This window comes from Alnus glutinosa, chromosome 4 (genome assembly GCF_958979055.1).
Source record: "Alnus glutinosa chromosome 4, dhAlnGlut1.1, whole genome shotgun sequence".
Taxonomy (NCBI): Eukaryota; Viridiplantae; Streptophyta; class Magnoliopsida; order Fagales; family Betulaceae; genus Alnus; species Alnus glutinosa.
The window spans coordinates 20614355-20686443 of record NC_084889.1 but is presented as its reverse complement, the minus strand read 5'-3'; the positions used below and the strand labels follow the sequence as shown (position 1 = coordinate 20686443).

General features: G+C 38.2%; 3 protein-coding genes and 1 non-coding gene across 4 annotated transcripts; 3 read left to right on the top strand and 1 right to left on the bottom strand.

The window, feature by feature from the left end:
• The first annotated feature begins 16906 nt into the window (after positions 1 to 16906).
• LOC133866205 (uncharacterized) lies at positions 16907 to 54544 on the top strand. Its single transcript, XM_062302744.1, has 12 exons — positions 16907 to 17021; positions 47239 to 47432; positions 47646 to 47735; positions 48066 to 48343; positions 48599 to 48779; positions 51670 to 52111; positions 52268 to 52347; positions 52450 to 52674; positions 52738 to 53175; positions 53281 to 53602; positions 53856 to 53943; positions 54088 to 54544. The coding sequence occupies exons 1-12, from the start codon at positions 16907 to 16909 to the stop codon at positions 54542 to 54544; spliced, it is 2910 nt and encodes a 969-aa protein (XP_062158728.1).
• LOC133867525 (small nucleolar RNA R71) lies at positions 47310 to 47416 on the bottom strand. Its single transcript, XR_009900084.1, has one exon. It is a non-coding gene; the product is annotated as a small nucleolar RNA R71 (small nucleolar RNA).
• Positions 54545 to 60652: 6108 nt separating the features above from the next.
• LOC133866204 (uncharacterized) lies at positions 60653 to 61720 on the top strand. Its single transcript, XM_062302743.1, has one exon. It carries the CDS (start codon positions 60653 to 60655, stop codon positions 61718 to 61720), a length of 1068 nt encoding a protein of 355 aa, XP_062158727.1.
• A 26-nt stretch (positions 61721 to 61746) lies between these two features.
• LOC133866203 (uncharacterized) lies at positions 61747 to 64232 on the top strand. The gene is made up of 4 exons (XM_062302742.1): positions 61747 to 62966; positions 63061 to 63125; positions 63362 to 63501; positions 63585 to 64232. Exons 1-4 carry the CDS (start codon positions 61747 to 61749, stop codon positions 64230 to 64232), a joined length of 2073 nt encoding a protein of 690 aa, XP_062158726.1.
• Positions 64233 to 72089: the final 7857 nt, after the last annotated feature.

The following is a 72089-nucleotide window of genomic DNA, read 5'->3' as shown; positions in this document are numbered from 1 at the left end:
AACTACCCTTACAGTTTCAACCCACATGAACCATGTTCATATTGCTCTGATCCTTATCGTAGTGCTAGTAGTTGTCCCTCCTGGGGACAATTCTGCAATATTTCTTATGAGCAAATGAACCCCAATTTCTCTAGTCCGGGATTTGATGCAAATCCCAATTTTTACAACCTAGATTGGAGCAATCATCCTGATTTCTCGTGGCAAGCTCAAGCCATGGGAAATTGTGCTCCCCAATTTCAAGAACTGCACCATCCTGATTATCTGCAGTTCAATAGCCAATCTTCCCATCCTTCATCCTACAATTATCCAGCTTCTTCCTCACAGTCCACTTTGGAAGACACTCTCAAGGTCTTCATAGAGCTCACAGGCCAGGCTATTAGTGACATGAAGAATGCTACTATGGAAAACACTCAAGCAATTGCCAGGATAGAAGGACAGATAGAATATCTGGTTGATGAAGTCACCAGAATAGAGGAAGAAGAGTTTCAAAGCCAGCTGATGGCTCAAGGGCACTACATGATTGATGAGGATGATGCTAGCCATTCTGATCATGAGCATGCCCCTGTCATCACCATATTGGAGAGTGAAGAAACTGTGGATAGCATCGGAGGGGAAGGAAGAGAGGAGCACCTTGAGCACATAGCGCCCCCGTTAAATCCAAATTTGTCCAACGACAAGGAAATGAGTACTGAAGCTCATTCCTTCATCATTCCACCCGAGAGATATCAAATTTTAAAGAAGAAAGGGTGGAAGGGATTGGTTGGACATCCACATGATCGGGGAAGGAGCTGTAAATTTTCTTTTACCTTTTTGTACAGTTGATTTCTTTCATTTCATTTTTATTTCTTTTCATTTTACTTTTATTTCTGACAGCAATTAACCTTTTGATGTGTGTTTCTTGTGAGAAAATATTGCTGTTAGTTTTTGTTGACAGGTGTTTTGGTGTTTAAGTTTGGGGGACGCCTTGACCTTTCACACCTCGATGTTTCCGTATTTCTGGTAATGTATTTCTACACTGCACATTGGGGACAATGTGTAATTCAAGTTTGGGGGTATGGAAAAACATTTTGTCCATTTGTTTTTTTGTTTAATTTTTCTGTTTGTTTAGTTATTTTTAGTTGTCTTTTTGTTCTAAAAAAAAATAAATAAATTTTTGTTGTCAAGTTTGAGTTAAGCCATAGCTGTGGTTTGCATTTCATCGGCTTGCTTAAAGTTTTGAACACATCATGTCATTAGGAATCTGAGTCTTTTGACTTATTTTTGGGCTAGTGAGACCTCACTTAATTGAACTATCACAAGCACGTTAGCATGTAATCTGTGGGGTATGAATTTGTGCTTAATTGTTTATTTTGAGAATTGTTGGATGACTTATTGATAAATAACCTTGGCTTGCAAGATATTTATAAATATATTTATACAAAAAAAATAAAAATTAAAATAAGATCAATTTGAGTTTTTACTGAGTAACCGAGCCTCTTGCCTCACTAAGCATTGAGTGTTCGCGTCAAAAGGTTAGAATTTCAATTTGATTAAATGGCTAGTTTGGCTTCGTAGCCTTTTTGACTTGAGTAATTAAGTCCTTAGGGATGTTTTTGCATCTAGTGCCCTAAGACCATCTGGTTTGGGAGTCACTAGCCCAACACTCGTTACATGGGTCAATTAGAAAGCTTAAGGGAGCCGAGCATTGCACAGCCTACACAAAAAAAAAAAAAAAAAAAAATATATATATATATATATATATATATAAAATAAAATAATTTGCATATCATGCCTTGGTTGTTTCATTTGATAAGGAGTCCAACGATTTTTAAGGTACTTATCTTGAGATTAAAATGAAACCTCATGATTGCATGTTAATTTCATTTAACACTTTTGAAGAACATGTGATGTCTTTAGTGTTCATTAATGAGTGATTTGATGTTGGATCCCCTGTTGATGTTTATGATGGGGTTTGTCTTTTTAAGCATGCCAATGACGTATGAACCGTGGTTTGTGTGAAAATTCTTTCTTGTTGACAACATAGTGTTTCAATGTTTGTGGGTATCATTTCTGGCAAACCCTCACGAGACTTCACTCGTCCACTAGGGAGTCCTAGGGGTTTAAAAGGCTTGTTGCATATGCTAAATGCAATTGTTTCTCCCACGAAAGAGGACTTATGTTTCATGCTTTGATTTTGTTTTTCATTTTGTTTGCTAAGGGACTAGCAAAATGTAAGTTTGGGGGTATTTGATAAGTGCCAAAAAGTGTATATTTGGACCCTTAATTTAAGTTAGTTAAACCTTTAGCTTTATTACTTTTTGATGTTTTGTTTAGTTTTGGTGATTTTACGTTTTTGCAGGACATAAAGAGAAAAATGGTTATTTTCAAGTGAAAATGCATAAAAGCTGGAGATTTGGAATTGCTGTGAAGTCGATCGATCAAATCTCAAGTTCGATTGATAGAAATTTTCCAGATATCGATCGATCAATTTTAAAATCGATCGATCGAATTTATGCGGAGCTGGAATTTCAGAAACCCTAGCTAACTCTATAAATACCATTCTTTTCTCATTTTTAGAAGAGGAGCCGCGGAGGAGGCCGCTTAGGAGTGCCCTAGGGCCGATTTCACTGTATCTTAGGGTTTTTGGGTCGATTTTGACCTAGAACTTCAATCTTTTGTAAGTTTATTCGTTTTTAATGCATTCTTGTAGTTTATTAATGCTTTCTTTGTTCATGTCTAGCTAATACTTTCATCTAGGTTTGAGGATGAAACCTCACCAGTGAATAGAAACTGAGTTTCATGCTTGTTTATGCTATTTGAGTTTATGAGCCTGATTTCTCATTGTTCTATTTCGGTTTTTGAGATTATTTTTGGATATCTCTTGTGATTTCCGGATACAAGTGATGATTTGATATGGTTTCATTAAATTGATGGCTTGGGTTTTCATGTATGTTGGATATTCATTGTGTTTCATTCTATGGATACATTTGATGATTTAGTTGAAACTAGATATCTTTTGTGATTTGTGAAAGAGTGGATTCATTGAATGATTTAAACTATTTTTGAAGCAAAAGTAGAACATACCCAAGATTTGCATTTGAAAACCTCAAAATATATGTGATGAGCATGAGATTAAGTTGTTGTGATTTGGTGAGTGTGGATTCCAAAACCCTAAACCCCTTTATTTTCATTTATTTTGTTTATGTTTTATTTTATCAAAAACCCCTAAATTTGGAACTAGGTTAAAATATGATTAGTTTGAATAGAGATTAATTTTCGCAACTCAATTCCCTGTGGGATCGACCTCGCACTTGCATAACACTATATTGCAAAAGGATTCGTGCACTTGCGAGTATTATAATTTGCACAACAGCCAGTACCAACATACCAAGCACCTACTCAAGCCCCAGCCTCTTCTTCACAGTCCACCCTAAAGGACTCTCTCAAGGCCTTCATGTAGCTTACAAGCCAAACCATTAATGAAGTGAAGAATGCCACCTTGGTGAACAATCAATCTGTGAAGTGAAGAATGCCACTGATGTGAGTTTAAAAGAGTACTCGCAAGCGCACGAATCGTTTGTAATATAGTTTGTGCAAGTGCGAGGTCGAATCCACAGGGAAATGGTCAAAAGTTAGTGTTTTGCTTAATCAACCTTATTCTAACCTAGTTCCAAGAGTTTGAAGGTTAAACATGCACCAAAAATGCTAAGTTAAAGAGGAAGAAATGAAATATGTAAAAAGGGACTAAGGCTAAGGAATTCACCAAACCAAATCCAACAACTCACACTCTTGGTTTCCACTTGAACACCCAAAGAACATTAAGTTTAGGGTGTCATTCAAGTTTCTCAACCATAAACCTTAGAACCATTAAATGAATCCAAATCAAAGATAAATCACAAAGAGTACCCATTTGAAATCAAATCATCCATTGTATCCATTCAAAGAATAAATCACAATGGATATCATCTTTCAAACCGATAAAACATTGTATCCATCGGTTGAAACACATCAAATGTCCTATTTTTACCACCAACCACATTCATTGCAAAAGATAAAGCATTAAATGAATGGAACTTGAACAACATAATGATATAACATTAAATGTACAAGTAGTACCACAAGAGTGTGAGTGTCATCAATGGAGAGGTTTCATCCTCAACCTTAGTTGAGAGTTCTAGCCTCCCATGACTAAGAACACCACAAAAACTTGAAGAACAAACATGAAAATAGAAGAAAAGCTTTACAAAGACAAATGTCTAAAGAAAAGAGCTACTGAAATAAACTACAAAATGCACGAAATTAAACCTAGCTACTGTTCTCTGAAATTCCCCCTCAACAAGGAGGCATGGCTATGGCTTTATAGAAGGAAATTAGGGTTAGAAACTCATGTAAAATGACTCCTCTACCCTCTCTTGCTAGAGACAACCAAGGTCACGAAACCAGCGTGTTCTCCTGCGAAAATCAGAGGGAGAAATGCTTTTTGTCATGGAGAAGCCCCTAATTGGGTGTTCTGGTGCGCGTCTGCAAAAGTCAGTTCTGGGAAATTTTGATCGATCGACTTCGGGCAAAATTTCGATCGATCCACTTTTCAGGACTTCCGAATTTCCAAGCATTTCTTCATGAAATTTGCCATTCCTCTCTTATTGACCTACAAAACACAAAAACACAAAAACTAACCAAAACATCATAAAACAACAAGGCCAAAGGTCTAACTAATGCAAATCAAGGGGTCCAAATACACAATATTTGACACTCATCAAATACCCCCAAACTTACATTTTGCTAGTCCCTTAGCAAAACAAAATGAAAAACAATATTAAAGCATGAAACATAAATCCTATTTCGTGGGAGAAACAATTACATTTAGCATATGCAACAAGCCTTTTAAACCCCTAGGACTCCCTAGTGGACGAGTGAAGTCTTGTGAGGGTTTGCCATAAATGATACCCACAAACATTGAAATGTTGTATTATCAATTGAGCAAAAATCCACATTCAAACACATGGTTCACACATCATGAGCATGTTTAACAAAATGAATATCACATCATCATGTTATCAAAAATCGATCGACTCATAGTTGGAAAATTGAGACAGCACATGTTCAAAAGTGTAAGGTGATAATAACATAGAATCATAAGGTTTCAATTTTTCTCAAAGCATGTGTATCCAAAAACTCATAGGAGTTTCCTCAGATGAATATAACCAAGGCTAAAATGGGCAATTACTTTTATTCATTATTTTTGTGTCAGCTGTGCAATGCTTAACTCCCTTAAGCTTTCTAATTGATCCATGTAACGAGTGTTGGGCCAGTGACTCCCAAACCAGATGGTTTTAGGGCACTAGATGTAAAAACATCCATGGGGGCTTAATTACTCAAGTAAAAAAGGCTACGAAGTCAAACTAGCCAAACAAACAACCAACCTGAAATTCTCATCTTTTTACGTGAACACCCAATGCTTAGTGAGGCAAGGGGCCCGGTTACTCAATGAGAACTCAAATTGGTGATATTATTCTAAGCCAAATTCTCTTTCTTTCTTTCTTTTTTTTTTTTTAATAATAAGCCAAGGTTTCATCAATAAGTCTCAAGACACCCATTCTCAAATCAAATTTCATGCCTCACAGATCCTATGCTAAAGTGCTTGTGATAAATGAATTAAACATGTCAAGTTTCTCTAATCCAACAGATGAGTCAAAAGATTTCAGATTTTAATGACATGCAAAATTCAACATGTTAGATAAACCAATGATATGCAAACCATAGTAAAATGCAACCATGCTAAACTAACAATAAGGTTTTTTTTTTTTTTTTTTGAGCAAACAAAACAAAATATCAAACAAAAAAATCAATGATAACAGACAGAAATGTCTACCCACCCCTAAACTAAAAGAACACATTGTCCCCAATGTGACTAGAGATACAATACCGAAATGGTGATGCAAGTTTGGCACACTGCAAGAGAATGCTCCACCAAACTTGAATGGCAGACTCTGTCCTGAAAATCAAAACTAAAACAAAAGAAACAAGATCAAATGATAAGGAAAAATAATGAGGGTTGCCTCCCACAAGCGCTAAATTTTCAGTCTTCAGCCAGACTCTCTATCCTGACGACAATCACTCCGAGTAACTCGGATCCTCCAAAAGGGTCGTCTCAACCTCTGGGCTCTGCAACTCCAAGAATGGCTTCAGTCTTTGTCTGTTCACCTTGAAAGTACTGCCATTCTTTGGATCCTCAATATTAATGGCCCCATGAGAAAATACTGAACGAACAATGAATGGGCCTGTCCATCGAGATCGGAGCTTCCCTGGAAACAGATGCATATGTGAATTGTAAAGAAAGACTTTTTGACCAGGTTCAAAAGATCGTCTCAATATGTTCTGGTCATGAACCTTTTTCATCCGTGCTTTGTACAACCTAGCACAATCATAAGCATCACTCCTCAGCTTTCCAATTCGTTGAGTTGAAGCTTCCTCAGTGAGCCAGCCTTTGTGAGATCGAAATTCAGCTACTTGATGGCCCAGTAGGCTCTGTGCTCCAACTCCACTGGCAGATGACATGCTTTTCCGTATACAATACGGTATGGTGACATGCCAATCGGGGTCTTGAAGGCTGTCCGGTACACCCATAATGCATCGTTCAAACGAAGAGACCAATCTTTCCTTGACGGGTTCACTGTCTTCTCCAAAATTCTCTTGATCTCTCTATTTGAAACCTCCACTTGACCGCTCGTCTGAGGGTGATAGGGAGTGGCAACCTTGTGCGTGATGCAATACTTCTTCATCAGCTGCTCGAAGACCCGGTTGCAAAAATGCTTTCCACCATCACTAATAATTGCTCGAGGAGTACCAAAACGAGCAAATATAGTGTCTTTTAAAAACTGAACCACAACTCTGTGGTCATTGGTCTTGCAGGCAACCGCCTCCACCCATTTGGACACGTAGTCCACTGCAACCAGAATGTACAGATAGCCGAAGGAGAGTGGGAAAGGTCCCATGAAATCGATGCCCCACACATCAAAGATCTCAACAATAAGAATGGGGTTGAGGGGCATCATATTTCGGTGTGAAATACTCCCTAGCTTCTGACAGCTCTCCCATGAAACACAATGAGTGTGAGCGTCTTGAAAGATGGTCGGCCAATAAAATCCGCACTGCAAAATCTTTGCAGCGGTCTTCTTTGCGCTAAAGTGGCCTCCACAAGCATGATCGTGACAAAAGGAGATGACACTAGATTGGTCGGGCTCGGGGACACATCTCCTAATGATCTGATCGGGACAATACTTGAACAGATAAGGATCGTCCCAAAAAAAATTCTTCACCATGGCCATGAATTTGGACTTATCTTGCCGCCCCCAATGTAGAGGCATTTGACCGGTGACAAGATAGTTTACTATGTCAGCAAACCACGGTGAGTGAGTATGAGCAATATGCATCAATTGCTCATCAGGGAAGGTCTTAGAGATGGGGGTGGCCTCCTCAGTAAAATCTACAATAATCCTCGAGAGATGGTTGGCCACCACATTTTTGGAACCTTTCTTGTCCCGAATCTCAATGTCGAAATCTTGTAAAAGCAAAATCCACCGAATGAGGTGAGATTTAGCATCCTTTTTGGAGAAAAGATACTTCAATGCTGCGTGATCCAAGTAGATGATGACTTTTGATCCCAACAAGTAGGATCAAAACTTATCCAAAGCACAAACGATTGCCAGCAGCTCCTTCTCAGTGGTCAAATAATTTAGTTGGGCATCGTTCAGAGTCTGACTCGCATAGTAGATGACATGGGAGAGTTTATCAATGCGCTGCCCCAAAACAGCTCCAACCGCGTAGTCTGACGCGTCACACATGATTTCAAAAGGTGTGCCCCAGCTGGGGGGCCGAATGATAGGTGTGGACGTCAAAATCTTCTTCAAGGCCCCAAATGCCTTCTTGCGGTCCTCATCAAAAATAAATGGGGCTTCCTTTACCAACAACTTGCACAAAGGCCGGGCGATTTTGCTGAAGTTCTGGATGAATCGCCTATAAAATCTTGCATGGCCCACAAAAGAGCGAACCTCTTTCACCGTACGTGGGGGTGGAAGGTTGGATATCAGATTCACCTTTGCCTTGTCAACCTCTATCCCCCGATGAGAAATAATGTGCCCAAGTACAATCCCTTGCTTCACCATAAAGTGACACTTCTCCCAGTTGAGCACTAGGTTCTTCTCTTTGCACCTCACTAAGACCAGAGTGAGGTGGTGCAAACACTCCTCAAAAGTTGAACCGAAGACCGAGAAGTCGTCAATGAATATCTCAAGAAAATGCTCCACCATGTCAGAAAAGATGCTGATCATGCACCGTTGAAAGGTAGCGGGTGCATTGCATAACCCAAAAGGCATGCGTCGGTAGGCGAACGTCCCAAACGGACAAGTGAAGTTCTTCTTCTCTTGGTCTTCAGGGTCCACGGGGACCTGGTTATATCCGAAATAACCATCCCAAAAACAGTATTACTCATGCCCAGCCAACCGCTCCACCATTTGATCAATGAAAGGAAGAGGAAAGTGATCCTTCCTGGTGGCGGTGTTCAATTTGCTGCAGTCGATGCAGACTCTCCATCCTAACTGAACTCAGGTCGGTGCCAACTCGCCCTCCTTGTTCTGCACGACCGTTACTCCAGCTCGCTTGGGCACGACATGAATAGGGCTCACCCATTTGCTGTCAGAAATTGGATAGATGATCCCTGCATCCAATAACTTGATTACTTCTCCCCTCACAACTTCTTGCATTGATGGGTTGAGCCTTCTTTGTGGCTCCCTTGATGGTTTGGCGTCTTCCTCCAAGTGTATCTTGTGCATCACCACCGAGGGGCTGATTCCCTTAATGTCGTCAATGGTCCAGCCTATAGCTTCCTTGTGCTCTCTTAAGACGTCTAACAACCTCTCCTCTTGAGCAGCATGAAGATCTGAAGCTATGATCACAGGCAAAGTCTCTGCTGGACCGAGGAACTTATACTTGAGATTGTCCGGTAGGGGCTTAAGTTCCTTCTTTGGAGGCTCAGGTACTGCTGCCTCCTCTTTCTCATTGCTCTCCAGAGGAGCAAACTCCAAAATGGCATTGGCTTGCTCAAGTAACATGTCCAAGTCCAAATCCTCTCCGAACTGAGCAAAGCATGCCTCCAGGGGGTCTTTAGTGCTTGATTCTTCAATACCTTCCTCTATGATCTCCTCAATCAAGCAGGCACTTCCGATCTCATCGCATTCCCTCGGCTTCTTGCTGATGTCAAAGATGTTCAGCTCCACTGTCATATTGGCGAAGGAGATCTTCATTACCCCTGTCCTACAGTTGATCAGGGTGTTAGCCGTAGCTAAGAATGGTCTCCCGAGAATCACCGGTATTTGAACTCCAACATTTTGTACCGGCTCTATATCTAGCACTATAAAATCTACGGGGAAGTAAAACTTGTCGACCTTGATCAAAACATCCTCCACAATTCCTCGTGGTATTTTAACTGACCTGTCAGCCAACTGTAGTGTCATGGAGGTGGGCTTCAATTCTCCTAATCCTAATTGCAGGTAAACTGAATAGGGTAGGAGATTGACACTGGCTCCAAGGTCAAGCAGAGCCTTCTCAATGTGGCTGACTCCTGTCGTGCAAGAGATAGTAGGACATCCAGGGTCCTTGTACTTGATAGGCAGCCTACATTGGAGGATTGAGCTGACTTGCTCGGTTAAACAAACTTTTTTCGGGACATTGGTTTTCCGCTTGATGGTGATCAAGTCCTTCAAGAACTTGGCGTAAGATGGAACTTGCTGGATGGCATCCAAGAACGGGATGTTGATCTGCACTTGTTTGAATACCTCCAGAATGTCCTCAAACTTTCCTCCTTTCTTGGGTGCTAGCAATCTGTCAGGGTATGGCTCCTTAGGTACAAAAGACCTAAAAGGAATCTCAATAGTGGGAGTGGCGGTAGATGGCTCCACATCTTTCTCCTCTGTGCTCCCGCTTCCTTGTCCTTCTTGTGCAGTAGGGTTCTCTTCAGGAAGAACCACTTGGTTATCCACTTGTCTCCCTGACCTAAGTGTGACAACGGCTTGCACATGCTCCTGCCCATGTACTGCATTTGATGAACTTCCCTCATGGAACTGCAACTTTGGATTCGGTACAGGCTGACTAGGGAGCTTTCCCTTCTCTCTCTCCCCTAGGTGACTAGCAATTTGCCCAATCTGGGTCTCCATCTTGGCAATAGCTTGAGTGTTCACCATGGTAGCATTCTTCACATCATTGATGGATTGCTCTGTAAGCTGTATGAAGGCCTTGACGGTCTCTTCCAGAGTGGATTGTGAAGAAGAGGCAGGGGCGTGAGTAGGGGCTTGATATGATGGTGCTGGCTGGGTAGGACGACTTTGATGGTGAACCGGTTGATGAAATCCAGGGGGTATTGAGTTTGGTGAGGAACCCCCCCTCGAGTCATCCGTTGGTTCTACTTCCACGAAAAGTTAGGGTGGTTGCGCCACCCAGGATTGTAAGTCTCAGAAAAGGGTCCATTGGATTGCCTCCTAAAGTCGTTGAAAGCGTTCACTTGCTCCATTGGTGACTCGACAAAAGCTGACAAGGATGGGCGAGTCTGTGCTAAGTGCATGGGACTAGCACAGATGGAACAACAATCAACGTGGAATGGGTTGGCAGTGCTGATGGACTTGCTTATTACTAGAGCTTCGACCTTCTTTGTGAGAGCATCTATCTTCATCTTCAACTTAACATCTTCTTTCACCTCATAGATGCCTCCCCTCTTTTGGATGCGAGCAGCTTTATCTCGACAACTTGAAAAATCCCACTGTTGGGAATTGTCGGACAACTGATCTAAGGTCCTATACGCCTCCTCTCCCGTCAAACTCAGAAATGCGCCTCCATTCATTGACTCGATCATGCTACGGTTGGATTGAGTCAATTCTTGGTAGAAAAATTGCACGAGTCTCCACTTCTCGTATCCATGTGGAGGGAACTTAATCAACATATCTTGAAATCTCTCCCAACTCTCAGAAAATTTCTCATCTTCTTCTTTAGTAAATGAGCTTATTTCCTTCCTACACTCATTGACTTTGGACATGGGGAAGAATTTGTTGGAGAACTTCAGCAAGTTCTCCCAAGAAGTGATGGAACCAGGCATGTTTGAATCCAACCATGCCTTGGCTTTATCATGGAGTGATAAAGGAAATAGCCTAAGATGCACAGACTCTTCAGAAAAATTTTGAAATTTGAAGGTGGCACAGATGTCTTTGAATTTCTTCACATGGCTATAAGGATTTTCGAGGTCCAAGCCATGGAATACGGGTAGGAGTTGGATGACATGGGGCTTCAGGTCAAAGTGAGTGGCATTGGTTAGGGGTAACACTATACATGAAGGAGAATTTGTTGCAACAGGTGCAAACAAATCCCTAAGTGTCCTAGTTTGATCAACGTTTTCTCCCCGATTCCTCTCATTCTCACCCGCATGCATGTTATCTCCCATCTCAACAGAATTTCTAAGCCTTCTCCTAAGAGTTTTTTCAATCTCGGGATCTAAAGATGTCAAGTCTAGATTCAAAGATCTTCTACCAAGCATACACCAACGTTCAAACAATTATTTAACCAAAAAGACAAACAAAATAAATAAAGAGAAGAAATTGCAAATGGGGAACAAAATTCTCCAAGGTACAATCTAGGTTAGTTCCCAGGTAGGTGAGGGGGATCACACCGGGCACACTTAAATCCCAAGACCTTTCCTTGCCAGAATTCACCTTGACATTGCCCTTAGATAGCTAAGTAGACCTACAATAGCAAATTTTTTATTTTTTTATTTTTTATTTTTTGAAGATTAAAAGAAAAATAGCACAAAAAAATTAAGAAAAATAAAGACGTTTATAATGACACAAAGGTAGCAACAAGGGCAAAAATTAAAACTTACAAGATTGGACCAAAAAATGTTTTGGCAAAAATTTCTGCTACTGAACGTATCCAAGAGTTGCCTCCTGTGTTGAAGTTGATCGATCGGATGTACTAGTCGATCGATTGAATCTTTGAAACTTTGCAAGACCAGGAACAGAAATAGAAACAGAACAGAAATTTTTTTTTTTTTTTTTTTTTTTTTTTTTTAACACAAATCAAAAACTAATAGATAGTAATATGAAGCGTAAAACGTACATAATATTTTTAATTAAACTAAAATAAACTAAAAGAAATCAGACAAACAGTAAAATAATGTAAAACAGAAACAAAATATGAACAAAATAGACTAGAGAAAAGAAATACTTACCTGGTTTCGAGCAGCTGCTGTGTGCAAAATATTCGATCGATCGAAGTTTAGTTCGATCAATCAACTTTCGATTGATCAATTTTTGAGTCGATCGATCGACTTTACAGGGCACTCAGAAAGCTGTAGCAACTGCAGAAACAAATCTGGGAGAAACAAAAGTGAAACTTAGAACACAAAACAGAAGCTAAACAACAGAAAAATGAAACAAAAATCTATCTAACTAGTAGAAAAACAAAATCAATCAAACAAAAACCAATTTTTGAACCGATTTCCCAGGCAACAGCGCCAAAAACTTGATGTGAGTTTAAAAGAGTACTCGCAAGCGCACGAATCGTTTGCAATATAGTGTGTGCTAGTGCGAGGTCGAATCCACAGGGAAATGGTCAAAAGTTAGTGTTTTGCTTAATCAACCTTATTCTAACCTAGTTCCAAGAGTTTGAGGGTTAAACATGCACCAAAAATGCTAAGTTAAAGAGGAAGAAATGAAATATGTAAAAAGGGACTAAGGCTAAGGAATTCACCAAACCAAATCCAACAACTCACACTCTTGGTTTCCACTTTAACACCCAAAGAACATTAAGCTTAGGTTGTCATTCAAGTTTCTCAACCATAAACCTTAGAACCATTAAATGAATCCAACTCAAAGATAAATCACAAAGAGTACCCATTTGAAATCAAATCATCCATTGTATCCATTCAAAGAATAAATCACAATGGATATCATCTTTCAAACCGATAAAACAATGTATCCATCGGTTGAAACACATCAAATGTCCTATTTCTACCACCAACCACATTCATTGCAAAAGATAAAGCATTAAATGAATGAAACTTGAACAACATAATGATATAACATTAAATGTGCAAGTAGTACCACAAGAGTGTGAGTGTCATCAATGGAGAGGTTTCATCCTCAACCTTAGTTGAGAGTTCTAGCCTCCTATGACTAAGAACACCACAAAAACTTGAAGAACAAACATGAAAATAGAAGAAAAGCTTTACAAAGACAAATGTCTAAAGAAAAGAGCTACTGAAATAAACTACAAAATGCACGAAATTAAACCTAGCTACTGTTCTCTGAAATTCCCCCTCAACAAGGAGGCATGGCTATGGCTTTATAGAAGGAAATTAGGGTTAGAAACCCATGTAAAATGACTCCTCTACCCTCTCTAGGGTTCCTCTCTTGCTAAAGACAACCAAGGTCACGAAACCAGCGTGTTCTCCTGCGAAAAGGGAGAAATGCTTTTTGTCATGGAGAAGCCCCTGATCGGGTGTTCTGGTGCGCGTCTGTAAAAGTTAGTTCTGGAAAATTTCGATCGATCGACTTCGGGCAAAATTTCGATCGATCGACTTTTCAGGACTTCCGAATTTCCAAGCATTTCCGTATGAAATTTGCCATTCCTCTCTTATTTACCTACAAAACACAAAAACACAAAAACTAACCAAAACATCAGAAAACAACAAGGCCAAAGGTCTAACTAATGCAAATCAAGGGGTCCAAATACACAGTATTTGGCACTCATCAGTCACCATGGTGAACACCCAAGCGATTGCCAAGATGGAGGTTCAAATTGGTCAAATCACAAATCACTTGGGGGAGAGAGAAAAAGGAAAGCTCCCCAGCCAGCTCGTGCTAAAGAGAAAGGTAGTGGCAGCACAAAGGAGAGAGATGCGAAGCCATCTATAGCCACTGTTGAGATTCCTCCTAGGTCGTTTATACCTAAGGCGCCTTACCCTGACAGATTGCTTGCGCCCAAGAAAGGAGGGAAGTTCGAGGACATTCTGGGGGTATTCAAGCAAGTGCAGATCAACATCCCCTTTTTGGATGCCATCCAGCAGGTGTCGTCTTATGCCAAGTTCTTGAAGGACTTGATTACTATCAAGAGGAAAACTAATATCCCGAAGAAGGTATGTTTAACCAAGCACGTTAGTTTGATCCTTTAATGCAAAATGGCCATCAAGCACAAGGACCTTGGATGTCCGACCATCTCTTGCATGATAGGAGTTAGCCAAATAGAGAAGGCTCTTCTAGATCTTGGAGCAAGTGTCAATCTTCTACCTTATTCAGTTTACCTGTAATTGGGGTTGGGAGAATTGAAGCCTACCTCTATGACTCTTCAATTGGCTAATAGGTCAGTGAAGGTACCACAGGGAATCATTGAGGACGTCTTGGTTTAGGTTGATAAATTCTATTTCCCCATAGATTTTATAATGCTAGACACTGAGCAGGTCTAGAATGTAGGGATTCAAATATCGGTAATTGTAGGGCGACCCTTCTTGGCTACGGCTAACGCCATCATCAATTGTAGAACAGGGGCCATGAAGATCTCTTTTGGCAACATGACAATGGAGCTGAACATCTTCGATATCATCAAACATCCATTAGAGACTACTGAGATTGGAAGTTCATGCTTGATTGAGGAGATCATTAAAGATACTATTGATGGAACAAGCATTGAGGACCCATTGGAGGCATGCTTTGCTCAATTTGGAGAAGATCTGGACTTGGACAAGCTACTTGAGCGAGCAGATGCTATGTTAGAAATTGCTCCTTTAGAGAACAGCAAGGAAGAGGAGGTAGAAGTTTCCGAGCCCCCTAAGAAGGAACTTAAGCCCTTGCCTGACAATCTTAAGTATAAGATCCTAAGCCCAGCTGAATCTTTGCCAGTGATTATAGCCTCAAACTTAGTTGATACTCAATAAGAGAAATTACTGGATGTTTTAAGAGAGCAGAAGGAGGCTATTGGCTGGACCATTGAAGATATCCAAGGAATCAGCCCTTCGGTGGTTATGCATAAGATACACTTGGAGGAGATGCCAAACCATCGAGGGAGCCACAAAAAAGGCTCAACCCAGCTATGCAAGAAGTTGTAAGGGCTGAAGTGATCAAGTTATTGGATGCAGGCATCATATATCCAATTTCTAATAGCAATTGGGTGAGCCCAATTCATGATGTGCCAAAGTGGGCTGGATTGACGGTAGTGGAGAACAAGGACAGCGAGTTGGTGCCAACCCGTATTCAATCAGGACGCAAGTTAAATGTCGCCACCATGAAGGATCATTTCCCCCTTCCTTTTATTGATCAAATGGTGGAACGCTTGGCTGGGCATGATTATTATTGTTTCTTGGACGGATATTCTGGATACAACCCTGTCCCTGTGGACCCCGAAGATCAGGAGAAGATGACTTTCACCTGCCCTTTTGGCACGTTCACCTATCGTCGCATGCCCTTTGGGTTATGCAATGCACCCGCTACTTTTCAGCGATGCATGGTCAACATGTTTTCCGATATGGTTGAACATTTTCTAGAGATCTTCGTGGACAACTTCTCCGTCTATAGTTCATCTTTTGAGGAATGTCTGCACTGCCTCACGTTGGTCTTAGTACGATGCAAAGAGAAGAACCTAGTGTTGAATTGGGAGAAATGCCATTTTATGGTAAAGCAAGGGATTGTGCTTGGCCACGTCATTTCTCATCATGGGATCGAGGTTGACAAAGAAAAGATAGATCTGATCTCCAACCTTCCACCTCCATGTACGGTCAAAGATGTTCGTTCTTTCTTGGGCCATGCAAGATACTATAGGCGATTTATCTAGGATTTCGGCAAAAACGCCAGGCCTCTATGCAAATTGTTGGTAAAGGAGACCCTGTTTCTATTTGATGAGGATTGTAAGAAGCCATTTGGGGCTCTCAAAAAGATTTTGACGTCCACACCCATCATCAAGCCACCCAGATGGGGTGCACCATTTGAGATCATGTGCGACACTTCAGACTATGCAGTGGGAGCTGTTTTGGGGCAGCGTATAGACAAACTACCCCATATCATCTATTATGCAAGCCGGACTCTTAACGACACACAACTCAACTATTCTACCACTGAGAAGGAGTTGCTGGCAGTCGTGTTTGCTTTGGATAAGTTTCAATCTTACCTGTTGGGTTCTAAAGTCATTGTCTACTCGGATCATGCAGCCTTGAGGTATCTTTTCTCCCAAAAAGATGCGAAATCTCGTCTCATCCGGTGGATATTACTACTGCAAGAGTTTGACATCGAGATTCAGGATAAGAAGGGTTTTGAAAATGTGGTAGCCAATCATTTGTCAAGATTGACTATGGATTTTACTGAGGAGGCCACCCCCATTTCAGAAACCTTCCCTGATGAGCAATTGATGCACATTGTTCATACCTCTTCACCATGGTTTGCCGATATAGTAAACTATCTTGTCACTAGCCACATGCCTTTACATTGGGGACGACAAGATAAGTCCAAGTTTATGGCCATTGTGAAATATTTTTTCTGGGACGATCCTTACCTTTTTAAGTATTGTCCTGATCAGATCAGTAGGAGATGTATCCCTCAGATTGACCAATCTAATGCCATCTCCTTTTGTCATGATCATGTTTGTGGAGGCCACTTTAGTGCAAAGAAGACCGCTGCAAAGATTTTGTAGTGTGAATTTTATTGGCCTACCTTGTTCCGTGACTCTCACACTTGCTGTACCTCTTGTGAGCACTGCTAGAAGCTAGGGAGTATTTCTAGAAGGAATATAATGCCTCTCAACCCCATTCTGATTGTTGAGATTTTTTATGTGTGGGGCATTGATTTTATGGGACCATTCCCAAACTCCTTTGGCTATCTTTATATCCTTGTTGCTGTGGACTATGTGTCCAAATGGGTGGAAGCTATTGCATGCAAGACCAACGACCATAGAGCAGTTTCTGAAGGACAATATCTTTGTTCGTTTTGGTACTCCCCAAGCAATCATACGTGATGGAGGTAAGCATTCTGCAACAGGATCTTTGAGCAGTTGATGAAGAAATATTTCATCACACACAAGGTTACAACCCCATATCACCCTCAGACTAGTGGACAAGTGGAGGTATGTAACCTGGAGAGCAAAATAATTTTGGAAAAGAAAGTAAATCCTTCACATAAAGATTGGTCTCTGTGCTTGAATGATGCACTATGGGCATACCGCACAACCTTCAAAACCCTGATTGGCATGTCCCCATATCAGCTTATCTATTGTAAGGCTTGTCATCTTCTGGTGGAGCTGGAGCATCAAGCTTATTGGGCCATCAAGCAGCTGAACTTCGATCTCACGAAGGCTGACTCATAGAGGAAGCTCCAACTTAATGAATTGAGGGAATTGATGAATGATGCTTATGATTGTGCGAGGTCATACAAGGAACGAATGAAGAGGGCCCATGACCAAATATTCTAAGACGATCTTTTGAGCCTCGTCAGAAAGTCCTTCTCTACAATTCACGGTTGCATCTCTTCCCAGGTAAACTCAGATCTCGATGGACGGGTCCATTTATTTTTCGCTCTGTTTTTCCTTATGGGGCCATTGAGATCGAGGACACTAAGAATGGTACGACTTTCAAGGTCAATGGACAAAGGCTGAAACCATTCCTGGAGTTGAAGATTTTGGAGATTGAGACGACTCCTTTCGAGGACCCGAGCTATTTAGAGTAATTGTTGTCTCCAGAGGAAAGTGTGGCTGAAGACTTAAAACTTAGCGCTTGTGGGAGGCAACCCTCATTATTTTCCTTGTCACTTGATTGTTGGTTTTGTTTTTGTTGTGTTTTTTAGGATAAGTATTTGCCATTCAAGGTTGGGGGAGCATTCTGCTACGTTACACTCTACTTGCGTCACCCAATTGGTATTGTTTTTCGGGTCACATTGGGAACAATGTGTCAATTTAGTTTGGGGGTGGGGTAGACATTTATGTTTCTGTCTGTTATTTTGTTGTTTTGTTGCTTTTGTGTAAATTTAATATATATTTGATAGAGTGGTCTTACGGCGCTATCCAAGTGTCTAGGCAAGTTCTGGGGACTTAAGTAGTCCTTGTGACCCCCCTCACTTTCTTGGGAACAAACCGGATCTTTGAAGAATTCTGTTTACCTTATTCAAAAAAAAAATTGTTATGTTGAATTGAGCGTGATTACATCTTACTATGGTTTGCATATCATTGGTTTGGTTAACATCCTGAACATTGCATATAGTTAGTTTTTGTGTTGGCTACATTCTGTTGGACAAAATCACTTCTCTGTAATGTTGCTGCTTTCACAGGGACGCTATTTTATTCAGAATCTACACTTCAGTTATGAGCTTCAAGAAGACTCTGTGCAGAATTCAAATCAGTCAGTTCAGTTCCCTTGCATTTGTCCAGATGATGTGGTATTCCGTCCGGACGCTCTTCTGAGCTTGAGAAGATTCCAGTGTTCAATGAAACCGTCCGGACGACGTGGCTATACCGTCTGGACGCCATTCAGTGTTTTACAAGGATTAGGGTTTTTGCCTCAAGACACAGTTATGGGAAGATGACTGAAATCATCAGGACAATGTGTGATCCCGTCCGGACGATGTCCTCCATAAGGCAAGTCATGCATACAAAGTTCAACCGCTCGGACGTCAGTCTTCATGGTCTGGACGATCAAGCATCATATATGGAAATTGTGTGCACCAGTTCGACCGTCTGGACATCAGCCTTCAGGGTCCGGATGCTCAAAGCCTTATTAAGGTAATTACATGCAGCCAAAGTGCAACCGTCTGGACACTAGGGCAACACCATCCGGACGCAGCCTTGTTATGGAAGCTTTTAGTGCTATTTTGGAAAGGCGGTTGCAGTTGACCGTCTGGACGCTCTGTCAAGCCGTCCAGACACCCTCCAGTATTTTGGTCATAACTTTTACTAAAATATCGGATTGGGACGAAATCAGCGTCGTTAGAAAGCTAACGAAAAATACTATAAATTGATGGTACAGACAGCCATTAGAATCTTCTGGACGGTCCCCGTCAGGACGGAAACATCAATCATCCGGACAGCCCTGCAGAATTTTCCAGAATTGCTTTTTGGACACGGAAACAATAGCCCGTTCGGACGGCCAAGGCTACCGTCCAGACACGCGTGCTAGAGACTCCGATTCTAACCTGTTTTAGGTATTCTAAAGCCTATAAATAAGAGGTCGAGGCATGCATTCGAAAAAGAATTCGGTGGTGAATTCCTTATAGCTTAGATAGGGTGTTTATGGAGATATTAAAGATCTGCTAGCTCTCTAGCTTCTGCTAGTGTGTGATTTGATCAGCTGTGAAGTCTATCTTAAGGGTTGGCCCTAAGGTAAAGGATTCCATTGAAGACCCCTTCAGGTAGGAGACTTGGTTGGGAGGCGTTCGTGTTGGGTTATACGTTAGAGTTCATGATACAACCACTGGATCAGGGGTATGTGAGTGCTACTACTTTGTAACTAGCTTTGTCTTTTGAATAGTAGATATCCTGGGTTTGGCTGCCCCGGAGTGGTTTTTCTCTTAATTGAGTTTCCACTTCGTCAACAAAATATTTGTCTCCTTTAATTTTCGCATTTAATATTTTGTTGTACACTGTTCACACACACTTGTATAAATTAGAAGTCTCTTTCTTTTTCAATTGGTATCAGAGTGGGTACACTCTATTAAAGATTTATTTCCTGAGTGTAATCCTCATCTTTTTGTGACATCTATTTTTTTTATTACACCTTTTATCATGAATTCTCCTCAGTTATCTAATGAGGATCCTGATATTAAGCTCTTTAAGGTTTTTAATAAATTGAAGAATGCTTAACATTTTAAAGTTTCTCATAAAGAGCTTAAAAAGGTGAAGCAAGAAAAAAAGTCTTTGATTATTCAATTATCTGAATCACATGCTTTGATTGACTCTTTGAAATCAGAGAATACTATGCTATTTAACGTTATTGATACACTTGAGAATAAATTAAAAGAATATGAATATCTCTTGAAAAAAATTCTCAAGTGATAATTTGAAAAGCATGGTTTGTATTCATTCAGATATTTCAAACAAGCTTGGTTTGACTGCTGAGTTAAGTACTTCTACTTCACATGTTTTTGATTCTGAATTAGATTCTGTTGATATTAAGCCTGTAATAGTAGATGCAGCTTGTTCCCCAGGATATCCACTATTCAGAAGACAAAGCTAGATACAAGATAGTAACACTCACATACACCCGATGCAGTGGTCGTACCTTGATCTCTAACATGTAACCCAACACGAACGCTTCCCAACCAGGTCTCCTACCTGAAGGGGTCTTCAATGGAATCCTTTACCTTAGGGCCAACCCCTAAGATAGACTTCACAGCTGATCAAATCACACACTTGGCAAAGCTAGAGAGCTAGCAGATCTTCAATATCTCCCTAAACACCCTCTCTAAGTTGTAGAGAATTCACCACCGAATTCTATGTTGAAAGCATGCCTAGAGCCTCTTATTTATAGGCTTAGGAAACCCTATTTTGAGTCAAAAATGGAGTCTGAGGCATGCGCGTCAGGACGGGAGCCTTAGGCCATCCGGACGGGCCAAGTTTTACTTGTCCGAAAAGTATTCTGGAATTTTCTGCAGGGCTGTCCGGACGGAGTCCGTTCTGACGCTTCTAGTATCCGTCCAGATGGTCATTTGACAGTATTTTTTGTCATCTTTCCAACGACGCCGATTTCGTACCAATTCGATATTTGAGTAAAGCATTATGACCAAAATACCCGAGGGTGTTTGGACGGCTTGACCGAGCGTCCGGATGGTCACCTGCAATCGCCTCTCCAAGATAGCGCTGAAAGCTTCCATAACAAGGCCGTGTCCGGACGGTGTTGCCCTAGCGTCCGGACGGTTGCACTTCGGCTAAACGTAATTACCATAATAAGGATTAGAGCGTCCGGACCAGGAGGATGGTCGTCCGGACGGTTGAACTGGTGTACGCAATTTCCATATATGAAGCTTGATCATCTAGACCATGAAGGCTGACGTCCGGACGGTTGAACTTTGTATGCACGTCTTGCCTTATAGAGAACTTCGTCCGGACGGGATCACACATCGTCCGTCGGTAGCAGCTGTATTCCCATAACTGTGTCTTGAGTCAGAAACCCTAATGCTTGTCAAACACTGAATGGCGTCCGGACGGTATAGCCACGTCGTCCGGACAGATACGCTGGAACACTGGGGTCTTCTCAAACTCTGAAGAGCATTCGGACGATTTGCCATTACGTCCAGACAGATGAAACCTTGAACTGTTCGAAGCATCTAGACACTGATGGGCGTCCGGACGGAAAGATCTCGTCGTCAAAACGGATGTTGCTGACTGATGAGCGTCCGGACGGAATACCACGTCGTCCGGATGGCTGACAGGGAACTGAAATAAATCCTTGAAAACCTTACAGAATCTTCTCGAAGAACATAACTGAAGAGTAGACTCTGGATAAAGCAGCATCCCTGTGAAAGCAGCAACATTACATAGAAGTGATTTTGTCCAACAGAATGCAGCCAACACAAAAACTAACACATGTGATGCCAAAGTCCAAGGAATCAAGAACACGAGGTAAGTTTGTTCCTACTTGTCATAATTGTGGGAAAACTAGTCATATTAGGCCAAATTGTTATTTGTTGAAATCCCACAGGCCTTGGATTAAGCAAGATGCTCTGAGGAAAAGTGAAATTGAAGATTCTTCCTCATCTAAATGTGTCCCTCCTCATAGGAGACATATAAAAGGTAAGGGCAATGTTATTTGTAAGAATGCTAATCATAATTCTGCAGAGAATGTCAAGAAGCATTCAAACAAAAGAAGCTTGCCCACCTGTCATCACTGCGGCATCACCGGTCACATCCGACCCAAATGTCCACAGCTCCAGGCTCAGAAGTTGAAGGTTCAGAAGATGCTGCCAACAAGAGCTACATTAGGCACTCTACCTCCTATGACTCTTCAGGCTTCACGGCATCAGTAGAATTTTGTTCCTACCAATCAGAGTGGCAAACCAAAGAAGAACAAATCAAGGCGCTACAAGAGAAAGCCGTAAAAGCCCAATAGCAGCCATGGCTATGAAGGATTGATGAGTCTAATACAAGGTATGCTAAAGAGTATGGCCAACATGGACATGACCCGCAAACCATCTCCACCGGTCAAGCAGGTATGGGTTAAGAATGATGAGACCATTCACCCCTTGAGGGGGAGTGGACTCAGCTAGTAAAGGTGAAGTCTCACCATGCCTAGGAATTTGGTTCCTAAATCCTAGTTCATGTCAGGTATGTGTGCATTGCATTGTTTATCTTATCTTATTCATGCCTTGCATTCTATTTAAGGAACCATTTATTCTATCCCCATATTTTCTCTTGCTGTCTTGAGAAACATCTGCAAATATTTTTTTTTGGAGATGACAGTTAAAAGCACGTCGGGCGGCTGCTTTTCTGTTTTAGTATTTCTAAACCTCTCTCCATGAGGACATGTTTGGTTTCACCTTACATGATGGGACTAGATGTTATTTCCTTTTCCAAAAGCATGTTCTTGTTGTGTTTCTGTCTCATTTTTTTTTTTCAAAAAAAAAAAAAAAAAATTGGGGGAGATGCGGAATTTTATTTTTTCCTCTTGATAGCTTTTCAGATACTGCATCTGTTTTTGCCTGATATCTCAGTTCATAGTGCATTGATTAAATATGCTTATATATGATTGAGAGTTTATGCATGATATCTGCTAAGTTTTCCAGTTGCATCTTAATGATAGATAGTTACTTTCCTCATGTGATGAAACTATGCACTATCCAAGGCTCCCCAAAGGTACATAATTTTCCTCTCTGACTTCTTGCTTCTAGAAATTCTAATGAGAGAGATGTCTTTGATTAAGATGGTTAAATTGACCACATGCTAGTTGAACCTAGAGCCTAAAAATTCTAGCACTCTCTAGGTTGCAGCATCATTAGAATCAAGCAGTAACTCTTTAGTTTTCTGTGCTATATGCTTACATTCACTGCTTCTGTGCTGAAATAAGCCTTGTCCTTCATGGTGCAAGTAAAATTTTACCTTGTCCTTCATGGTACAAGCAAAACAATTAGGTGCTGCATCTTTGGTGGAGTGTATCAGATGAGGTTGGCTAGGCCCTAGTAAGATAAGGTTTGACTTTTGGCTGATCTTTTATTGATTTTCTCTCTTGTTTGCTTTTTGTCATATCAGTGATTTCATACCTTATTGAGAAAGTCTTCACACACACACGAATTGCATGAGTTCAGTAATCTATTTAAAATTTCTATCTGTAGGGAAATTTGTGCTTATTGAATACTTAACTCTTATTTATATCTTTGCATATTTTTGCAAGGCTATTTGACTGCTTTATCAGTTGATTATACATGCGTGTTCTGAAGCTAACTTTAGGGAAAAATATTTTTCTGCAAATTTTTCTCCAGTTTCAGATTTTCAGTGTGAAGCGTCCGGGTGGACCTATTCTTACGTCCAGATGAGAGCAGTCTTACCTGACCTAGCAGTTGCCATCCGAACGGTTAAGTGACACGTCTGGATGGGATCTCTACAAGTTTAAGACTTGCGTCTCTTTCTTTTCCATACACACATATTTGCATTCTTATTGATTTATCATGGCATGTTGTGTGCTTTTCTCGTAGATTTCTCCCAAGATTTTGGCATTCTTTGCACATCTCTTCTCATCCCATGATCTTCATTGTGTCTTCCATTATTCTTTTAAGTTTTTGTGCATTTAGAATATTGGAATATTTGTTGATAAGGATATTTTCTTGAGATAGTGTGCATGAAAATCCTATTATGTTTGTATGTTGGGTTGATATTGATCAGTTGGATTGCGATCTTTATTTTTGTAATACTTGGGCATTCAATTGACAGCTGTCATAATACCACCTTCTTTTTAGGACTAACAGGATCTAATATTTCTTTGTGGTGTTATTTTTTGAAAATATTTCTGTTTAAATCTTTTCAGGAATATGTCATCCAGCAGTTCCCAAAACAATATTTGGCAGATGGATCCTTTGGAAAACTGACCGTTGTTGAAGTCGGATGTTCAAATTCCAAAGGTCTCAGGATTAAGATGAGCTTTTTCCCCTAGCTCATGCAGAGCCTTCCGTAACATTCCCTCAGATCTGTTTCAGTTAGAGGTTCAGTGGTGAATCTCCTCATTTATCTAGCAGACCAGTTACTTAGAAGATGTCAATCTGCGGATAACCAGTTTCAAGCTTTGCAAAATCAAGAGATTGAAGATTTTTCAGTCCATGGTTCCCGGCTTCCTGAGCTAGAAGCCGAAGTAGTACAAATCCAGCTTTTTATACGGATTTTTCTCCGTTACTTGATTTCAGTGGATCAGTAGGATTTGATACTTGGAAGATTTTTGTTCCTCTTTTTTGAGCCACTTGCAGATTCTTCTCTATTTTCCTATGGTTTTGGATTTTAGAACATTTTTGTCTGTGGATATTATTACTCTGTTTACCCTTGTCCTTCTGAGACATTTAGGGGGAGAAATTTTTGGTTTTTCTTCTTACTCTGTTTTACCCTTTGTCCTTCCTTTTGTGACAAAAAAGTGGGAGTAATTTTTGATTTGGACCGGGATTGTATTTTTAACCGGTCAAGTGATTTTTGTCCCAGAATGACCAAAGGGGGAGTTTGTTAGTTTTTGTGTTGGCTACATTTTGTTGGACAAAATCACTTCTATGTAATGTTGCTGCTTTCACAGGGATTCTGTTTTATTCAGAGTCTACGCTTCAGTTATGAGCTTCAAGAAGACTGTCCAGAATTCAAATTAGTCAGTTAAGTTACCTTGCATCCGTTCGGACGACGTGGTATTCCGTCCGGATGCTAATCAGTCAGCAAAATTCATCCAGACGACGAGAACTTTCTGTCCGGACCCCCATTAGTGTCTAGAAGCCTGGAACAGTTCAAGTTTGCATCCATCCAGACATAATGGCAAATCGTCCGGACACTCTTATGAGTTTGAGAAGATTCTAGTGTTCCAATGAAACCGTCTGAACGACGTTGCTATACCGTCCGGATGCCATTCAGTGTTTGACAAGCATTAGGGTTTCTGCCTCAAGACACAGTTATGGGAAGACGACTGAAACCGTTCGGACGATGTGTGATCCCGTCCGGACGATTTCCTCCATAAGGCAAATACAAATTTCAACCGTCCAGACGTCAGCCTTCATGGTCCGGAAGATCAAGCATCATATATGGAAATTGCGTGCACCAGTTCAACCGTCCGGACGCTCAAAGCCTTATTATGGTAATTGTGTGCAGCCGAAGTGCAACCATCTGGACACTAGGGAAACACCGTCCGGACGCAGTCTTGTTATGGAAGCTTTCAGTGCTATTTTGGAAAGGTGGTTGCAGTTGACCGTCCGGACGCTCGGTCAAGCAGTCTGGACACCCTCCGGTATTTTGGTCATAACTTTTTACTCAAATGTCGGATTGGGACGAATTGGCGTCGTTGGAAAGCTAACAAAAAATGATGTAAATTGATGGTCTGGACGGCTATTAGAATCGTCTGGAAAGTCCCCGTCCGGACGGAAACATCAACCGTTCGGACGGCCCTGCAGAATTTTCCAGAATTGCTTTTCGGACACGAAAACAGTAGCCCGTTTGGGCGGCCAAGGGTACCGTTCGGACGCGCGTGCCAGAGACTTCAATTCTGACTTGTTTTAGGTCTTCTAAAGCCTATAAATAAGAGGCTCGAGGAATGCATTCGACAAAGAATTTGGTGGTGAATTCCTTATAGCTTAGAGAAGGTGTTTATCGAGATATTGAAGATCTGTTAACTCTCTAGCTTTTGCCAGTGTGTGATTTGATCAGATGTGAAGTCTATCTTAGGGGTTGGCCCTAAGGTAAAGGATTCCATTGAGGGCCCCTTAAGGTAGGAGACCTGGTTGGGAGGCGTTCATGTTGGGTTACACGTTAGAGTTCAAGGTACGACCACTGCATCAGGGGTATGTGAGTGCTACTACTTTGTAACTAGCTTTGTCTTCTGAATTGTGGATATCTTGGGTTTGGCTGCCCTGGAGTGGTTTTTCTCTTAATTGAGTTTCCACTTCGTCAAAAAAATATTTGTCTCCTTTAATTTCCGCATTTAATATTTTGTTACACACTGTTCACATACACTTGTATAAATTAGAAGTCTCTTTATTTTTCACATATCATTAGAATCTAAATCTGTTGACTCATCTACTAGATTAGAGAGACCTCACTTATTTTAATTGAAATTCACATGCACATTTGCATTGGTTTTGTTAGTTATGAAATTTGAATTGAGGAATGTGTATTATAAGATTTGTGGGATGATTTGTTGATGAAACCTTGGCTGTTTAATAAAATAAAAAATTCATCAATTTGAGTTCTCATTGAGTAACCGGAACTCTTCCCTCACTAAGCATTAGTGGCCGCGTAAAAAGATGCGGAATTTAAATTTGATTAATTGTATGGCTAGTTTGGCTTCGTAGACTTTTTGACTTGAGTAATTAAGCCCTTAGGGATATTTTTACATCTAATGCCCTCAAACTATCTGGTTTAGGAGTCACTGGCCCAACACTCGTTACATAGGACAATTAGAAAGCTTAAGGAACTCAAGCATTGCACAGCCTACACAACAACAAAAAAAATATTCACATTTTAGTTTAAGTCTTAGTTGTTTTCATCTGATAAAATTCCTATGAATTTTTGGGTACATAAACTTTGAGAAAAATTGAAATCTCATGAGTCTATGTTAAATCTAACTTTGCACTTATTGGAGCATATGTTGTCTCAATTTCCTAGCTATGAGTTAAATGATTTGTGATGTTTGATGCGATTGTGATGTTTACCTTGTTAAGCCTACTTATGATATAAGAACCACATGTTGGTGTGGAAGATTTTGTTTTGCTAACAACATAGTACTTTGAAATGTTTGTGAGTATCATTCCTGGCAAACTCTCACGAGACTTCACTCGTCCTCTATGGAGTCCGAGGGGTTTAAAAGGCTTGTTGCATATGCTAAATGCAATCGTTTCTCCCACAACAGCAAACTTACATTTCATGCTTTGCTTTTGTTTTGCTAAGGGACTAGCAAAATGTAAGTTTGGGGGTATTTGATGAGTGCAAAATATTGTATATTTGGACCCCTTAGTTTGCATTTGTTAAACCCTTAGTTTTGTTATTTAATGATGTTTTGTGTAGTTTTGGTATTTTAGTGTTTCGCAGATTGTTGAGAGAAAATTGCGATTGAAAAATAAATATATGACTTCTAAATACCAAGTGTATGCTTGTGTGCAACAAAATATCTTAAATGTGAAAAATAAAAAAGACAAGATATTTGTTGACGAAGTGGAAACTTTGTGAAGAGAAAAACCACTCCGGGGCAGCCAAACCCAGGAAATCCACTATCCAAAGACAAAGCAAACTACAAAGCACTCGTACTCACAAAACGTATTGTAGTAGTCATACCTTTAACTATAACACGAAGCCCATCATGAACGCTTTCCAACCAAGTCTCCTACTTAAAGGGGTCTTTGATGTAATCATTTACCTTAGGGCTGACCCCTAAGATAGACTTCACACGAATAAAGAGCACATATCGGCAAAAGCTAGAGAGCTAGCAGATCTTCAATTCTCCCTAAACACCCTTTCTAAGCACTATGAAATTCTATACTGAATTCTTACAAATAACAAGCCTAGAGCCATTTATTTATAGACTTTAGAAAACTAATTCTAGACAAATTCAGACACTAGCTGTGGAGCGTCCAGACGGTAACTTACCCTCCACAAGACGGTCTTCTATGACCGCCTTTCCAGAATATCGCGATTCTTCCCATAATAGGACCGTGTCCGGACGGCTTGGCCAAGCGTCCGGACGGTCTTCACTGTCACTCCTTTCCACATTCGTAAAGGAAACCAGGAATATTCTGGAACGCTAGGTAGCGTCCGGAGGTGTTGCCACGTCGTCCGGACGTCTAGCAGAAACTTCCCAAACAGTGTCGTATGAAATCCAACTCTATGTAGAACTTGGAATAGCTTGACCTAGCATCTGGACGATGTTGCTCTGACGTCCAAACGTCTTTAACGCTGAAGTTTCTAGACACTGTGGGGCATCCGAACGTCTTCAAAGGCTCGTCCGGACGGTTGCACAAGAAACCGTTGATCTATCTTGGAAAAAGCATGGAATCTTCATGGACATCTTCTAGAAACTTGTGACTAGTCACATGGCTTGAAATGAACATTGTCCATATAACTTGAAGACTTTGAATAAAACCGATAAACCTGTTTAAAAAGCAATCGTTATATAAAGTGTTTTTGTCAACCAGAATGTTGCTAACATAAAATACTAATAGCGATATTTACGTTGAATTGCAAAGAAGCAGATCTTGTGGCACCATGGAGAAATTTGTCTTGTTTCTGAATGTGTTCTTGCGGCGTCAAAGAGGAAACACAAGTTTTTGAGAGGACCAAACAACCTAGCAGGAGCAAGGGACTTGGAGCTAATTTTGTTTCTTTATTCTTGAAGACACACGTGGAAGCGACTTGAGTGTATTATTCCTGAACCTATAGCAGACGAGCATGAGATATTAGATACACATGTTATTATCCAAGGTTTGGTAGCTTTCACAGACGATTCTTTCCGAAAAAAAGCCCTTACGTGTACAGGCTTCACATGATTCTTTCCATAATGAGCAGAGAAGACACGTTGCTTTGAGCATTGGGAGCAGCTCAACACGTGAACTACCAACACCGACTTGAAGAATTTATATTCTTCATATTTTGTAAACGTGGACTTGTGAATTCACTACAAATTGCCACGTACATTTTGACACGTGTACGACACTGTACACGTGTCAAACAGTTTGACACGTGCATTTTGACACGCGTGAGATGCGTGTCAGATGTGGAAGTCATTAACTGCACAGTTTGACACGTGTATTTGCAATATTCGTGTCAAGACGGTTTGACACGTGTATTTTCATACACGTGTCAAATCTGACACGTGTATCTCAATACACGTGTCAAAACGGTTTGACACGTGTATTTGCATACACGTGTCAAACTGACAGACACGTGTATCTCAATACACGTGTCAAACCGATTTTTTTTAAAAAAAAAAAATTCCAAATTGAATTTTTTATTTAAATAAATTTTTAATTTAATTATTTAATTGTATTTTTAAATTAAATTTAAAATTTAATTAAATAAAAAATTCAATTTGGAATTTTTTTTCAATTTAATTTTGTTATTGTTTTTTAAAATTTATTTGGGTTAATTAATTTTTTTATTTTTTATTTTTTCAAATTTTATTATTTCCGACCACAAATAACGCAATATTTATTTTACCCAAAAACAGCACAAAATCATATTACACAAACCAATAGTTAATAACGTATTCGTTAACTACGCAAATATTTACGAACAAAAAATAATTACACAAAATATCTACAAATCTGAAGGGCGTCCCTGCGAATCACGAGGTACCGTCCCGGGCGTGTTCTCGCCAACCGGCGATTGCTGCGCAAGGAATGGTGTAACGGGCGAAGGTGTAGCAACAGTGGAGTGCTAGCTCAGCCGTCGTCCAATAGGCGACAACGTATCAACCGTTGTCGAATTGCCTGCAAATAATATAGACAATTAAAGTATATAATATTACTTGCAAAATTAAAGGGGTAATGAAAACAAATTGAAATTAATTTTGTCCTATACACAATATAAATCATACCTACAGATGCACTACTAACAGACGACGTACTACCTACGTGTGCAGGTGAAGACTGAGTACCAAGACATGGTGTTGATACTCCCATGGAGGACATGAAGACCTCAAACTGTCGCATACGCTGCTCCATGGCGTCGAACTGTTGCATGCGCTGCTCCAACCGGTCATTCCTCACTCGCTCAACCCGTAGGTCCGTTTGGATCTCTTCCATCTTCTGAGCGTGTTCGGCCCAATCCCGAGACGTACCCTGAGATGGTCCCCCCTGTGAGCGAGGCCTGTATGAGAAACATGTCCCCCGAACAGGTGTAACGTTCGGCCCAACCTGCCAAACCCTCCCCGCATACTCATGCCTCCCAACCGCCTGTTCGTAAGCGTCGTTCGGTGCCCAACGCACCGTGTCTGCTGAGACGCTTTGCGTGGCAGCTGGATCACTGGATAAACTCTGCGTCATCCTCTCCTGTACGTCGTCAACATGAAAAACTCATATATTGAATAATGACATATCACACATAATTTAAAAATATTAGTAAATTAAATCAGTAGCATACGCATAGGACCCGTGTACGTTCGTTCACGTAAGTGCCGTCCTTCCTTGTGTGGGTCTTCACGAATGACGCGGCGCGAGCGGGGGGCGTGCCAGATGTACATGTCTGTCGTCATGCAGTTGAAATATATAACAAACAGATAGCGATAAAAATAGTATAAAGAAAAAGAAAAACAATTAGCAACAAATATTAAAAACATAAACATATATTTTTTCATACCTCCTCGTGATTAAATCTGGCATAACTTTTAGATCCCGTACAATGGGGAAGGTCATTCTGCTCCCGCAGCCTCTTCATCCGTTCAAAGGTTGCCTACGCATTGAACATGAAAATAAAAATGTAAGCATTGACACACTTAAATTAAAACTAAAATTAAATGAACTGTTATTAAAAAACCACAACATTTTTTTGGCCTACATACCCTTTTATGCTCAGTGCACCAATCGCTCAGCAGGAACTCTACATCTGCTGCGTCATACTTCGCAAAAAAATTGTCCGGCATTCTCGCACGGATACTCTCAGGTGTGTCATCGTCTCCAATACATAGTTTGGTTTTGAACCTCGACTTCCACGAGCGGTGCTTACGGCCAATATCATTCCACTCTTCCTGTTGTGCCTTGCGCTTGTCTACTGATACAGGTAGATAGAACTCCTCCTGCACATTCAATCAAAGCATTATAGGTTTAAAAACTTCAAGAAAAACATTAATCTTAAGTTTAATTCAAATAAATAAATAAATTATATTCATAAACATACCATCAGCGCGTCCCACATAGCCTGCTTAATCTACTTATTTACCCTCACCCATTCGTCCCGCATATGTATGTAGGACCCGCTCCTGATAAGCTTGCCCTCAGCCCACCTAAAACGATTGCTGGCTCGTCCTACAGGTTGTAGAGCAGCATTGTACTGCAATACAACCTTCTTCCCCCTCGGGAGCACCTAGTTTCTCTCTGGGTCTTTAATCACCTCATAATATATGGTTCCGTCTGGGTTGTACCCTAATGAAAAAAATATTCAACATTTAATTGGTTAACACTAAAAAACATATATATATATATATATATATATATATATATATAAACAAATTGTAAATTCAAGTTATTTTTCTTTCAAACAAAAAATTAAATTTTTGGTAACATAATATGAGTTTTAAGTATGTTTAAATATGTACTTACCCATCAACCGAATATGGTCAATCTCTATGTGCTGGGTCGCTGGGTCGCCTGTAACTTCCTCGCCAACCCCTCCCGCTGGTGGAGGCTGCTGATCATCATCTGAATCCATATCTTGGGGGCTATCGGGGGCCAACTGATCGGTACCCAACATCGCAACGTCCTCCTCATGGGCACTCTGGCTCCCCCCCAGATCTGGCATCTGACTCTCACCCAAAAGTGGCACCTGGCTTTCACCAGATAAAGGCATCTGGCTCTCTACATGCCCCAGGCCCTGACTCGCCCCCGATGCTGGCATCTATCTCGCCCCCAAAATCTGGTCCTGCATCGCCGCCTGTGCCGGTATCTGTCCTAACCCCACAGCCGGCATCTGCATCTCCCCGGTCTGTGACAGTGGAAATCTACCATCCTGCGTCTCATTATCAGGGCTACACGTCATAGGTACACTATATGTATACGAAAAGTACGGCGCATAACCCTGTGGCCCCATCCCCTCTCGCACCCACCATCGAGCCACGTTACTCGGTTGGGTGAACCCTATCTGAGATAATGTCGGGAGCTCCGACAATGGAGAACTGCAAGGTCCAGCTGTGCTAGTCTGCCCGTGATCTGACGTGGGCACGGCCACCGTACCCGGCAACAATGGTCTATAAGCCCCGTCTGGGTGGTGTGGCCACGCTGCAGTATATAATGCCGTCGAATCAGTGGGCGTGGTCATGGGGGCACGGGTGGGCGAGGTGCCCGATATGCATAAGGAAGGGGTCTCTGGTCCATCAATACCTGCGAACAAATGTAGACAAATTAATTAGAATTTGTATTTTATATATTTTTAATGAATATGCAAATTACACAACGAAATTTATGCAAATAATAAAAATTTGTATTGAGTTCAAGCGAATTGTACAAACAATATATACTCACAACAAATATATCAATCATTGTATCACGGGAGCTTCAATCGGATCAATGTCGGGCCTGTCGTACTCGAATTCATCATTCGTATCGGGTAGGTCATCAGTGGCTAGTACGAGTGGCACGCACTCATGGTAGGTTGTACCATCCTCATTACTCCCTTCCCCCTGGCCAATGTCGTACACGTTGCGCGGTTTGGTCCTAACCGCACAAACCCAATTTGGGTCCCTTCCATCTTCGACGTAGAATACTTGATCTACCTGAGATGTAAGCACGTACGGCTTGTCCTAAACCAGTTCTCCCCTGTGGACGAGGTGATTGAAGTTGACAAACACTAGGCCATACTCCTCTATTGTGAATCCTCTGTCCATCATTGGGTCTGCCCAATTGCACTTAAATAGGACGTACGTAGTCCTGTCATAGTACTCGACCTCAACTATATCGGTTAACTGCCCGTAGTACGTTTCGCCTTCAACGGTTGGAACACATACGCCACTGTTCTGAGTCCTCCTTCCCACATCATGGGCAAGCGTGCGAAACAGTTTCCCATTTACAACGTACCTGTTGTACTTGACCGCTGTCTCCTTTAGTCCTCTACAACGCATAACCAAGTTGTGGCCCAATTCCTCCCTACGTTGATCGTCCAGGCCATCGACCTATGTTATAATTTCAAATATTAAACATCACATTGGTTAATTATATTGAACCCGCATAAATTTTTCCAATTTCAAAATTACCACTATTTCCTTACATATGCACGGTACCATTCGCAGAACTGCTCATGATGTTGTGCTTCAATAAGAGCCTCCGTAATGCGACCCCTAGTGCATGATCGCCTAGGCACGTCTTTGTGCATCCTACATTCAGCGTATACAATTATGTAATAATTGTTATTAATACTTTTATTCGAATTCTGTTAAATATATAAAGACTACTTACGTCCTCAAATTGTGAAACTCTTCAGAATTGAAGACAATATAACGATGAATCTGGTGCATCATCAACCAGTTCAGGGTAACACGCGTGCCCGCCCCCTTGGATCCATCAGGATTTCTCTGAGGTCTGTTATGGAATGTTGGTGCGTTATTCAGATACCTTGAACAGAACGTTACCAGCTTGGTCGCTATGTACCCCTCCGCAATGCACCCCTCAAGAGCCGCTTTATTGCACACATTAGACTTGAAATTCCCAAGACTCCTGGTGTACACACGTACATGACATTTGAATTGTCGTCAATTAGGGCTACCATTAAATCAAAATATATATATACATATTACGCTGAATTTTACCTCTCTGTCGGGTACATCCACCTATACTGCACGGGCCCGCCGAGTCTACACTCGCGCACAAGATGCACGACCAAGTGGACCATGCTGGTAAAAAACCCTGGAGGAAATATCTGTTCTAGCTTGCACAAAGTGATACAGACGTCACCCTGCAGTCGGTCCATATCTTCTTGTGATAGCTTGGTTGAGCATATGCCTCTAAAAAATGCTGAAATCTCCACAAGAGGTCTAACAACTTTATCTGGCAAAGACTTACGCAATGCAATTGGGAGAAGCTGTTGCATCAGTATGTGGCTATCATGGCTCTTCAACCCAGAAATTGTACGGTCCTTGAGCCGAACACATCGTGAAATGTTCGAGGTGTACCCGTCCGGGACCCTCACATTTCGAAGAACCTTCAGAAAATTTTCTTTGTCCTCTCTAGACATGGTGTGACAGGCAGCGGGAATATACGTCTTACCATTTGCGGCCGTGAACGGATGCAACTTAGGTCTCAACCCCATTTCCTGCAAGTCCAGCCAAGTTGTCATTCGTTTTCCCTTTAATATCCAAAATAGTGCCAAGTATATTGTCCATGACATTTTTCTCTATGTGCATAACATCAAGATTGTGCCGAAGCAAATTGTCTTTCCAATACGGCAATCTGAAAAAGATACTTTTCTTCTTCCATACAACATCGGAACTCCCTGCACCCTTCTTCCGCTTCTTCCGTTTCTTCTTCTTACCCGCGATCTCATCCCTAAACGGGACTCCGTCCAAATGTTGGAGGACTTCGTCTCCGCATGGCACAATCGGTGCGCTGTCAAATTCTTCAGTACCGTCAAATGTTCTCTTGTTCAGCCGCCACAGATGTTCAGTTGGCAAGTATCTCCTGTGCCCCATATAGCAAAATTTACATCCGTTCTTTAAGCGTTTAGAACGTGTCGATTGCATACAGCAAGGATATGCCTTCACACCCCTGTTAGGCCAACCAGATAAATCTGCATACGCTGGCAAGTCGTTTATTGTCCACATCAATTGGGATTGCATAATAAAATTTTCCTTCTTTGAAGCATCGAATGTTCGTACCCCTACATTCCACAGTTCCAGCAACTCATCAATCAATGGCTGAAGGTAAACATCAATATCCATACCTGGTGAGCTCAGTCCAGGAATAATAAGTGACAGGATGAACAATGTCTGTTTCATGCACATCTAAGGTGGCAAATTGTACGGCACAAGCATTACGGGCCATGTGCTGTGAGATGTGCTCATGCTCCCAAAAGGATTAAATCCATTTGTTGTCAAACGAAGCCGGACGTTCCTACTCTCTGCCATAAAATCTGTATGTAAAATGTCAAACGATCTCCATGCCTCACTGTCGGCCGGGTGCCTCAATACGCCATCCCTAGTGCGGCCTTCTGCATGCCATCTCATATGGGGCGCAGTATGCTCAGACATGAATAACCTCTGTAACCGTGGGATGAGTGGAAACCACCTCAAGATCTTTACCGGGCGTTTTTTCCTCGCTGATATGACCTCACCATCCTCATCTATATGTGTATCAGCCTTCCACTTAGACTCTCCACATACGGTACATGAATCTAATTCTTTATTGTCTTTCCAGAATAACATACAGTCATTACGGCACGCCGGAATCTTCTCATACCCTAGACCCATGACACTTAGAAACTTTTTCACCTCATACGTATTATCTGACAATGTCTCATCGCAAGGAGGCAACAGCTGATTGATAAATTCTAGAATGTCTGAAAAAATCTTGTTACTAATACCTCCAACGCACTTCAAATTATACATGTGTACAGTAGCACTCAATTTACTATGCTTGGTACTTGGGTGAAGGGGCTTCTCGGCGGTCTTCAACAACTCTTGGTACTTCAATGCGTCCCCGCAAGAAGTATCTTCGTCAACTTGTTGCGGATCCGTACTGACGGCTTCATCAACATCGCGCAAGCCGAAGGCGTCACGCAACATGGCGTGCATGTCATCATCTTGTTCCATGGCCACACCCCCCTATTCTATGACTTCACCATGTTTAGTGCTACCGGCAGTGGTATCTGTGCCACTGTGATAACTCGAACACTGACCACGAATAGCGGACCCAGTCGTTGTCTCACCATGCATATACCACAAATTGTATCCCGGATTCATCCCCCTACCTCCAGTCAGGTGGGCAAGAACGTAATCTGGAGTGTGACGCTGGTTATTTCGACAATACTTGCATGGGCAGTAAATTTTGCCATCGACTGCCGTACAGTTACTAACGGCAAATGCCACAAACGCCCTACACCCGTCGTTATACCGTGTCGTACCCCTACGTGCTGACATCCAAGACTTGTCCATATTTCTCTGTATAGGGTTAAGAGACCGAGACAAATCATACGTCTTACAGTATAAACTTGTAAAAAAATTGTGCATGTCACGCAACATGGCGTGTAGGAATTCTTTTTTTTTTTTTTTAAAGGGTTTAGGGTTTTAGTTTTTTTTTAGAAATTGTAGGAATTTTTTTTGTTTTTTAAAGGGTTTAGGGTTAGGGTTTGTTAGGGTTTAGGGTTTAGGGTTAGGGTTTTTTTTTTAGAAAGTGTAGGAATTTTTTTTTTTTTTTTTTTTTTTTTTTTAAGGGTTTAGGGTTTTTTTTTTTTTTTTTTTTATAAGGGTGTTAGGGTTTAGGGTTTAGGATTAGGGTTTGTTAGGGTTTAGGGTTAGGGTTTTAGTTTTTTAGAAAGTGTAGGATTTTTTTTTTTTTAGGGGTTTAGGGTTTTAGTTTTTTTTTTTTTTTTTGAAAGTGTAGGAATTTTTTGTTTTTTTAAGGGTTTAGGGTTTTAGTTTTTTTTTTTTGTTTTTAAGGGTTTAGGGTTTAGGGTTAGGGTTTTTTTTTTTAGAAAGTGTAGGATATTTTTTTTTTAAAGGGTTTACGTGTTTCCTTTTTTAAGGGTTTAGGGTTAGGGTTAGGGTTTTGGATTGTTGTTTTTTTAGGGTTTAGGGTTAGGGTTTAGGTTTTTTTCTTAAGGATTTACGTGTTTGATTGTTGTTTTTTAAAGGTTTAGGGTTTAGGGTTGTTCTATTTGTTTTTTTAGGGTTTATAGTTTTTGGGTTTTTTTTCGTAGGGTTTAGGGCTTAAGATTTTTTCGTTTTTTTTTAGTGTTTAGGGTTTAGGGTTAGGGTACGATCATTTCATTATTAAATGAGGGAAAGTTTGTTTGAAAATCATTTTTGTAAGAATTTGTCAAAAAGGATAATAGCAACACAAATGTATAATTAAACTATGTTATTATTTCTGTAGATAAAAAAAAAATGTTGAAATAGAGTATACAGCATGGTTGTTGAAATTTGACTTCAAACAATTCCACAATTTATTTTAAGGTGATTTGGTATATGTGAACCATTTTTAGAATTAATTTTTTAATATTTGGATTTTTTATGAATTTGTTTGTGTCGACCATATGTAAAATGCTTATATTTATTTTATGTTGCTATTTTAAATTTTGTTGTTAAGGCGAATTGTAAAGAATGCTTAGGAAAAATATGTCTTCTCCTCACACCAACGTATAAAGTGGCAAAATGATATTGTCAATTTTATACTACGAGTAATATTGTAAAAAGTGGACGGTCAATTTGTAATCGTTGGTTTCCCATGCAAAACTATATTCGTAGTACAGTAAAATATATCAAAAAAAAATCTGAAAAAAAAAAAATGTAACCATATTTCACATACAAAACCACAAAAAAACTTAAAAAAACAACATAACAATCTATATACAAACCCAACCAAATCAGTAGCATTGCATTGGGAAAAAAAATTGTCCACTATTAAATGCTAAATCCACGTTTATTGTCCGAAAATATTAAAACAAATAGGAATATATTTTAAACAAATACATTTAAATATACCACATTTATTATAGCGAAAAAATAAATGACAAAAATAAGGGAAAATTACTCACAATTTATGCGATATATATTTGTTGTGGATTTTGTACTTGCATTGTGGGAAAAAAAAAATTAATTAAACACAAAAAAAAAATTGAAACACAAGTCAGAGAAAGAGAGATGCAGAGAGAGATGTAGAGAGAGAGAGATGCAGAGAGAGATGTAGAGAGAGAGAGAGATGCAGAAAGAGAGAGATGCAGAGAGAAGGAGAGATGCAGAGAGAGAGAGAGATGCAGAGAGATTTAGAGAGAGAGTGAGATGCAGAGAGATATTTAGAGAGAGAGAGAGAGGTCCGGACCTGAAGCTCACCGGAGTGTTTGGAGCCGGCCGGAGTTCAGAGAGAGAGAGAGAGATGTAGAGAGAGAGAGCGACAAATATATATATAGAGAGACAGAGAGACAGAGAGACAGAGACAGAGAGAGATAGAGAAAGAGAGAGACAGTGAGCTGGCCGGAGGAACGGCCGGACTCGCGGAGGTCGGTGAGGTGGCCGGTGACGTCGACGGAGAGGGAGAGGGAGAGAGAGAGAGAGAGAGCGAGCGAGCGTGAGAGAGAGACAGTGAAAGTGTGGGTGAGAGAGATCGATGGGTAGCTTCCTCTGGAAGCTACCCATTTTAATTTTTTTTTTTTTTTTTTTAAAAAAAAAATCTTACAGAAATGGCTAGGTGGCGCGTGGGAATTGTCCCGAGCTGTGCACCTGGCTAAAATTTGGCCACGAGGCAGGTGGTCACGTGGCCAATTAGGAACGTGTACAATATACACGTTCCTAATTGGAGACGTGTAATTTTATTACACGTCTCCAATTGTAAAACTATTAATAATTTTTTAATAAAAATTAAAAATTATATGTATAAATATATAAACCCTAACCCGACCCTAAGTGTACGTATATACTATACTATATATGTACATAAACCCAAACCCTAGGTATATTTAATATATATGTACATAAACCCTAACCCTAAGTGTATGTACTATATATAGCTATAAACCATAACCGTAAGTGTATGTACTATATATGTACATAAACCCTAACCCTAGGTGTATGTATTATATATGTACATAAACCCTAACCCTAGGTGTATGTATTATATATGTACATAAACCCTAAGTGTATGTACTATATATAACTATAAACCCTAACCCTAAGTGTATATACTATATATAGCTATAAACCCTAACCGTAAGTGTATTTACTATATATGTACATAAACCCTAACCCTAAGTGTATGTATTATATATGTACATAAACCCTAACTCTAAGTGTATGTACTATATATAGCTATAAACTCTAACCGTAAGTGTATGTACTATATATATACATAAACCCTAACCCTAGGTGTATGTATTATATATATGTACATAAACTCTAAATTTAAACCATGACACTAAGTATATATATATATATATACTATACTAAACCCTAAATTAAAATTAAACCCTAAAACCACTAACCCTAAGTGTATATACTATATATAACCATAAACCCTAATCTTAAGTGTATGTTCTATATATATATAGCTAAAAACCCTAACCCTAAATGTATATACTATATATATCTATAAACCATCCTACTATACACTATATATAGTTATAAACCCTAACTCTATGTGTATATATTGTATACTATGTATTATAGCCATAAAGTATATAAATGTATATAGTTTATAAACTGTTTACATGCATGCATATATTATATATATATATATATATATATATAGTATTATGGATAGGATTTTTAACTTTGTTCGAAGCATTTTTTTTTATTTTCTTAATGTAAATGGTGTATAAAACCAAATCTTAATTTGGTGTTATATATATATAAATATAGTACCGATTTTGGTTTAATTATGCATTTAGTACAATGTATAAATAAGAATACTATTTACAGTACATACATGTATGTAAATGCATATAGTACAATATGTAAACCCTATAAGGTTTACGTACTTATAAGGAACTCAACATGTAAACCCTAAGTATAGTATTTACATATATGATACAAATTTAAGATTATGATATATAGTTAAGAACATATATATATATATATATATAAGGGAGCAGTTCTCCCGCGCGCCACCTGGCCAAACAATTGGACACGTGTACTGAGTACACGTCCACAATGGGCGACGTGTATTTAAAATACACGTCGCCCATTGTAGAAATTGTATTTAATTAAAAAAAATAATAATTATATATATATATATATATATATATATATATATATATATATATATATATATAATTTAACGACGTAAAAAAAAAATAAAAATCCATGCAGCCCTAAATGTATGTACCGTACATATAACTAAACCCTAAGCGCTAAAACTAAACCGTAAATTATAAATTAAAACTAAACCCTAACACTAAAATTAAACTCTAACACTAAGTATATATACTATATTAAACCCTAAATACAAACTAAAACCTAACCAAAAAATTAAACTCTAACACTAAGTGCATATACTATATATAGTTATAAACTATAACTCTAAGGGTACGTACTATATATAGTCATAAACTCTAACCCTAAACCTAAAAGTATATAATATATATATAAACCCTAACCCTAAGTGTATGTACTATATATAGCTATAAACCCTAATTGTAAGTGTATGTACTATATATGTACATAAACCCTAACCCTAGGTGTATGTATTATATATGTACATAAACCGTAAGTGTATGTACTATATATGTACATAAACCCTAAGCCTAAGTGTATATACTATATATAACTGTAAACCCTAACCGTAAGTGTATATATTATATATGTACATAAACCCTAACCCTAGGTGTATGTATTATATATATGTACATAAACCCTAAGTGTATGTACTACATATAACTATAAACCCTAACCCTAAGTGTATGTACTATATATAGCTATAAACCCTAACCGTAAGTGTATTTAATATATATGTACATAAACCCTAACCCTAGGTGTATGTATTATATATGTACATAAACCCTAAGTGTATGTACTATATATAACTATAAACCCTAACCCTAAGTGTATGTACTATATATAGTTATAAACCCTAACCCAAAGTGTATGTACTATATATATCTATAAAGCCTAACCATAAGTGTATGTACTATATATAGTCATAAACCCTAACCCTAAGTGCATATACTTGATATAGCCATAAACTCTAATCCTAAGTGTATATATATATATCGGAACAATTTAATTATAATCAATTTACGATTTAATGTTATATTTAAAAGTGTACAATAATGACATGTGAAAATATATTGACATTATTATTCATAAAATGTAAAATGAATTAAATTATAACCCATAGCCCTAAGTTTAAACATTATATATACCTATAAACCCTAAAACCCCTAACCATAAGTGTATATACTATATATAGCGATAAACCCTAACCATAAGTATGTATATTATATATAGCTATAAACTCTAACCCTAAGTGTATATATTATATATATCGATAAACTCTAACCCTAAGTATATATATTATATATCTATATTGCTATAAATCATAACCCTAAGTGTATATACTATATATAGCTATAAACCCTGTGTGTAAATATTATATATAGTTATAAACCTTAATCCTAAGTGTATATACTATATATATTGATAAACCATAATCCTAAGTATATATACTATATATAGGTATAAACCCTAGCCCTAAGTGTATATACTATATATAGCTATAAACCATAATCCTAACCCTAACCCTAAGTGTATGTACTATATATAGCCATAAACCCTAAATGTATGTACTATATAAGGGACTAAACCATAAGTATTTAATTCATTATGTAGCGCGGAACCCTTAAAATAATTGCATTTACTATATATAGCCATAAATAGCAAGGTTACTGTATATAGTTTCTAAACCGTTTACATGCATGCATATCTATATATGTAGTATTAATTATAGGTTTTTTAACTTTGTTATGTTTTAAATTTTTTTCGTTGTTTCTAAACGTAGATGGTGTACAAAACTAAACCCTAATTTGAACTATTTGGTTTAATTATATATATAGCACCAAATTTGTTTAATTATGCGTATAGTACAATATGTAAATTAGGTTAGGGTTTACGTACTTATCAGTATACCATATATATATAAATAAGGAACTTAAAAAGTATAAACTCAAAGTATAGAATTTACATATAGCATATAGCTTTCAAACATAATTTTATGTGTATTTGTTATGTACACCGTATTTTCACAGATTTATATGGTTAATAAGATAACGAGTTTTTTAATTTTTTTTTCAAAAAATTAACACAACACAATTTTTTTTTTTTAATATATATTTGGGAAAAAATAACAGTTTGACACGTGTATTAATACACGTGTCCAATTGGACACGCGTATTAAATACACGCGTCCAATTTGACACATGTATTTAATACTCGTGTCCAAATGGACACATGTATTATTATACGTGTCCAATTGGACGCGTGTATTTAATACACGTGTCCAATTGGACACGCGTATTAAATACACGTGTGCAATTGGATGCGTGTATTTTTACACGCGTCCAAATGGACACGTGTACTAATACACGTGTCCATTTGGACACGAGTATTAAATACACGTGTCCAATTGGACGCGTGTATTTAATACGTGTGTCCAATTGGACACGTGTATTAAATACACTCGTCCAATTGTGAAGATGGTACAATTAGACACGTTTTTCAGAAGACACGTGTCTAATTGGACGCGTGTCTATAGTAACCGGTACTGTAGATACGCGTCCAATTGTATAAATCTTTAAAGAATCAAGACATGCACGAGCTGATTTATTTCCTAGAAAAGAGCAGTTGAACTTTCCATATCAGACTGAATCCATGCATGCACTCGAAAATCTGGAACACGTCATGCAGCAAACTTGGAGAGCAAATTGTTTTTTGAAAGCTGTAGCCGTTTGTGCATGTGGAGGCGCAAAGGGAAGACTCCTCTGGCAGCACCGAAAATCTTGGGGTTTTGTTTTAGCCTTTATTTAGTCTTTCTTTTATAAGCTAAATTTTTATTTTTACCTTATATTTTTTATTTTTTATTTTTTTAAAAAAATTTCCACCTAATAAATTTTTTTTTTTAGGAAATTGGGGGGGGGGGGGGGGGGGGGCATGGCCCCTGCCAGCCACCCCCTCCCTCCGTCCCTGCTTGTAAGCACAAGTGGTAGAGGCGTCCTATTGTAAAATTTGGTTTTTTTAACCTAATTTTCTGCTATAAATACCCTAAGCTAGGCACCACTAAGAACATCAATTTCTTTCTTCAGAGGATTTTGTTTTAGCTCTTGCCTTGTTCTTTTCTTTTGTAAGTTGATATTCCGTTTATATTTCCTTTAATTTAAGGTTATTTATTTTTTCGTTCTTCTTTCTTCTCTTCTTCATTTTAATTTATCGCTTTAATTTATTTACCGTTATTTAGTTTTTGTTCTTCCTTCTTTTCTTCATTATTTTAATTTATCGCTTTCTTTTTATTTAAAGTTATTTAAAAATTGTTCTTCTTTCTTTTCTTCGTTTTTTTTTTTTTTTTTTTTTTAATCGCTCCATGTTTTCATTTCAAGATTGTTTGGTGTTTTTAGTCATGAGTGGCTAAAATCCTCAACCTTAGTTGAGGATGAAACCTCATCAATGATAACACCTATACTCTTGTCATGATATTTGTAGATTCGATGTTTCTATGTTGTATTCAAGTTCTGTTTCAATTTATTGAATTATTTCTTTAGGTTGAGAATTTTTATTTTAAGTGGATGTTTGTTGTTTTTCAACTGATGGATACATTGATTGATTTCTTTGAGATTGTGATATCCATGACAAACGGATACAATTGATGATTTCTACTCTAAGGGATAATCGTTGTGATTTGTTTGAGTTGGATTCATCAAATGTTTTCTCGTTTTGTTATTTAAGAATTTGAATATCGAGCTCCTTGAATCGAATTTATGAATAAAATGCAAGAGTAGGGTGTTTGATTTGATTTGGTTAATTCTGATACCTTAGTGTTTTTCTTCTTTGCGTTCTTTACTCTTTTTTTTTATTATTTTTTTATTATTTTTTTTTTATTTCTTTGTGCTTAAAAGAAATCCAAAATCGCAGCTCTAGGTTAAAATAAAATTAATTTAAATAGAAATTGATTTCTTTTTCTTTACACACACTTCTGTGTGGATACGATCTCGCACTTGCATATATTATGCTACATATGACTCGTGTGCTTGCAAGTAAAATTTGCATATTAGTAGGCTTGGCAATTTGGGTTGGCGGGTCGAGTTCGTGTCAACCCGATTGACCCGATTACACAATTGGGTGCAACAGGAACCATACCCGATTATTAATCGGGTTGAATCCTTAAACCCAAACACGACCCGGGTAACCCGTTTACTTTCTTTGATTCTCTGAACTCTGAAGAAGCTTACTCCGAATCGACCGAAGAAGAAGGATCATATTCGTCTTCGTCTGAAAAAGACGATCATGAAGCCCATCACATCCAAGCCATGGTCGTGAACTGGTGAACTGAAGCGTGAAGGGTGCCACGTGAAGGCTGAAGCTGGTGAGGTGTTGTGGCTGCCGGCTGCGTGAACGGTGAACGAGTGAAGGCAAAAATGAGAAGTGAACGCCAAACGATAAACTTGAAATTCATGAAAGGAGTGAAAGAGTAGCTGTCCGAGTGTAGTTGAGAGAGGGGGGAAATCAGGAGAAAAACACTGTGAGATCCTGTGAGAGAGATCAATTGAGAGAGTGAGTTCAATCGGAGGGCTGGGTCATTGGCCGGTGGAGTCAGAAACGATGCCGACGGTTGAGGACTTGAATTCCTGCTGATCTCCAGTGGAACGATGCCTTTAAAGCCAAAGATTGCCGGTGAAGAGAGACCAAACCCGTATGACTCGAAGAGCTGAGTAGACTCGAGAGGTAAGGAGACCAAATAGGAGCCGATCATCGGTGGGTTTGATGGAAGGACGATTTCTGAAAAGACTGAAAGACTGAAAGTGGTGAAAAGGGCCAAAAGTCAAAAGGCGTGCAGCTAGGGGCTAAGGTTCTCTATTCTTCACTAATTCACTTTCTATATATATATATATATTTAAAAAAAAAAAAAAATGGAACCAGGTCATAATCATGTTCACGGGTCAACCCGATGGTGGACCCGATTATGACTTGAACCCGATAACGCCAAACTCAAACCTTGTATTTTCGTGTCGTGTTCGTGGGTCGTGTCAAAAATTGCCAAGCCTATATGCTAGGCCCTCAAAGCTCTTTGCCATTTGCTCCATCCTCTCATTGAAGAGAGTGAGTTGAGGATCGTTAGAGTTGCCTTCTTCCCAAATATTACGAGCATTTTGAGATCCCCTGTTCACGTCGGATCTTGTACTCACCATATCGGAATTTATTGAAAGAGGAAACGATATTAGTCGTTCCCACAGACGGTGCCAAACTGTTAGTACAGTTTTTCGATTGTTGACATGTCATCTTGAGATTCGTCTAAGCCTTGATAAGTGCTGAATGTTACACATTCAAGGCCCTTAATTTACGTATGTTAAGCTCTTAGTTTTGTTATAGTTTGATGTTTTGTGTTTTTTTTTTTTTTGTATTTTACAGGTTTTGGAAGTAAATCCATCAAATTCCAAAATTATAACGAAGTTGGAAAACTCAATTTTGGATAGATTCAAACTCCAAATCAATTTTGAATTTAAGGAAACAGAAGTTGGCAAAAAATCGTTATTTTTGGAAAGAATCTAGAATGAGTATGTCTCAGTAATTTAATCATAACTTTTGGCTCAAGTATCTTATTGCAACGAAATTGTGCCGTTGGAGATATAAGACAAAATAAAACAAATATGTCAGAAATAGGTTTTTCCTATTTCGGACGTTTACCATGCCAAAATTGCTCCGTAATAAAAGACTACAAATCTGTACGAATTTTGGAATCCTTTTCCTAATTGGATGGAAATTTCAGAAAACGAAAATACTTGTAATTATTTTATTTGGACTAGAAGACCTATTTATAATTGTTCTAGGATTTCTAGAGCATCTAGAACTTCTCTAATCCCTATAAATAAGCCTCTAGCCTTTGAAGAAAAACACACAAGCTTTGAGGAAGAATCAAAGGCTACATCAAGAATGAGGTTTTTTATAATTTTTTATTTTCTTTCTTTTCCTTTATTATTTTCTTATGAGGATGATTTCCATATTTATGTGTAACTAATACTTTTGTTAGGGCTCAATTGAAGCCTTAATCATGTCTCTTTAAGTTTTTCAATTTGTCTTGCTACAATTTATATATTGATGCTTAATTTGATTAATTCTAGTTTCTTGAATTCCTCGCATGTTTATGTTTAGCTAGCATATTCTTGTGGTATGGATTTGTTATTTATGTCAATTTGGATGATCGAGTCCTGGGCATAATAGAGTAACGAAAGAACCCCAACACAGGTTCTTGGATTAATCAACATAAAGACAACTGGAATAGATACCATATTCCAATATGAGTGTGTTTACTGATTTCCATAGATTTATACTTTCTGGAAGAACAACTTAGTAGATACCATGCTAAATCCTTCAAGGAAGAAAAGAGTTAGAGTAGATACCATACCTAACTCGTTGCTTAGGGAAATCAATAGCTTTAGGAGAAGATACCATTCCCTTGTGGCTGGTAAACATTAAGCATCATGTTATGATTGTAGTATTGTGCATATTGCGAATCTTAATTGAGTACAATTAGCGGTGGATATCAAAGCCCTACCTTATCTCCTATTATATTTCTTCAATATTTTTTGTCTTTTCTTTTATTAGATCTTATTAATTATTTTATTTATTTTCACTCATCATAATTATTTAGTAATTCTTTTTAAGCATAAGTTACCAATCCTCGTGGGAATGATCTCGTATTTGCCTACTATACTATTGTTTTGATCTTGTGCACTTGCAAGTAAAACGTACAAATATTTGCCTATTTATTTAGGTAGATATTTGCACAAAAAGTTTTTGGCGCCGTTGCCGGGGATTGTGTTAATTGTGTTTTAAAAGTCTTTCCTTTTATTTTCGTATGTCTGTTTCTGTTCATCTAAAAAAATATATTAAAAATTCTCATCCGTTTCTGAGTTCTTTTCTGTAGAATTTCGAATTTGGTATTGCAGACGAGCGCACAAGCCATATACGCTCGAGCACAGTTCTTCCAAACAGCAGTACTGAAGCTGCTATCCACAGTTACATAATTTTCTGTCTATGCAAGGTCGTTGATCTCAGAATTCAAACGTTATTCCATACGATCCAGAGATCGAACACACTATTCGACAGCAAAGAGACACCTCAGAATCAGAAAATATATTCAAAGTTAAGGAAGAGATGGCATAAGTATGTGTAGAGAATCCACTCGAGCGGAAGCCAATGAAGAGTTCTTTCATACCACAGAATCTGAATCAGCCATCATACATTGCTTTCCAACCAATTGTGCAAAGCAATTTTAATTTGTCTCCCCACTTGCTTAGCACGGTTCCACACTACAGAGGCACACCTACGGAGGATCCTTATCTTCGTATTCGAGACTTCTTTGATCTTTGCAAGACACAAAACATCCATGGCTTATACGCTGAAGGAATTAGGTTAATTCTTTTTTCCGTTTTCCTTGAAAGATAATGCTAAGTTATGGTTAAATTCTTTGGCTGCAGGGTTTATTCATAATTGGGAGGAGTTGGCCACAAAGTTCTTGAAAAATTTCTTTCCAACCCAAAGGACTAGGCAATTAAGGAGGGAGATTCAAACCTTCCAACAAAAAGATGGAGACCTATTCTTTGAGGCGTGGGAGCACTTCAATGAGCTACTTCTAAAATTCCCACATCATAATCTATCTCAAGACGATCAGGTACAAGCTTTTTATGAAGGTTTAAATGATTCTAACAAAAGTCTTGTAGATTCAGTTTGTGGAGGCGTGCTAATGGAGAAAAATAGCGAAGAGGCCATCGAACTCTTTGAGACTCTAAGCAAAAATTCCCAACAATTCTCATCCCGAGAGAGACAAGGACTCAAATGAAAGGGCGTCTATGAAGTGAATGTCAATAATGGCGTTCAAACTCAGATGGCTACCATGGAGAGGAAACTGGATACGCTAGTAAAAGCCATGACTACTCATCACATCTCTCCCATTCAACAAATTGCTCAAGTTGAGGTATGTGCCATATGCTCTCACTCTAACCACACCACTGAGACTTGCCCCATGTCTTCATTTATAGATCAAGAACAAACAAACTATGTGGGACAGAATAACTATCCTCCAAAGAACAATCCATACTCCAATACTTACAATGCAGGGTGGCGAAACCACCCCAATTTTTCATGGAGTAACAATCAGAATGTGCAGAATCCACAAGGGCAATAAAGAAATTTCCAGCAAGGAAATAACTATCAAGCTCCACCACAAGTAGTCCAACCGAATTTAAAACCAAAGAAGAATGACCTCGACAGTGTTCTATGCCAATTTATAACTTCACAACAACAGACCAATACTCAGACCAATCAAGCTATTCAAAGGTTGGAAACACAAGTGGGGCAGTTGGCCAAAGAGCTGAGCGAGAGAAAGAGGGGCGAATTTCCATCCCAAACACTACCCAATCCAGGAGGTCATGAGCAACTCAAGGCTGTAACAATCCTCAGAAGTGGGAAGACCATTGATACCAAGGTGGGAATTGAGGAGACAATACCAACATCTCCAACTGCAGCCACAACCTCCAAGGTAAGTGAAAAAGAGAAGGTGAGTGCACCACCCTTCCCTCAGAGGTTAGTAAAACCAAAGAAAGAAAAGCAACTTGTAGATATTTTTGAGACTTTGAGAAAAGTTGAAATCAATATTCCTTTACTAGATGCAATTAAGCAAATTCCCTCTTTTGCTAAATTTTTAAAGGACTGTTGGACGCATAAAAGGAAGTTTTAGGCTCATGAAAAAGTTTCTTTAACAAAAGAGGTTAGTGCGGTGCTATTGAAAAAGTTGCCACCAAAATTGAAAGATCCTGGTAGTTTCACTATTCCTTGCAGGATTGGTGACAAACTTTTTGATCGTGCATTACTGGATTTGGGAGCATGTTTCAATCTATTTCCATACACTATATATGAGAAATGGGGTCTAGGGGAGCTCCAACCAACCACAATCACCTTACAATTGGCAAACAGAAGCATTAAAAGGCCGAGAGGTATTTTGGAAGATGTCCTCGTAAAGGTAGATAAATTTATTTTACCTGCTGATTTTATTGTGCTTGATATGGAAGAATCTCCTATGCCATTGCCTTTACCTCTTATTTTGGGAAGACCCTTTATGAGTGTAATGCCCGGGAAAGACGCCATACTTAAGTTATTGATATATGTGCATACATAAGTATAAGGTTTAAGAATTACTAATAGTCTAATAAAATTATATAGTTATGTAGAGAGTTAGATTAGTGAAGTTAAAATCGATCGAGCGACTTTCTGGTCGATCGAGCGATTATAGGTCGAAGTCGATCGAGCGACTTTATTATCGATCGAGCGACTTCACCCAGTACAGTGCAATTTCCGTTAAATGCTAAAATTTATTTTTCCACCTAATAATTTGGGACCCACACGTTGTACTTGATGCCAAATGATCATACCCATATTTAGTTAGCCTAGTTAGTCCATTTTGGTTGAAACCCAACTAGATTTCCTTGGATATCATGTAATCATAGACTAAGATATGGAATAGTCACCTATGAGATTTGAGCTATAAATTTGAGGTATTGGCTGGCTCAAATCCGGCCATTGAGGTGTCGATTTGTCGGTTTGATCTCAGCCCTTCAAGAGTACTATATATAGGATGCATGGGGAGTTGATTTTCATGAAGAAGAAACCAAATTTTAGCCTAAACTCTCTCTTGTTCTAGTGCTGAAGAAATAGCACGAAAATCCTCCCATTTCACCTCACTTTCCAGCACCTAGCAAGCCAAATTTAAGCTCCAAACCACCCTCATTCCCCCACAAAATCAGTAGTGAAATGTGAGTAGAAACCATCTTTGATTTGAGACTAAGAAGCCAAGCTTTACAAGTGAAGTTCTCTTGGACAGCAACTCTCCTTCACTCTTTAAGTCATTAGAAAACTTTGGGTGAGTATTTTCTCCCTTAAACTTCTCATAGAACAAGTAGTCCTATTGTTATTTTGAAATTATGAGTTACTCTTACTTTTAATTATGCACATATATGTATGTTGTATGAAAAGTTGGTTAACTTATATTATGAATATATGGAAATATGTGTAAGCATGTAGGTGAGTGTTTACTACATGAGATTAGTAATTTGGAATGAGTAAATTGTGTTCTAAAATGGATCAAGAAATGTAAGTGTGAGAGTATATGTGTTGAGGTTTTGATAAATACATAATAAGAAATAGGTGTTTAACTTTGTAGGAATATATATATATATATATATATATATATACAAATATATATATATATATATATATATATATATCTGCGTGTGTGTGTTTGGATTTACTAACTTATAATGTGTAGATATATATATATATATTTATATAGAGAGGGAGAGAGAGAGAGAAAGAGATATATGTGAGTGTAAATATTAAGGGAAAAAAAGATGAATTTGTATTTAAAGAAAGGAATGTGTTTCAAATATTTATGTGTGTATTATAAGGATGTGTGAATTAAAGGAAGACAAATTCATATGTGTACTTGATTAAATGACATTTGTATTCTTGTTTTTAAGATATGTTGTGTGTTAAATGATGCCCTAAAGAATGGATAATTATGGTAGTACTAATATAAGAATTGGTAAGTAAGCACTAAAATAAATAAATAGATACAAGATCATGTGTAAATCTGTGGCCGTTGTAATATCTAGGAAGAGATATGGTAATAATAATGTTTTCATAAATGCTTTATTAATCTATTATTATCACATGATGATTATTATGCAGTTGTAAAGGAAAATATTTGGAGTAGAAACTAGTAAGTATCTCTATACTTACTGAGGACGAAGCTGGTTGACTTTTCCTATAATATTATGCTTACTGTTTTATTTACTTGTTTGCGCATGTGGCTTAACATGTTTTATTATTTTTAATAATCTGTCTAATAACAAGCTGCTGGATCTAGATCCACGGTGGGTACGCGAGACTTCACATGAGTTCCTAGGTTCTCAGTGAATGAGGAGGTACCTGAAAAGAGAATAATAAATACAAAAACTGGTGTACATAGGTCACCAGGGAAACCGAGGTTTCCAGGAGCCTAGGCTCCCAAAGATTATAATTAAAAGTTAAAGGGAGGAAGCCAAAGTTTCAAAAAACACGCTAACCGTGCCAAGGCCAACAGAATAGTGGAAAAAGGGAAATACCCAAAACTCTACACTTAAAACTATCATTGCTTTTTGATTACGTTTATGTTCATTTTATGTCTATGATTCGCGGTCATAGATTATATTTTGTATATACATGTGATTATATGGCCATTGCATTGTGTTGCATTAATTAAATAAATCAGCACTCATATTATTATTGGAAACAATGGACTCACTTTAGTGTTTATGTTGTTGTCTTCTCTTTGTATGGTATCTTGTAATGATTCAGGCTATGAAGAGGAAGAAGAATATCAGGACTATCCCGACTCATAGATGGTCTCTGGTTCAGTCTTTTTGCATGGCTGGATAGCCTTTCTTTTTGGGACTACCCTGTTGTAGTTCACCCTACCTAGCTTAAGATAATACTTATGATCCTTTAGTTATATGTATATATTTGGCTTGTATGACTATCTTGCCCTGTGAAGCATGACTGTTATCACTGTTTGTATAATTATACTTACTGACTTAATATATATATTTTGAGGTATTTCAGTAGTAGCTCTAAGGTGTCAATCTATTCCCAAATCTTTATTACATTTACATATATTCCGTTGCCAACATGTACCTCTAATAAGTTAGTAATGTCACGTGGAAATTCGAAAATTTTCACTTACGCTTTTTGTAAAAGCGGGGCGTTACAATGAGAACGGCAGATACAAAATTTGTGTGAAAAAGGGTATTGTAAGTATGAAGGTAAATGGGGAGAAAATAGAGTAAAAAGTTTTTGATGCATTAAAATTACCCCAGGATCATCTTGATTGTTTTAATGTCTGTGAAGTTCAAACTTCTGTGGAGAAAGCTTTTCAGGTCCATCGTATTGATCCATTGGAGGCCACTCTCACTCACAGTTTCAAGATGCAAGACATTGAGCCCGATTTTGAGGATTTTTCTGATGACATCATTGAAGCCGTGCAATTCCTTGATGCATCTCCACCACATTCAAGTAAGTATGCACCTCCCTTTGAAATGCTTGAGCCAACTAATACTACTCTTGTTCCATCTATTGACCAGGCACCAATTTTAGAGTTGAAGCAGCTTCCGACCCATTTGAAATATGCCTACCTAGGAGACAATGAGACACTACCAATAATAATTGCTGCAGAGTTAAGTTTCGGGGAAGAGGATAAGCTTTTAAGGATTCTCAGAGAGCAAAAAACTGTAATAGGATGGACTATTGCCGACATCAAAGGCATAAGCCCCTCCAAATGCATGCACAAAATTCTCCTTGAGGATGAAGCAAGGCCAACCAGGGACGCACAAAGACGACTTAACCCACACATGAAGTAGGTGGTTAGAGATGAAGTTCTCAAATTGCTAGATGTTGGCATTATCTATCCCATCTCAGACAGCAAATGGGTAATTCCGGTTCAAGTAGTGCCGAAAAAGAGTGGAATTACAATGGTGAAGAATGAAGAAGATGAGTTGGTACCTACAAGAATTACCACCGGATAGAGGGTATGTATTGACTACCGAAGGCTAAACAAGGAGACCGGAAAAGATCACTTTCCTCTACCTTTCATTGATCAGATGTTAGAAAGGTTAGCTGGTCACAACTACTATTGTTTCTTGGATGGGTACAGTGGGTACAATCAGATTGCCATAGCTCCAGAAGATCAAGAAAAGACCACATTCACATGTCCTTTTGGCACATTTGCCTACCGGAGGATGCCATTTGGATTATGCAATACACCTGCTACATTCCAAAGATGCATGATGAGCATCTTTTCAGACATGGTGGAAAAATTCATTGAGGTATTTATGGATGATTTTAGTGTTTTTGGCTCTAACTTTTATGAATGCCTCCATCATCTACAGATTGTCCTAAAAAGGTGTGAAGACTGCAATCTAGTGCTTAATTGGGAAAAGTGCCATTTCATGGTAAAACAAGGCATCGTGCTAGGTCATGGTATATCTAGCAAAGGTATTGAGGTCGATAAGGCAAAGATTAACATCATCTCCAAACTCCCTCCGCCTATGACGGTAAAGGGTATAAGAAGTTTTCTGGGGCATGCCAAATTTTATAGAAGATTCATCAAGGATTTCTCCAAGATTTCTAGACCCCTCTGCGCATTGTTGGCCAAAGATACAAAGTTTGTATGGACTGACGAGTTCATGGATGCTTTCAATTTATTGAAAACACTACTTACATCTGCACCAATCATGATGGCACCAGACTGGAACCTCCCATTCGAACTTATGTGTGATGCCAGTGATTTTCCCTTGGGAGCTGTTTTAGGCCAGCGAGTTGATAAGGTACCTCATGCTATTTATTATGCTTCTAGAACCTTAAATGATGCTCAGCTAAATTAGTCCACCACTGAAAAAGAGTTGTTAGCAGTCATCTTTGCATTGGAAAAGTTTAGTTCATATCTGATTGGATCTAAAGTCATCATCTTCACTGATCATGCTGCTCTCAAATACTTGTTTGCAAAGAAGGATGCAAAACCTAGGTTGATTCGATGGGTCTTACTACTGCAAGAATTTGATCTAGAAATAAGGGATAAAAAAGGTAGTGAAAATGTGGTTGCAGATCATTTGTCCAGGCTGCTTCATGAAGAAGAAGGGAGTGAGCTCCCCTTAGGCGAACAATTTTCAGACGAGCAATTATTTGCCATCAATGTCCACCCTCCTTGGTATGCAGACATTGTGAACTACATGACTACAAAGGTTTTTCTCCCAAGTATGTCCAGTCAAGAAAGGAAGAGATTAATATCATCTAGACAATACCATTGGGATGAACCTTATCTATTCAAATTCTGCCATGATCAAATCATCCAGAGATGTGTACCCGAGGAAGAGCATACTAGCATTTTATAGCATTGCCATCAGCTTGCTTGTGGAGGACACTTCAGAGCAAAGAGGACATCACTTAAGGTATTACAAGCAGGTTTCTTTTGGCCTACTATATTTAAAGATGCTTTTGGGTTTTACAGTGCTTGTGACAAATGCCAAAGGACAGGGAACATCTCTTCCCGAAATCAAATGCCATTACAAAATATTCAAGAGGTCGAACTCTTTGACGTATGGGGTATTGATTTCATGGGCCCTTTCCCTAACTCCTTCAGATTTTTATATATTCTAGTGGGGGTTGATTATGTGTCCAAATGGGTCGAGGCTGTCCCCTCTAAAACTAATGATCATCGAGTTGTTGTGAAGTTCTTGCAGGAATATATTTTCACTCGATTTGGGAAACCAAGAGCGATCATTAGTGATGGAGGAAGCCATTTTAACAATCACCCTTTTTTCTTCTTTGCTAAAGAAGTACGGGATCACACATAAGGTAGGTACTCCATATCATCCCCAGACCAGTGGACAGGTGGAGGTCAGCAATAGAGAAATCAAGAGCATCTTGGAGAAGACAGTGAACACTAACAGAAAGGATTGGTCTTTGCGCTTCAATGATGCACTATGGGCTTATCGGACTGCTTACAAGACCCCAATTGGTATGTCACCATATCGGTTAGTCTTCGGGAAGGCCTGCCATTTACCTGTGGAGCCAGAGCATCGAGCATACTGGGCAATAAAGCAACTCAATTTCAATATGAGGCAAGCAGGTGGAAAGCGGAAATTGCAGCTGGTTGAGCTTGAAGAATTGAGACATGATGCCTATGAAAATGCGTAAATCTACAAGGAAGGACTAAGGCATATCATGACAAGCAACTTGTCAGAAAAGAGTTTCATGTAGGCCAAAAGGTATTGCTATACAATTCTAGATTACGACTTTTTCCAGGTAAGCTTAAATCTCGATGGTATGGTCCTTACACTGTTACTAAGGTTTTCTCTCATGGAGCACTAGAAGTTCATAACAATGAAAAAAAATCACACTTTCATGGTGAATGGGCATAGAGTGAAACCTTACTTTGAGATCGACTTTCGGCCTCAAGACGAAAATCTGGAATTACATCCATTCAGAACACTGCCTATCCTACTCTCGAGCAAAATTCAGACTAGGCTCAAGCGCATCTACCCCGATCAGTGGTACTGAGGCCACATCCTGCACTGACACTGCCATATCATTTAACACTTTTTGTTTGTTTTGATTTTTTTTTTTTTTTTGGTTTTCCTTTGTCTAGCTAAAGACGTTAAACTTAGCGCTCATGGGAGGCAACCCATCTTGTCACAATTTTTTTCCCCTTCATAGTTTTGTTTTTCAGGAAAAGTGTGTTTGCATTCAAGTTTGGGGGTATGCTATGAGCCATACCTAGTCCAACCAGTTTTCTCATCCCTTGGGTGTGATCTTTCCATTATATCTACACATTGAGGACAATGTGTAATTTAAGTTTAGGGGTATGGGATAAACACTTTTTGTTAAAAAAATAAATAAATAAATAAATAAAATTGAAATTACATGTTCATGTTATTTTTAAGACTTTGGTTGATCTAAAAAAAATTGTGATTTGAATTTCATTGGTGAGCTTAGAATGTTGAACACATGATCATTTGAAATTGATTCTAAAGTCCTACTACTTACTTTTGGCATCTAAGGATTCATTTGTTTCAATCTAAACTATCACAAGCACATTAGCATATAATTTGTGAGGTATGATAAATGAACCTAATTGTGTATTTTTCAATGTCTTGGGTGAAGTTTGGTGACTTGTTGGATGGATACCTGGGCATATATATAATAATAATAAAAAAAAAAAAAAAAAAAAAACCATTTTTGAAGCTTTCACTGAGTAACTGGACAGCTTGCCTCATTAAGCATTGAATGTTCACATCAAAAAGTGAGAAATTCGGATTGGTTAAAGTCATGACTAGTTTAGTTCTGTAGCCTTTTGGACTCGAGTTAGTAAGCTCTTAAGGGTGTTTCCACACCTAGTGCCCTAAAGCCATCTGGTTTGGGAGTATTAGCCTAATACTCGTTACATGGGTCAATTAGAAAGCTTAAGAGAACTAAGCATTGCACAGTCTGACCCAAAAAAAAAAAAATGAAAAAAAGAAAATGAGAGAGAGAATAAAGCTCTTGTTATTATGCCTTGGTTATTCAATTTGATGGGGATCCTAGTGAATTTTGAGATATTGGGTCATTGCACATTGGAATTAATTTGAAGCCTCATGATTATGTGTTAGTTCACCTTACACTAAATTGAACTGTGATGCCTCAGCTTGTCGTTTGTAAGTGGTTAGACTTTGGAATTCTATTTTATATTGAAGATGGAGTTATCTTTCTAAGCTTGCTAATGAATGAGAATCATAATTTTGGTGACATTTAACTCTTTAGAATAAACATGAATTTTTGCATAATGTTTGTGAGTATCATTCATGGCAAACCCTCACAAGACTTCATTTGTCCACTAAGGAGTCCTAGGGGTTTAAAAGGCTTATTGTATACGCTAAATGCAATCGTGTTTCCCGCGATAGAGGAGGTAGAGTAGTTATTGTTTTAGTTTTCCTTTTATTTTCAATTCTGCATTGCTAAGGGACTAGCAATATGTAAGTTTGGGGGTGTGACAAGTGCTGAATGTTACACATTCAAGGCCCTTAATTTACATATGTTAAGCTCTTAGTTTTGTTATAGTTTGATGTTTTGTGTTTTTTTTGTAATTTACAAGTTTTGGAAGTAAATCCATCAAATTCCAAGATTATAACAAAGTTGGAAAACTCACTTTTGGATAGATTCAAACTCCAAATCAATTTTGAATTTAAGGAAAGAGAAGTTGGCAAAAAATCGTTATTTTTGGAAAGAATCCAAAATGAGCACATCTCAGTAATTTAATCATAACTTTCGGTTCAACTATTTTCTTGCAACAAAATTGATGGCGTTGGAAAGATAAGATAAAATGCAACAAATATGTCAAAAATAGATTTTTCCTATTTCGGAAGTTTACCATGCCAAAATTGCTCCGTAATAAAAGACTGCAAATGTATACGAATTTTGGAATCATTTTCCTACTTGGATGGAAATTTCAGAAAACGAAAAGACTTGTAATAATTTTATTTGGACTAGAAGACCTATTTATAATTGTTCTAGGATTTCTAGAGCATCTAGAGCTTCTCTAATCCCTATAAATAGGCCTCTAGCCCTTGAAGAAAAAGAATCAAGCTTTGAGGAAGAATCAAATGCTACATCAAGGAGGTTTTTTATAGTTTTTATTTTCTTTCTTTTCCTTTATTATTTTCTTATGAGGATGATTTTTATCCAATTTATGTGTAACAAATACTTTAGTTAGGGCTCAATTGAAGCCCTAATCATGTCTCTTTAAGTTTTTCAATTTGTCTTGTTACAATTTATATATTGATGCTTAATTTGAATAATTCTAATTTCTTTAAGTCCTCGCATGTTTATGTTTAGCTAGCATATTCTTGTGGTATGGATTTGTTATTTTTGTCAATTTGGATGACCGAGTCCTGGGCATAATAGAGTAACGAAAGAACCCAGACACAGGTTCTTAAATTAATCAACATAAAGACAACTGGAATAGATACCATATTCCAATCTGAGTGTGTTTACTGATTTCCATAGATTTATACTTTCTGGAAGAACAACTTAGTAGATACCATGCTAAATCCTTCAAGGAAGAAAAGAGTTAGAGTAGATACCATACCTAACTCATTGCTTAGGGAAATCAATAGCTTTAGGAGAAGACACCATCAATACAAAAAAACCGGCATTTCGTGACGTTTGTTTTTGTGCCGTTTAAAACAAGGGACATTAATTGTTGAGTTAGCTTCATTTCTATTAAATGACGTAATTTTCACGTCCTTTCCTTTAAAAAGACGCTAAATTATAAAATTTAATGTCATTTTTTTATAAACGTCGTGAACTAAATAAATTATGACTTTTCCTATAACAAACGACATAAATTATTCACGTCGTTTGTGTAAAAGGATATAAATTTACGTCACTTCTTAAAAAAGGACGTGAATTCACATCACTTTTAAAAGAGATGTGGATTCACGTCGTTTGTTAGGAAAACGACGTGAATAATTCACGTCCTTTAATATAAAGGATGTGAATTTACGTCGTTTGTTGAGGAAACGACATGAATTCACGTCATTTATAAGGGTCGTAAAACTCACGTCCTTTTTTAAAAAGGACGTGAATAATTCATGTCATTTGCACAACAAAACGACTTGAATTATTTAATTAGCCAACGTCCTTTGTTAATAGAAACGACAGAAACAAATATTTCAAAACACCCGCGCACGTTGATTTCCCACGTCTCACAGCACGTACGATTAATTATTTCCTAGTTCTCCTTTGATTGTTTAAAAACACTTCAATTACAGCACGTGAATAATTCCTAGCTAGTTCTCATCTGATTGTTTTGAAAGGAAAGGAACTCCATCTAGTTAGGTTATTCACGTACAATCTCCTGAACTCTCTCTCTCTTTTCACAAGCTCGCACAATCTCACACCTCCAGCCGGCAGCTGCGCGCTCTCTTCGTCACTCTAAAGGATATTGCAGGTAACCTCTGCTCTCTTCTCTCCCATTTGTTGATTCCCCTATTTTTTTTCTTTGATTCCCCTGTTTTTCGACCTTAGGTTAATAGATAAAAAATCTGGGAAACTTTGACTGTTTGGGTATATTGTAATTGAAGTGTTTTTAAAAACTGAACATCAGTGCTTGGATATAGCTGAAAATCCATTGTTTTTCTTATGAAAAGGAAAAAAAAAATAGTAAATCCCAAGTAGTCCAGGGTGATGGTTTAAAAACAGAGGCATTATGGAGGTAAAGAATACGGTGAAGAGATCTCTGTATCCGCATATGTTACTCGTACGTCGTACCCGGCCACTACCTAATGCTTGTTGTTTGGTGTGGAAGGGGGGGGGGGGGGGGGACGAATGTAAAATATATTCCAACAGGATAAATCGATTTGTTTATTAATGTTTAGTTTTGTTTCTTGATAACTTTTGACTGACCTTAATCTCGGTGACAACCCCTTTTACCGAGATTTTCTGGGATTCAATTCCCTCAATATTGTTTGTTTTACTTTAGGTTATCTTCTCATGTTATTCGATTGTGATAATTAAGTATATAGACTCCCTATATATATCATTGGTTAAGATTAGAGTTCTTTTACTGATTTAATACTTAGTGGAGTGACAGTTCAATTATATAAGGTTTAATTGTTTGTTAACACCCAAGCATGTACATACAAAGTTTTTTTTTGGTCATAATTTAAAAATATATACTTTTTGATAAGTAAAAAAATCAGCGGATAAAGTGTAGGCACCATAGCCAGCCAAGAGCTGAGAGGGGTCCCTAAGGACGACAACACTGGCTTTCTGAGATGCCCCAGCTTTTTTCTATCAGATCCTCTACCGCATTAGAGAGACACAGCTTTTCAAGGTCCATGCTATAAGGCATAAGCACCCCGGCTGCTTCTGTCTTTGAGGACCTCTTTTTTATAATTTATATATATATATATATATATATATATGTTGAACTTTTTATTTTTCTTTTTTCTTTTTGTTGGAAGGGAAAAATATATAATGATATACGTGTTTTTAACTCTTATATATGTTAATGCACTTCTAGCTATGAAATAATCATATTTTGAGGCTAGATATTATCCACTTGATTTTATGGTTTTTCTGTCTCTGTCGTTGAACAAGTAATTAGTACTTAAGAAACTTGAAGGAAGGGGCATCCGAGCATGAACAAATTCAGGTAAAGTGATTTTATAATAATTACATGTGAAATCCACGAAATGATCAAGTACTGTTGCCACTTGGCAGCTTGTGATATGAAGGAAGACATAATAAACCAACCAACCCTTCATTTTCTATGCGAAGTTATCGATCGGCACTGTATATATACATTCTTCTAGACACAGTTAATGAGAGAGAGAATTCAATGTTAGTTCATAAGCAAATAATTCCATACCATTAGAGCTGCCTGCCTGCCTGCAATGGATCGAACATGATGAGCATGTTTGCAAAAGTAATTTTTTTTGTTTTTGTTTCTGCTATGGAATCTGATTTGATTCAGAAAGTGTAGGTGATGGTTTGTTTTTTCTTAGTTGTTGGTTTTTCCTTAGTTGTTGTCCACTCTGCTCTGAGTAGTTTGCACCTGTTTGGAGGGATTTTGTTGTTGGTTTGGGCTTTATAAAGTTTTTTTTCATCCAAAAAAAAAAAAAAGTAATGATTTTGTTCATGCTGAGCATGTTTTAGAGGATAAGTTTGATTTGCATTCCTGTTCACCAAGAAGATGCGTGCTGTCAAGAAACTCTAGACCCAATGATGGGTTGTTGACCACATTGGTTGTTGGACTTTAATTTTGTAAATGTGCATCAAGTTATATATATAATTTTCTTTCCTATGGAAATTTAGGTTCAAGATGGGGGCCAGGCTACACCTTTCTCATCAGTTATGTCTAGGAAACATAGAAAGTAGGATTTGCTATGCATGTGGACAAAGTTTAATTAATTAATAGTAAAAGAAGTTCCATGCTAGAAAGGAGACGCTGTCAACTCTTTATAAAGTTTAATTAATTAATAGTAAAAGAAGTTCCATGTAAAAGAAGTTCCGGGAAGCTTAGATCCTTTTAATCAAAATAATAAGTTGCTTGCTGTACCTAGACCTTTCAAAGGAAATTAATATATTAGAAGAAGTTTACTCATCTTACTCATTTTTTGCCATTCACTCATTCACACACACACACCAATAGTATGCTCATCTTCTCTTCATGCTCTGTTTTTGCCTTTTCATTTTCTATTTGTTTGTTCATGTTAATAATTATTTTGTAGATCTCTGTTTTGTCAAATTAATTGTAGTCAAGCCATGGACAAGAGTTGGATGAGAATGTCTAGAGGTTCAAAAGAGCATCTAGATGGTATCGAAGCATTTCTGAATTTTGCATTTAGCAACACCAATACACCAGGCTTCATTTTGTGCCCATGTAAGCGTTGTCGCATGAGCAACTCATTGACACAGGAAGTTGTCTACGACCATTTGATGACGGGCCCAGGAATCTTGGAGGGTTATACCGATTGGGTACTGCATGGGGAAAAGATTAACGCTTCTGTTAATAGGGAGTCCGTATCACACGACCCTGTAACGGCTCCCACCAATAGGATGCCTCCCCTTGACGGGTCTAGTGGGATGCATGCCATGTTGCATGACATTTTCAACATGCACGACGTACGAGCCGAAAAAGGTGGGTCCGAAGTTGGTGCACAAGCCGAAGCCGTACAAGAGGATTCAGATGACTTTGACGAGAAGACGAGGAAGTTCTTCGATTTACTTAAGGATGCCAATACCCCACTCCACGAGAATACAAAGCATAGCAAATTGGGGGCTATTGTGCGTCTATATAATTTGAAGTGTATGGGTAGATTCAGTAACACGATATTCTCACTCCTCCTTGAATTTATTAATGAGTTGCTACCAACAAATGCTGTTTTGCCTAAGGACACGTACGAGGCGAAAAAGTATATGAGGGACTTGGGACTTGGATATGAAAAGATTCTTGCTTGTCCCAATGATTGTATGTTGTTTTGGAGGGACACCGAGAAGTTAGAACGATGTACGTCATGCAAGGCGTCGAAGTGGAAGGAGGACATTAGTGAGGAAGAAGAGTCATCACGAACATCTAAACGAAAGCCGGCAAAGGTGTTGTGGTGGTTTCCATTGATACCAAGGTTGCAACGGTTGTTTACATCACATCACACAGCTAAACACATGAAGTGGCATGCTCATGGGCGTACAAAAGATGGGGTACTAAGGCATCCGGCAGATGGTGAAGCCTGGAAGACATTCGATTCATTCTACCCAAACTTTGCCTCAGATCCACGTAGTGTGAGGCTTGGCTTATCCTCTGATGGATTTTTAATCCTTTTGGGAATATGAGCACAACTCACAGTACTTGGCCGGTAATGTTGATACCGTACAACTTGCCTCCTTGGATGTGCATGAAACAACCATATTTTATGTTATCATTGATTATCTCAGGCCCAAGTTCACCTGGAATGAAAATAGATGTCTATCTACAATCTCTTATATCAGAATTAAAGGAATTATGGGAGGTCGGAGTGTCAACTTTTGATGTATCAGTGAAAAAGAAGTTCACGATGCGTGCAGCCTTGATGTGGACAATAAACGATTTTCCAGCTTATGCAGATTTATCTGGTTGGAGTACAAAAGGCAAAAAGGCGTGTCCTTGTTGTATGGACTCTACACAGTCTACCTGGTTAACTTATGGCAATAAACAATGTTATATGGGGCATAGGCGATGGTTGCCTTTGGATCATAGTTGGAGAAGAAATAAGAGAGCATTTGATGGTACACAAGAAATGGGTACTCCGCCTCTTGTGCCAAGCGGTGATGAGATCATGAGACAATTAGAGGTATTTGGACATGTTGTTGGCCATGTTGCGGAGAAACGACAAAGGAGTACTGTTGCCGATGATGACGGGATAATATGGAAGAAGCGTAGTATTTTCTTTACATTGCCCTATTGGAAAGATAATATTTTACGCCACAACATTGATGTGATGCACTTAGAAAAAAACGTGCTCAATAATATTATATGTACACTGTTGGACATAAAAGGAAAAACAAAAGACAACCATGAAGCACGTAAGGACCTACAAAAAATGTGTTTGAGACCAACACTAAATCCATTTACTAACGATAACGGTAAGACATATCTGCCTGCAGCTTGCTTCACAATGTCAAATGATGAGAAATATCAGTTCTTGAAGGTCATAAAGGATGTACGAGTGCCTGATGGGTATGCTTCAAATGTGTCACGGTGTGTAAAACTTAAAGAACGTACCATTGGAGGTTTGAAGAGTCATGACAGCCACATACTCATGCAACAACTCCTTCCAATTGCACTTCGCGGATCATTACCAAAGAAGGTCGTTGAACCTTTGATAGATTTGTCTTGCTTCTTTAGGGAGATTTGTTCCAAAACACTACGATTAGAAGATCTGAACCGTCTTGAGGATAGAATCCCCATAATATTGTGCAATTTGGAAAAGATTTTCCCTCCCGGTTTTTTTACAGTGATGGTGCACCTAGTCATACATTTAGTTCGTGAATGTAAGCTTGGAGGTCCTGTTCACCATCGGTGGATGTATCCTGTTGAGAGGTATGAATGATTGAGTTGTTGAAATTTAACATTGGATAATTCTTTAGGTGTATGTACTTAGTTGTCTGTATATAATTTGTTGTACGCATCGTAGGTCCCTTGGTCGATACAAATTTACCGTTCGCAACAGAGCTGCACCGGAAGGCTCTATTGCGGAAGGTTACATTGCGGCCGAATTATTGACGTTTTGTTCGCGATACCTTGTCAACACACCAACATTCCATAATAGGCCTCTAAGGAACCCTGAAGAATCTAGAGGGGCGGTAACTTCTGTTAACCTCGATGGAAACACATTGATACAAGTACACCGATATATTCTATTCAACTTTGACGAGTTCCTTCCATTTTGTACGTGAGTAGCTTTATTAATTTTATTACTCACTCATATAATACAGTTGATAGTAACTTTTACATGTGGATTAAACGTAGGATGCACTTGGAGAAGCTAAGGGAAACACAAAATAGGGAACGAAATTCAGATACTGAATTGCTTAAGAAGCATAGAGACCAATTTTGTGATTGGTACCGGGTCTATGTAAGATTTATGTTGTATATGCTAATATATGAAAAGTAAGCCATACTTATTATTGAATCTATTTAACTCTTTCCAAATATCAGGTTCAACAATTGGATGAGATTCACATAAATGTGTTGGGTGATAAGCTTGTATGGCATGCCAAAGGGCCGATGCGGTCCGCTATAGAATATAGCCGTTATGTTAGTAATGGCATGCTGTTTCGTATTTTGTCCCACGATAATGGAAAGACATCTCAAAATTGTGGAGTATGTGTGCCAACTGTTGATGGCCCAACCTACTACGGCAAGTTAACTCGCATAATCGAGGTGCAATATTACGACGAGTCTCGATATGTGCTATTCAAGTGTGATTGGGCTGACATAGAGAAAAATAAGGGATATAAGGAGGACGAATATGGGATCCCCCTTGTGAGTTTCAAAAGACTAATCCATATGGGGGATCGTATTACTGATGACCCATACCTATTATCTTCTCAAGTATCACAAGTATACTATGTTGAGGATGAGAGGCACCCGGACTGGACTGTCGTAGTTAGGACAAAACCAAGACACGTGTACGACATTGGCCAAGGGGGGGAAGAAAACGATGATGATGATAATGGCAACTATCGTGAGAACGAGCCATATAACCGAAACATTAATGCGGACCCAAATGATGCTGACAATGATAATGTTGAGTGTGCACGTGACAATGTTCCTGCCATCGAAGTTTCGGTGTTGGGAGCATAAGGAAACATAGTCTTTTTTTTTTTGGAGTAAGTAAATGTAGCCTTATGCTCGGTAGTTTGTACATATTTTGGTAAGCCATTTAATAATCTTATTAAATAATGTTATGATAGCTTGATGTTTTGTTCTTGTTGTTTGCATTATTACTTCTAACATTTATGTTGCACTATGTAGGTAGGTAGCAATGGGGACAAAAAGAAAACCAAAGAAATCGCCATTGTCCAGATCAGTGAGGATAAGCGCACCACCTGTGCAGGCATCTGTATCGCCGCCATTACCGCCACTGTCCAAATCAGTGAGGATAAGTGCACCATCTGTGCAGGCCTCTATACTGCCATTACCGCCACTGTCCAAATCAGTGAGGATAAGTGCACCAGTACCTGTGGAGGCCTCTGTACCCTATGATGATGAGGAGACGCAGGATCCCAATTCGGAGGAGGTACCGAATAGCCTTGGTCCATCTACCTCCACTCCTGGCCTAGAGGGATGTAGTGACCTAATAGAGGACCACAGTGAGCCACAAACATCCACTCCCACACAGGGGACGCAAGCACAAGTACTAGGACGTGGGGAGCTCCACACAATTAGTATGTTTAGCATACATATTCCAGTCCACGATTGCTTTAATGTTTTAATAATATTACTATCATGTCTATAACTATTTCATTTATAATTAATGCTACTTGTTTCAAAATACAGATAAAGATGGGGTAATAGGCACAAGGAAAGTCCCTTCACACACGGATATTTGGCGCATCCCGGAAGGTGAGAAGGTGGTGCTGCGGTGTAATAGGCTTGGTCTGCCAGTAGGCATCGCAGGAATGAAATTTCGTAGACTTGGTGCAATGTTGGTCAGAACTGGAAAATTTTGTGATTTTCACACTTGCGATTGGAGGAAGGTACCAACACAACAAAAACAAGATATATGGGATGTTCTTATGGTAGGTGCATGTCTTGAGAATTTTTTTTTTTTTTTTTTATTAATTTTACTTTGTAATACTTGTTGAACTGATTATTAGTGGCAAAATATTTATTGATATGCAATTATAATTTTTATGCAGAAAAAATTCTATGTGGAGACCAATGTACCTATTGAAAGAGTTCAACATATTGCCTTCAAGGATTTTGGAAAGAAAAGAAAAGATTTCAAGCACACTTTGAAGCAATCTCTGCAGCTCAAGGAAGGTGAAAAAATTGAAGATGTGTTGCAAACAACACCAAATCTCCACTTATACAATGCAGATGATATAGAGACCACAATTGGTACATGGCTAACCGAAAAAGATCGGGTAATAACGCAAGTCAATACCGTATTAAATGTTTTACATACATATATTTATTTGTAATATTAATACTAATGCAAAATGTCTAGGAAAGAGCCGAGAAGAATAAGGAAAGACGTGGCATGCAAGAGTTTTCACACACCTTAGGGTCAAAAAGCATTGCCCGAATTGTTGACGAGCGGGTATTTACTTTCGGTGTTTCAATCAAGTTACATTGTTTGATAGGTTATGTACTAAAATTCAGATATTGTAGGAGACAAAGGTAGGGTATACCCCCACAAGGCATGAACTGTTTATAGAAACTCACACAAAAAGTGATGGCACACCCATTAATGATAAGGCCAAGGAAAAAATCGTAAGTGCAAATGTTGTATTATGCTTTCTTAAAGTTTGTACAATAAATTATTTTTTATATAATTTTGTCTCGTGTAATTGATATAAATATATAGATGCTAAGTTTGAACTTATTTACAGGATAAGATGAAGGAACTCATGTCGCAGATTCTCCAACATCTAGATCATGTACAGAAGGCATAATACAATGGTCCCAAGAGGATGTGTACGGGCAGGTAATGGGGCCTGAAAATCCTGGTCGTGTTCGTGGATTGGGATTGGGGCCAACACCGGGCAGATCCAGGTGCAGTTCATTTAGGACATCAACATCGGCTTCCCAAGATCCTGAACTTGTAAGTGAAGTTAATCAACTGAAAGATCAAGTTACACAAATGCAAATGGCGCGTGAGAAACAAGATAATGAGATGACTGAAATGAGAAAGCTTATTGCCATGCTTGTGGAAGGGAATGTGCATAGGGACAATGTGTTGAACATTATTCTAAAAACAACTTCCCTACCTGTAATGCACAAATTATCCGTGGGTAATGGAGCAGGTAATATTTTATTTTAGTTTCATTTATAAACTAGTAATCACTTAGTTTAAATGTCATGTGACGTAACATAACACAATTAATACTTATTAATTTGCGTAAAGTCATCAACATGATTCCCCTCTTATTGTAGGTGAACACCCAATTGCGGTCAATGAGGATAATCAAGCGGGAGATGACGACGAAACACAAATATGAAGGTGTGTTAAGTAACAATATTTAGTTGCACTTACTTTTTACCAATTTCTGGATTACTTTATCATTTTCCCATCCCACCTACCCTCCTAGGTTTAGCCTTTGTATTTGTTGTTGCTAGCTCGACTTATGTATATGGTTTTGTTAGTTAATATTTACTTGCCACTTTCCTATAGAATTCGTTCAACTTATGATCAATAGAGCATCTTTAAGCATTTGGCAGTTAGCATCTACTAAATTGTGTCGAATATCTAATTTGTACTGTAATTCATAGATACTTAGAGATTTTGGAGGTATTTAACGAAGATATTGACTTATTGATGGATGCAAGTCCATGGCTATGATAAAAGAAGACTTTTTCTCTGGGGGCATACATATATATATAGATTGGATATTTTTTTGCCTTTGCAGGAATTGAACTTACGATATATATGGTATTGTGTTAAAAAATTCTGATTTGTTGTTGGAGACAGCATAGAGTCTATGGATGCTTTTGTTGTTAATCTACTATGCATTGCTTTTAGTTGTTTGCTTATTTTGAAAAAATGGTGCAATATAATATGACTACATTGTTGGCAATCTAATGATATTATAGTATTTTGTCTATATGATTTTGTTTTCAATTAAGTTATTTTGCAAATGTTTTATGAAGTAAAAACAGATTTAAAAAATGAGGAAATTTCATATGATAATCAATTTGTTTTTATTTTTTTTAAAACAATTAGTTTGTAGAATGTTTATGACGTTTACCGAGTAAACGACATAATTTTGTGACATTTACCCAAAAAATGACAAAAAATTTTAACGTCCTTTATACATTAGGCGTCACCAAATAATGACGTTTCATACATAAACGTCATAAAATTTTAAGCTACTTTATACCGTAGGTGTCACAAAATAACGACGTTTACTGTGTAAGTGTCACCAAATAATGACGTTTCATACATAAGTGTCATAAAATTTTAAGCTACTTTATACCGTATGTGTCACAAAATAATGACGTTTACTGTGTAAGCGTCACAAAAAATTGCGTCATTTACAAAAAAGCGACATTATTTTTAATTTATGACGCTTACAGAAAAAGCGTCATTAAAAAATAATTTATGACACTTGCAGTAGAAGTGTCATGAATTTATGATGCTTACGAAAGAAGCATCGTGAAAAAAATTTCCAGACCTGTGAGTAGCAACACTTAGCAAACGACGCGGAATAAATGACACCAAGTGATTGGTGACGGTTTTTTGGTGAATAGTGACTTTTAAAAATCGTCGCCAAAGGCCGGTTTTTTTGTAGTGCAATCCCCTGTGGCTAGTAAACATTAAGCATCATGTTATGATTGTAGTGTTGTGCATATTGTGAATCTTAATTGAGTACGATTAGCAGTGGATATCGAAGCCCTACCTTATCTCCTATTATATTTCTTCAATATTTTTTGTCCTTTCTTTTATTAGATCTTATTAATATTTTTATTTATTTTCACTCATCATAATTATTTAGGAACTCTTTTTAAGCATAAGTTACCAATCCTCATGGGAATGATCTCGTATTTGCTTACTATACTATCGTTTTGATCTTGTGCACTTGCGAGTAAAACGTACAGATATTTGCCTATTTATTTAGGTAGATATTTGCACAACAAGTCTTTCCTTCTCTTGTGATCTGAAAAAGAAACACTACGTCTGGGGATGCTGACAATCCCGCTCCGATGCTTAAGTCAGTATAGGATTTGAAGGAGAATACTTAGAGTAATTTTTTAGTAGATTACAAGTTAAGTTAATACTTATAAAAACCATGTATTTATAGAGATTCTCGAGGTAGTTGAGTTACCCAGCATGTCCTGAATTCTAGGGAATCTATAGTTAGTGGCAATGTGGGTTCGAGACGTCGCACGTCCTGAATTCTCGGGAATCTATAGTTTGTGGCGACGTGGGCTTAGACATACAAATTATCCGGGGTTCGTGTTGCTATCCCTCTTGCACGTCTAGGGGCAAAATATTCGGGATATCTCGGAGTTCCTCAGGGGGGATCCGAGATGTTCGGGAACATGGGTCATTCTGGAATGTTTGGAATGGTTTGACTTGAACTCCAAACTGCCGAGGTGTTTTGTACTTGTGGGAGTCACCTCGCTCTCTGAGGTGGTTTGTGACCGAGGCGATCTGGCCACCAAGGTGGTTTGTGACTGAGGTGACCTAACCAGGCTGATCCTTCGACTTTTGGCCCAGATGTCCTCGATACAGATTATTTCCCAACAACATTTGCTTCAAAAAATTTGAATATCCTTAATTATCCCTCAGCAGAACTTAAATTAATTCACCACATCATTCAATTCAAAAACTGCGCATCCACCCAGGCAGGTCACGCCTATGAAAATTGGTGTCTGTGTGGGTTTGACATTGGTGGGTGGTTGACTTTTTGACCCCTAAGTTGGTAATCATCATTTTCCTTTTCATGGGTGATGGCCAACCACTCTATTGAAATTTTGGTTTCAGTTATAGGATGTGAAATTGGACGGTCAATGTCATCTAATCGATCAGGATAGGTTGCAAAATGGCGGTCCATCTCAGCTTTCCACGTGGCCTGCTCTGGATTTAAATTAATGAGGCAAATTGATGAACCGTCTCTATGGTCTACCAGACAAAAGCCTCTCATTTTGTAAAAGTCATTTATTTTCACTTTCGAAAGATAGAAGTGGAAATAAAGCGGGTGTCATTAGTTTGAATCTTTCTTCTCACTCTTGTTTGGACATGTCACAAAAAAAAAAAAAAAAGAAAAAAAAAAAAAAAAAAAGGGAAAGACTTGCACATTGAGAAAGAGATGAATTTTTGTTCAAGCTTCTTTAGGACTTACTTAGGAGCATCTGAAAGCACACACAACGATGATGGATCTTTGTTTTAAGGAGTTCATTCATGTGAATAAAAAATGGCAAAGCTATTATGTAGCTTAGTATAAGAAGGGTATTTTTAAGAGGGATTAGGATCTACAACAATTATTTGTTTAAATTGTTAATACAACACATATTAGAGGGTCTACATAAGACTTACTTGACCAAATAAATGGTTGGACATGCGACTTCTAATGTGCAATTTAAGCCACTAAGTGCTGGAGATTTCAATCCATTTGAGATCCAAAGGAAGAATGCTATCAAGGTGGTGGTATTTGCGATCAAGCAGGGACGGAGCCAGAAGTTCTTATGGGCAAGGGCCGGTGGTAAAAAAAAATTATTGGTAGGAGCCAATAAGCTAAATTTTTAGTTTTTTAGCTTATATATATATATATATATATATTTTTTGAGATTTTCTTTTTTTAACCTAAGAAATTTTTTTTTTCAAGGAAATTGGGGGGGGGCCATGGCCCTTGCCACCCCCCCCCCCCCCCCCCCCCCCTCCCTCCGTCTCTGCGGTCAAGCTTCTTTTTCTTTTTACAACATACATTTATTTATTTTTTATTTTTCCTTAAAGAGACGTAGGATTAGGATTAATTTTGGTGATCATGGATAGAGTTTGCGGTATAGGGGAAACCACATTCCAAAGTATAGCATCTCTGAAAAAAAAAAAAGGAAGAAATAAATAAAAACATTATAAGGTAATTATCTGTTAGGATTTCCAGAATAATTTTTGTCAAAAGAAATTGTTGACTGTATAAATAATTATTAAGCATATAATATTTCATTTGAAGAGGAGCAGAGTTTGTATTCAATTCGTCATGTAGACCAAAACAAGCCAAAAAAAAAAAAAAAAAAGTTTTAGTAATTGAAAATAATAAGAGAGAAGGGAAAAGAGTGTAATTGAAGCAAGTGTTTTGTCCCGTGACTCGTCGCGTGCATACTTAGCGTGTTCCAACATACTAATAGGCGCGAGCATTTACATTTTATATCATTTTTACACAATTTTGTTATTAAAACACGTACAATCAGGGTTAGTGTTCCAATGAATTGCTTTTCGTAATACTATGGTCAAACCCATCTCCTATTTTCTAATAAATCATTCTAGGTCGGCCAAAACAAAATGTTTCTTTCTTGATGCACAAGAGTTCTTCTTCTTCCCCTTTTTTTATTTTTTATTTTTTTTAGATTAAATATCTTTTTGTCCCTGTAGTTTAAAATTTTTATTTTTTGTCCTTCCAGGTTTTTTTTTTTTTCAAAAGTGATACCTGTGCTATGGAAAAAGACGGAGATAGTATATTCGTCCATTTTTCCGTCCAAAACTTACGGATTTCCACGTCAACGACACGTGAAACCATTAAAATTGTGACACGTGGCTGCCATATTTTTTTAATTATTTTTTTTATTTTGAGGCTTTTTTTTTTTTGTAAAAAAAAAAAAATGTAGGGATGGCTTTGGGTCACATGGGGTGACCGAACAACCACCCCTAATTTTTTATTATTTATTTTTAAAAATGGTTAAATACCTTAATAGTACATGAGTTTTCAGTTTCTTAAAATTTAGTACTTGAGTTTTCATTTGTTTCATAGGTGGTACCTGAGTTTAGGAGTAAACACCACTTTAGTACTTCTATTATATTTTTCGTCCAAATATTAACAGTATGTCATGTGTCAACCACTGAAGCTGACACGTGGCACTATATAATTTTTTTTTTAAAAAAATAGAAATCTTTAAAAATTAATTAAAAATAACCACTTTGGTACTTCTATTATATTTTTCGTCCAAATATTAACAGTATGTCACGTGTCAACCACTGAAGCTGACACGTGGCACTATATAAATTTTTTTTTTAAAAAAATAGAAATCTTTAAAAATTAATTAAAAATAATATATATATATATATATATATATATATATATATATATATATATATATATATATATATATATATTTTTTTTTAAAAAAAATGAATACAAAAGAGAGGTGGCTGAGCCACCCCCCTTGGCCAGCATGGGGGTGGCCGAGCCACCCCCTTGGCCTGCTTGGGGTGGCCGAACCACCCCTAAGGGCCACAGGGGTAGCCGAGCCACCCTCTTGGCCGACTTGGGGTGGTCGAACCACCCCTAAGGGCCACAGGGGCAGTTCGGCCACCCTCATGGGCAAACCATTTAATTTTTCTTTTTCAATGGTTTACCCCCCCCCCCCCCCCAAATTTTTTCTTTGGCCATCAGGGGTAGTTCGATCATCCCAGACCAGCCAAGGAGGTGGCTGGCCATGCTCATGGTGGCCAAGGAGCCACCCCTCTTCTTTCTTTCTTCTTTTCTTTTTTTAATTGTATTATTTTTATATAATTTTTAAAGATTTTTATTTTTATTTTTTAATTTTTAATTTTTTTATATAGTGTTACGTGTCAAGCTCAGCAGTTGACACGTGGCAAACCGTTAATAATTGGACGAAAAATGTAACAAAAGTATCAAAGTGATTTTTATCCCTAAATTCATATACCACTTATAAAACAAATGAAAACTCAAGTACTGAATTTAAAAAAACTAAAAACTAAGGTGCCAATAAAATATTTAATCCTTTAAAAAAAGCCTCAAAATAAAAAAATAATTA

What these genes read in the sequence shown, in the direction of transcription:
- LOC133866205 (XM_062302744.1), top strand. Translation starts at nt 16,907, where the DNA reads ATGTGTCCAAATGGGTGGAAGCTATTGCATGCAAGACCAACGACCATA. An exon ending in ATCTATCTCAAGACGATCAG is followed by an intron (nt 47,433 to 47,645) that starts GTACAAGCTTTT and finishes GTTCAAACTCAG; the next exon opens with ATGGCTACCATGGAGAGGAA. An exon ending in GACTATTGCCGACATCAAAG is followed by an intron (nt 52,112 to 52,267) that starts GCATAAGCCCCT and finishes ATCCCATCTCAG; the next exon opens with ACAGCAAATGGGTAATTCCG.
- LOC133866204 (XM_062302743.1), top strand. Translation starts at nt 60,653, where the DNA reads ATGGACAAGAGTTGGATGAGAATGTCTAGAGGTTCAAAAGAGCATCTA.
- LOC133866203 (XM_062302742.1), top strand. Translation starts at nt 61,747, where the DNA reads ATGTTGATACCGTACAACTTGCCTCCTTGGATGTGCATGAAACAACCA. An exon ending in TGGATGTATCCTGTTGAGAG is followed by an intron (nt 62,967 to 63,060) that starts GTATGAATGATT and finishes TACGCATCGTAG; the next exon opens with GTCCCTTGGTCGATACAAAT. An exon ending in GGAAGGCTCTATTGCGGAAG is followed by an intron (nt 63,126 to 63,361) that starts GTTACATTGCGG and finishes CATATAATACAG; the next exon opens with TTGATAGTAACTTTTACATG.